The sequence below is a fragment of the Protopterus annectens genome, chromosome 12.part0, assembly GCF_019279795.1.
Source record: "Protopterus annectens isolate FY-2018-M chromosome 12.part0, PAN1.0, whole genome shotgun sequence".
Lineage (NCBI taxonomy): Eukaryota > Metazoa > Chordata > Ceratodontiformes > Protopteridae > Protopterus > Protopterus annectens.
The window spans coordinates 921,236,860-921,308,948 of NC_056746.1; positions in this window are offsets into that span (position 1 = coordinate 921,236,860).

The following is a 72,089-nucleotide window of genomic DNA, read 5'->3' on the forward strand; positions in this document are numbered from 1 at the left end:
GTAGGTCTAGATGGGGGGGGGGGGCAGTAGGACACCATGTGATGCCTGCCTGTTGGGGGGAACAGTGGAGCCCTTCACCTAGGGTGCTGGTTCACCTAAGGCTGGCCATACCATGCCTCTAACTATTGGGGTATGGTGCTATTGGCCTGAATGCATCAATGAAGACTTGAAAAAGTAAAAAGTCAGTGTTTATTCAGAAGCTATGGAACTGAAACCTTAGTATGCCTTAAGGGGTTATTTGCATATATCCAACAGACCTTCTTCAAAGGAGGTTTAAGGTATTGCACTATGTAAACCCATGCTTGGCCAGGTCTTCCTGTTGTTTTTACCTCTGTGGCTTTTCTGTGTGTCCTTTTGTTGCTATGGTTATTATTTGGGATATTTTGCAATCACCCTGATGTTAACGACATCAGGCTCTTTTTACAAGCTGAATGCTTTCAAAGAGTGGTCAGAATATCTACTTATGTTGTATTGTTGAGGTCAAACAAAAAGGGTGTTGAGGTCAAACAAAAAGAGTTAAAGCATGATACGTTTGCAGCTAGTGGGATTTGGTTTTATTGACCTGACTGCATCAATTGTGACTCTCAAAAATAAAAATGTCATATTCATTCAGAAACTCTGGAGCTAGAACACTAGTATGTCCCTATAGGATCAGTTGCATATATGAGCCTTATTGAAAGGAGCTTTAGGGTATTACACAGTAGTGACTCTGGTTTGCCTGAATCTTTCTTTCTTTTTTGTCGCTGTGACTTTTGTGTGTGACCCTTCCACATCTAGTTTTGGTTAATAAAAATACCATCTTTGTAATAGAAGATACCTGCCAGAGTGTACTTCAGTGTTGGGTGATATCACACTGTGTAAGAGCATGTCTCTAAATAGTTACTTAGAATGAGGCAGTACAACACAATGCAATCTTGGAAAGTTGTTTCAATTTTATCAACCCTCCTCATGCCAACCCCTTTACATGTATGCTTGCTGTGCAAGTCTTTGCAAATCAACTGATTTGTTGTGCTACCATGACATATCTTACAAAGAAAATTTGAATTTCATTAGGTCCATCTGGTTAACAAAAATGAAGAAAAAAAGAGGCAGGTCTTAGTGGCAGGTTGAAATTAAATTGCCAAAGAAAACACAATGCAGGTGAAAATTTTGGTGGCATTACTTAAGTCAGTACTGACAGTCCTAAATATTTATGAGCTCACTCCACTTCATGCCAGAGCTGCTCACTGTCCTATGTCTTAGTAAAAGATGAGGTCCCCAAAATTTCCTCCATGATAGACATGTAGTCTCATTTTATTAATATGTGTCCTCCTGTCTCTGTCCCCAATATATGATTACCTTGTACTCTTCATCACTAAGCAGACAACTCCCAAAAAGTTCTTCTACCTCTTACTCTGTTTTGACTTCTCTTAGTATGACAAGAAATACAAAAAGCATGGTTTCACATGCCATACATCTTCCAGAGGCTTAGAAACATTTCCTTTCAATCTCGTATACTATACCTGGTGGTGACTTCCTTTCTTCTCTTCTGTTACAAAATCATGGAAGTTTCACTCTACAGATGATGTGTTTCTTAAATTATAGTAGCAGCATCTCCAGACATTTTTTTTTTATTTTATTTATATGTGTTAACCAGGGTAGTATGCTGGTCCATGAAGACTGTTTTCAGGTTCAGCCTGGGATGCAGACCATTCGAAGGCAAGAAATTAAAAACATCAATGTTAATCTAATAAATCAGAACATGTCTAGCACACTTAAGACATTGGATGCACGAGCAATCCTTATTTCCCAGATATTTACAGACAGTTTAGAGAAGGGGGAGTTGGGGGGAGTAGAGGAAGAGGAGGGTGATAGAACTAAGTGTTGAAGGAGAACTGAAAGAATAGGATAATGTAATAGTGAGAGGGAGGGATGAGAGGAGAGCAAAAAGGCTATAAGTGTGAAGGGGGTAAAGGAGGGGGAAATAAAATGTAAATAAAGGGGATAAAGGAGGATTATTAAACTAAAAGCATTAAATAGTTTACGTCTACAGATAGAATACTGACAGTTGTAAAATATGAGCCTAGAGTGGTGGTTATGCTACTCCCTGTTTGGGGAAGCAATGACATTGACCCTCTTTGTGTAGGTATTTTTTTAAGAAAAAGTTGGAATTCAGGATAGGTAGGGATGGGTTTTAGATAGGAGGGACAAAGACTGACAGATCTTAGGAGTAACTAGTGAAAATGAGTGTTCTGTGAAGTGGTATTTGTTTTGGTAACTATGAATGTTTTGAGCAGATAGTAGGAGGGATCAGAAGTTATAAGGGCTGATGTTTCTGTTAGTCTGCTAGTGAAGTAGAGGAGGGTATCCAGGTTGATTAGTCTGTGAACCAGGGATACCATAACCAGTGTAGCATTTAGTGTGACCGGGAGTCATTTAGTTTATGATAGGACACTACAGTGATATTCTCAATGTTCTCTTTGTGAGGACAGTTATACATCTGCAAATATTATTTTCAGTGATTTGCACAGCAGTAAAATTATTTTTACAGACTGAGACAACATTGGGGAATCCATATTCCAACTGAAGTAGAAATATTCTTTTTCCTATGACTGATCTACATTCTGAACAAAGGAAGTATGAGATTAGTTTACCCAGAAATGTAGCTTGTTAACTTTAAATTTGTATATTTGCATGTGGTATTGGAGGTTTAAGACTGGGTTGAGTTTAGGTATCTGTAATGTTGAACTACCTCAAATAAGTTTTTGTTGTACAAATGTGAAGTTGGAAGGAAGTTTGCTATCTCTTTGAGGAGTGCCTAAAATCATTTTGGTATTAAGCTGGAGATTTTGGTCCTGCAGCCGGGAAGAGAGGATGTTGGGTTCCTGTTTAGGGAAGTTTTTAATTCAGTTGAAGGGTGATTGCACTTGTTGGTATCCAAGTCATCAGCACAGAAGCCATGAGGAGTTGAATGAGGCCAGTGAGAAGCATATTGACAGATAAGGAGAATAATGGGGCAAGAGAATTGAATTCTGGATAGTACTTTAGGGAGGGAACAAAGAACGAGATGGCCATTCCTATTTGGACTTTAAAGTGTGTATCTCCCAGGAATGATTCAAACCATTACAACATTTGGGTGCTGATGCCTGTGTGAAGAAGGGAATTTAAGAGGAGAGGGTAGTCCAAGTGAGTCAGAAACTTTTGGCAGGTCAGTTGAGCATTGCCCCTGTTAACAGACCTACTTTCATATTTTGTAAATTGCCATCAGTAAAAAAGGAAATAGTTGCCAAAGTACTACTTCTTGTCTGGAAGCCATACTTGTGATGGAACGGTATCCTGTAAGTTAGGAAATAGTATGCTTGCTAATTGTAGTTACGTTTTTTTTAATTCTTTTCAACTGTAGATAAGATAAAGACTGAGTGGAAATCACTGGTAGTGAAAGGTTTATTCACCTTTAGGGTGGGATTTATTAATGCTATTTTCTACTACTCTGGCATGTAATTCTTTGTGAGGTGGAGACTGTATTGTTCAGTGAGAAGTAGAATTAATTCATGGCAGAGGTTGATAAACCTGGGCTGTTGGTCATAAGCTGCTATGGGGGAATCTGGAAGGATTTCATCTAAAATAGTTTATACATCCTTGGTCTTAAATATTTTTAAAGGTGGTCACGCTTTTGGTTAGTTAGATCAAACCAAGGGACAATGGTAAGGGTTTGGGAAAGGAAAAGAGAATTGCCTCTTCAGGGGTTAGAGAACCAGTTTGAATGGGCATAGTATATTTCTTAAAGGGACTAGAAATAAGAAATCTAACAGTGATTTTGTTTACTAACTTCCAGGACCTTTTCTGCGAGGACTGGGCTAAAGTTTGACTATTTTTAGGAAGTCATCTTTATCGTGCATGTTGCCTTTTTGGCTAGATTCTTAAGGGCAGTAAAGAAATCTTTGTTTTATTGGGGGGGGGTCTCCAATCTGTCCCATGCCTGGTCTCTTTATTCATAGAAGGCTCTGAGTTCTTTGGTGATCCATTGGTTTCTGTTGGGTTTGTGGAGTCTTAAGACTTTAAGGAAGTATTTGTCTTGAAGGTGATAGAGGGTGCCAGTAAGTGAGATACAGACTGCTCTGGGGTCATGCCATCTCATAATAGGGAGCAGAGCATAGGTAAGAGTTCAAATTCTACTGGTTCTGTATTTGGGGAGCTCAGAGTCTGAAAGGTATGAGTTAAGCAGGTTGATACTGGAGGGCATTTTCAGAGAAAGGATGACTAGACAGTGGTCACTCCAAGAGGAGAGATAGAGACAGTGATATGGATGAATAGATTAGGATAGATGATAAGGAAGCCCAGCACAGAGGGGATGTCAGATTTATAGTTTGGTATAGTGAGTTATTTTATCCTTTGGGTAAGGTCATAATAAATGCCAATGTTAAGGGAGCTGGATAAGTTGATGAGTCACCAAGAATGAGAACATTTTGGGAAGTTCTTTGAATTTCTAAGTACTAATCATATGATACTGTTCTCTATTTGACAAACCTAGTAATACACTTCTTTAAAATGCTCAATGTTCAACATCTACTAATGCATAAGTATCTTTTATACTGTAATTGTTGCCTTTATTTCATTCAAATGCAATCTAATTAGCAAATGCATGTGTAACTGTTAATGTACATTACTTAATGTCTGTTCATGTAGTTACTGAATGTCTATTTAAAAATGTTTGTGATGTGTTGGAGTTTTTCTCCCCGTGCCTTTGCTGAAAAGTAGTTTTTGACTAAATCCATTCAGACAAACCTGGTAAACAAATGTAAAAGAAAATAGCAGGGAGAATCTATCATCTTCTTCTTTCGGCTGTTCCTGTTAGGGGACTCCACAGCATATCACCTGTTTCCATTTCTTCCTGTCCTCTGCATCTTGCTCTGTCACACCAACCACCTGCATGTCCTCTCTCGCCACATCCATAAACCTTATCTTAGGCCTTCCTCTTTTCCTATTACCTGGTAGCTTCATCCTTAGCATCTTTTCCCCAATATACTCAGCATCCCTCCTCAGCACATGTCCAAACCAACGTAATCGTGCCTCTCTGGCTTTGTCTCCAAACCTTCCAACCTGGACTGACCCTCTAATATACTTATTCCTAATCCTGTCCACCCTGGTCACACCCAGTGCAAATCTTAACATCTTTGATTCTGCCACATCCAGCTCAAACTCCTGCCTTTTTGTCAATGCCACTGTCTCCAACCCATATAACATAGCTGGTCTCACTACCCTCTTGTAGACCTTTCCTTTCACTCTTACAGGTACTTGTCTGTCACAAATCACTCCTGACACTCTTCTCCACCCACTCCATCCTGCCTGTACTCTCTTCTTCACCTCTCTTCCACACTCACTGTTACTCTGAACTATTGACCCCAAGTATTTAAACTCATCCACCTTTGCCACCTCTACTCCTTGCATCCTCACCATTCCTCTATCCTCCCTCTCATTCACACACATATATTCTTAGTCCTGCTGACCTTCATTCCTCTTCTCTCTAGAGCATATCTCCATCTCTCCAGGGTCTCCTCCACCTGTTCCCTACTCTCACTACAGATCACAATGTCATCTGCAAACATCATAGCCCACGGGGACTCCTGTCTGATCTCGTCTGTCAACCTGTTCATCACCATTGCAAATAAGAAAGGGCTCAGAGCTGATCCTTGATGTAACCCCACCTCCACCTTAAACGCATTCATCACTCCCACAGCAGACCTCACCGCTGTCACACTACCCTTGTACATGTCCTGTACCACTCTTACATACTTTTCTGACACTTCTGACTTCCTCATACAATACCACAACTCCTCTCTAGGCACCTTGTCATATGCTTTCTCTAAGTCTACAAAAACACAATGCAACTCCTTCTGACATTCTCTGTACTTCTCCATCAACACTCTCAGAGCAAAGATCGCATCTGTAGTGCTCTTTCCTGGTATGAAACCATACTGCTGATCACTAATCATGACGTCCCTTCTTAACCTTGCTTCCACTACTCTTCCCCATAACTTCATGCTGTGACTGATCAATTTAATCCCTCTGTAGTTACTACAGCTCTGCACATCACCCTTATTCTTAAAAATCGGTACCAAAACACTTTTTCTCCATTCCTCAGGCATCCTCTCACTTTCCAAGATTTCATTAAACAATCTGGTTAAAAACTCCACTGCCATTTCACCTAAACACCTCCATGCTTCCACAGGTTTGTCATCTGGGCCAACAGCCTTTCCATTCTTCATTCTCTTCATAGCTATCCTTACTTCCTCCTTGCTAATCCATTGTACTTCATGATTCACTATCCCTACATCATCCAACCTTCTCTCCCTCTCATTCTCTTCATTCATCAACCCCTCAAAGTACTCTTTCCATCTCCTCAACACACTCTCCTCGTTTGTGAGTATATTTCCCTCATTATCCTTTATCACCTTTACCTGCTGCACATCTTTCCTAGCTCGGTCCCTCTGTCTAGCCAATCAGTACAGGTCCTTTTCTCCCTCCTTAGTGTCCAACCTTTCATACAACTCTTCATATGCCTTATCCTTAGCCTTTGCCACCTCTCTCTTTGCCATGCACCTCATCTCCTTATACTCCTGTCTACTTTCTTCATCTCTCTGACAATCCCACTTCTTCTTTGCCAACCTCTTTCTCTGTATACTCTCCTGTACTTCCTCATTCCACCACCATGTCTCCTTGTCGTCCTTCCTCTGTCCAGATGTGATACCAAGCACCTTTCTAGCCGTCTCCCTTACTAGCTCTGCTATAGTTACCCAGCTATTTGGTAGCTCTTCACTGCCACCCAGTGCCTGCCTTAACTCATCCCTGAACTCCACCTCACAATTATCCTTTTTCAATTTCCACCATTTGATCCTTGGTGCTGCCCTCACACTCCTTCTCCTCTTCTTGATCACCAACGTCATCCTATAAACCACCATCCTATGCTGCCTAACAACACTTTCTCCGGTCACCACTTTACAGTCTCCAATCTCCTTCAAACTGGCCCTCCTACATAAGATATAATCCACCTGTGTGCATCTTCCTCCACAGTTATCTCTCAACCTCTTAGAGCAAAAAATCTGTGCAAAGCCTAAATGATGGGTGGACAAATAGGGACACATTTTAACTATTCCTCTTACAAGCTTAGAACGTTGATAGAATAATAGGTTTTGCATTAGCATGAATTTTCTGAAGGATGTGGAGTCTTAAACTCAAATATTTGTCATTATTTAATGACTTCAATCCTCAGCTATTTACTAGAAAGGTGCAGATTTTAGGAGGAACACACCAAAAATATGAGGCAAAAATCTGGACATTCTGCGAAAATCTGGACAGTTGAGAGGTATCGTCACCCTATGCTCCTCCCTATTGTTAAAATACATACTCACAGGGAGAATCTATACTTTTTATTAAATGGGTAAGTGAACTTGCCTTTAATACTATGCATTTTCCACCAACATGGCCAAATTTCAAACTTGGAAATTCAAATAATCCATTTGGTCTAAATGAAGCTTAGAACTCGACTTTTATTAAAAAATTACATAGAAAAGCTAGCACCTTTGCAATATGCCTTCTACTGGTTATCTGGAAGTAGGCATATTGCTGAGGGTCTAGTTTGTCTGTTTTATATTCTAATAAAACACAAGTTTTAAGCTCCATTTAGACCAAATTAAGTGAACTAGTCCTTCTTGGTCCATTTTATCCACAATACAAGTTACTAGGGTAAGGTTAAATGTAATATATATGGACAAGTTATGGCTGCTAACCAAGCAACATATTTTTGGGAGGAGAAAGTGAAATCCCTAGATAAAACTAGTAAACAAACAGTGACAATTTGATATAAGTATGTCTTCTGCTTGCTCTACAACAAAATCTGATAACATTCTTATGTAAGATTCAAGTGATACAAACTTCATACCATCTGACTCCAAGACGGTCAAATGCATTACCACCTTCAGTGTCATTTTCCAGTCTCTTCATTTCCTCAAAAATGCCAGATCTGGTTAAGCCATCCCTTCTTTCCATTTTTTTCCTAATTCTTACTTGCAAATCTTTCTTTGCATCACATGACCAAATATTATCTTTTGCTAACCCTAGAAAAGCTACCATTTTGCAGTAAGCACTGATGTTTAGTAGTCATTTATTCAACCCTTCTGACTTTTATCTTGCTTCCATCTCTGTGTTTGCTCAGTGTGTGTTCTACAGGAGTAATTTACTGTAGTTTTTATTATGTATATGCATTATTCAGCAATGGTTAGACAACTATCATTTTGCTTTTTTTTTTGTCCACTGTTACTACTGGAAATGCTTTTTACATATACAGAGTCATACCCAGAAGCAAAGTCTGTCACAATGTTTTTCTACTGGTTATTAGTTCAGTGCTGTGTTAATTTATCATGCTGCTTAAGCAACAAGGAACAAAAGGGAGTGTGTTATTGTGTAATAATATCACTCCTGGGGTGAGTCAAAGTACAAGGTGAAGACAAAAGTTTTGACCTTCCCCGTCAGTGATGCTATTACACAATACTTCAGTAGCCAGGAGTGCTTTATTGCAATTATACAGTTGCTAATTTTAATATTATTCAGCAACCCCCATGGCTAGTGAGGCCATTTTATAAAATTATTACTGTCCACACATTTCAATAGCCATTCAGATGCATTTGCACAGCCAGTGAACAATATAAATTTAGCAACTTGGAGCTAAATTGGTGATGTAAGTTCTCTTCAGCTTGCTCTGCTGACTATTATAATTTGCAGTAAAAACTCAGTGCCACTGCTTAAAAAATGGGTTTCTAGTACTCTGCACGCTACTCAAATGTCTCAGTTAATGTTGGAAAAATATAACATTAATAGCAAAAACTTTTTTTGTTAACTGTAAAGTTCTTCTCCAAGCTTTTCCAGTTCCCAAACCCTTCTCCCCCCATATAGATACAGATATGTGTACATATATATCAACAGGAGCCAAAGAAAACTAGAGTACTTTGAGAAAACCCTCACAGACATATGATGGACATGCAAACTGCATACAGATAGTAGATGCAGACTGCACTCAGACACTGCAGCTTTTGCATCTTAGTCATGAAGCTGATTACTGTAAAACAGTTTCCGTGTATTTTTTTTCCTATTCTACATAAATGACCATCATAAACAAGCTGGCTTCTTTAGTGTGATGCTTATCAGTAACCCAGCTTGGCAAGTGTCACAGGTGCAGAAGAGGCTGGCAGAGGGGGATTGCTGAGTGGCATATGATGTGCTCTGTCATTTCTGATTGAGGGATACAGTGTTCCCAGTGGAAATTGTGAATAATGTTGGCCACAAAGTAAACAACAGTGTTTACTGGGGGGACGTGCTGGTAGACATGTTACTTGGATTACATATAGAATGGTGTGCACTCCTAAATGAGTTAGACATCATTATGTGCAATGTCACCAAGGACTAGCAGGTAGGGAGTTTCCATAACCACCCACGGGCAATGCACCTTAGCCTGCTAAACCCAACAACTCTTTCCCAATCCATTCAGTGCATCATGGTCCTGCAGAAAAGTAAATGCCAAATGAGATTCTGTAGTGATGGGTTGACAGTTGGCATGAGTTAGGAGATATGGACATAGTTAATATATAAAGAAAAAATATCAGATTAAACAACTGTTTTCAAAGATCCATTTTTTCTGCATGATTGAGTTGCTGCAGGTTGCATCTGTTGGACTCTCAAATTGTTTTCTTATTTTGTTTTTATCTAGAATGTGACCCTGCTTGATCTTCACCTGTCACCTAGGACACATGACACGTGGTCTGCTCCAACAGGCTACAATATAACTTTGCCAGAGTCACCCCATCTTTCATTCATCAAAAGGCCCAAATATGTAATGCCTGTTTACCAAGTGAGGGGGATAAGAACAGAGGGGTTGGCATACTTACAGAATCTAGCAGACTGTTAGCCTCTAGCATCATACCTGTGGTGTACAGCTTATCTCCAGTCTCCACATATATTTGATTTCTTCCTGGTAAGGTGTATAATACTGCAGATGCTGAGGTATATAAAATCATAGGTTTTACAACCTTTTGTTATTCAGGAAGCTTGACTGCCTTGCGTGACATAAACCCATGTTGATATGTGTTACTTTCCATATATATACTTCATGATTATTTTTCAAGTTAATGACTGCTGTCTTCTGATGAGGGTATATTCCACAATCTTGAAGGTGGTTTGTAATGTATCTGTCATTTTTTTCTTTCAGTGACAGATACTTTTTGTATTAGGTTCCCTCATCTGTTGTTAGATCCTCAAGCAGTGCTGCATAGCTTTTCAAACAGAATCAGATCGAACACTACATTTTAGACCAGATGGAGATTACTTCTAAGTAATTTGAGAGAAATGAAGTATAATGACAATTCCAGAAGCCTTTCCTTGCAGTTCAAAAGTTCCAGCATTATAATTTTTAGCGATGAGTTATACCTTTTCAAGTTATATCAGGTGGCTTGTTCAAAGTATTTTGTAAATACCATTATAGGCTCACTGGTTAATAAATTGGTACTAAGCTCGTAGCCTAAGTGAGCTTCAAGAAGCTTAGGCAAGTAACTCATTAAAATTATGAGCTATTATCTATCCTGATTAAGTAGACTATGAGTGCATATCCCAAGGGGCAAATTTCTGACTGCTTCTCCACTTAGTGAAGCTTTAATTGTAGCCAGGGTATTACTAAGCTTGATAATGCAGGTGTGAGTTCCAAAAACTGGGAAAGCACTAGATTAAACATGTATCTCACCAGCAGGTGTTGTTAATGTGATAACGGTAGTTAAGGTTTCACACAGCACTAAAAAACAGAAGACATGACCATGAAAGAGCCTTTATGAAACAGAGTATAAAGACAAATCTGTATGGGTATCCTGAGGTGATAAACCCTTCTTTTTTCTTGGTTAGGAATTCCTCTGTCCTTTCAAGCAAGACGAGGTGTTTATAGAGGCACATGTTCAGCAGGGAATTATATGCAGTAAGTCTAATGATGGATATATACAGTGGAACTATGACTTCCTTGGACCTAGAGGATATGCCACTAGAGACTAAATGTGATAAGTAGAATGCTTTTCTAATCATAAATGAGACAAGTTGATTAAAAGTTAGTTCATTGTTGACATACATACACAAATATCTAAAGACTGTCTGTTTTTGGAGAGCATCCCTGATATAATATAAACTAATGGTGTTGAGTTTCCTAAAAATAGCAAGACTACATTTTTTTGGTGCTGTGAGTCAGCCATTAGTTATTATACTAGGAGCTTGTCTGAGCAAGCCCTCAATGGAGTACCTGAGTATCAAAAGGAGAGTTAACAGCAGCTCCCAGCTTGTAGTCATCAGCAAACGTTGTCAGTCATAGTCACTTTGCTTCTGCCTTCACATCCAAGACGATGATACAAAAAAGGAGAGGGCTTGGAACAGACACCTACAAGACACCACTTTTGACTTTTTTTTTTTTTTTGAAGAGCATCACCTTGCCTTTCTGTTATTGAGCTAGTTAGCAATCTAATGAATAACAACAATAAATAACATAACGGTTGATGTTCACCTGATTGAGTTTTTGATAATACCAGCAATACAAAGGTTATTGAAGGTCTTGACCAGGTTAAGATATGTCATACAGACAGTCTGACCCTCATCCATGGCTTCAGTAACCCTTTCAAAGAAACCTATCAAACTGAGTAGACACACTCTACCTTTCATAAAACCAAACTGATTAGGATTCAGGGTCTGAGGGTTGATTGTGTTGTTATTGATAAGCTCTATAAGAATATTCTCCATCATGCTAAAGATGATGTTGGTGAGGTTTTTGGGTCTATATTTACCAGGGTAAGTAACAGGGTCACCCTTCTGCAGTGGTACCAGTATGTTCATTCACCAAGGTGTAGGGACTTAATCAGTGGTGATGCTTAAAATGAAGAGGTTTAGTAAGGCCTAAGTTACACATACTTTGCATTGCCTAGAAGGCAGACAAGGATGTTATCAAGACCCACTGAGCTGTTGTTTTTTTGTTTTGGACAGGGCTGACAAATGTTGATCTACAATAATTATAATGGAGTCTATAAGGAGCAAATGTGGGAACAAAGTTTTAAGTAGGTGAACTGAGGTTAGAGATGACTTTGTTAGCAAGGATATCGGCAATAGCTTCATGATACAAGCAACTGACAGCATTTAGTATCAGCTTGGAGCACATCTGTGAGCCGCATGTAATTTTCCTAATATTGCTAAAGAATGCCTCATTGCTGTTTTTGGTGGTAGAGGTAATGTTTAAGTTAATACCTGGCCTTACAGTTCTTAATTGCATGTTTAAGGATTTTGCTTGCCAGATTTAAATCATGTTTACACTTGGCTAAAGGAGACATAAAGAGCTACTAGTACTCTTTTCCTTTTATTCTAAAATTTATTGATGTTAGAGCATCACTATATGGGTTTGTTTATAAACGTGCCATTGTACCTGGGAGTCATACCTCTCAACTGTCCAGAACTTCCCAGAATGTGCAGACTTTTGCCTCATGTTTTTGGACTGTTCCTCATAAAATTTGTGGTTTTCTACCAAATTTTCAGGGATCATAGTCACCAGATAAAGACAAATATTTGGTTTTCGGGCATCCTAGTCTTCAAAAAATGCATGCTAATGCAAAATTTGTTATTCTATCAACTTTCTAACTAAAATAGCAAAATTTAAATTATATCTCTGATTTTGGGTCTTTGTTCCCCCAATTATTTTTGCTTTGTTCAGAGGTATGCCTAGGGCAGATGGTGAGACATCTAAATGTTGTTGTGCAGAAGAGAGTAGAGATAAAAAAAATATACCATTCCATTACACTGGGGCCATTCAAGAATTTATCAATTACAGTTTTTGATACAGTCAGCAAGTGATTCATGGTTAACTTTAGAACAGTCCCTAAATACAGCCAAATTATTAAGATTTGTGTTACAGGTCCTAGAAGAGAAAATGACTGCCTGGTGGTCAGACCTTGCCAAGAAGGCAATCACTAAAAGGAGAGTGTTCTCCCTCTCTTCTGCAATATCAACAGAATAGTTTGGGGGCAGATATATCTTGCAGATGATACGACTGCTCTGGAAGAGACTCCCCATCCACATAAAACAATGTTTAACACTGCATCTGTGTCCATATTCAAGCACAACTTTGTTCCATGGATGAGAAACAGAAAATTTACCCCATGACTGTCCCCTGTAATACCAATGGGCAGAGGCAGCCCCTAAATGTTTTATAACATGCATGGGTCCCCTAAGATTATCTGTGGTATGATCCCAGTTATTCCTATTAGGGGTATTAAATAATTATCGACCATGGGATGGGTAAAGCCAATCTATAACTAAATGGGATACATTATTTCAAGCACAAAAAGGGAACTTGGCTAGGCTTAAAATGGCCTGTAAGGGCAGCTAGCCTAGTACTTACCTATGAACATATGAGTACAGAGAGAGGATACCTGAGGACAATTTGGTCAAGGTAAAAAAAAGTCAAGAAATCATTGTGATCAATAAATACATAGAAAACCTCCAGACACTGGACCCAACCCAGTTTGGTTTTTCTAGGACAGATCATGCCAACTCAAACTGGTAGACTTCTTTGAGGAAGTCACCAAAGCAATTGATGAAAACAAAAGAGCTCACAATACATACCTTGACCTAGCCAATGCTTTTGACTTAATACCCCACTTGGGCACTGTTGACAAACTCAAGAGGTTAGGTATAAACCCTTATGTCACCCACTGGACAGCCAGCTGGCTCACAAACAGGACCCAGGAAGTTAGAATTGAGGATATCACCTTTGCAAAGAGGCTAGTCACCATCAGAGTCCCACAAGGATCAGTCCTGGGACCTCTACTTTTGGCATCTACTTCTTTGATGTCAAGGCCAATGTCAACAGCCTCTGGATGAACAAATTTGAAGATGATTGTACATTAATAGCAATCACAGAATCCCCTCTGACACTAATGTTCTCCAAGAACAGACAAATGACTGGTGTCAGAGCTATGGACTAAAACTGAATGCCAAGAAATGCATAACAGTATCCTTTAGGAAATCAGCCACTCCTGCTAACTATCATATTGACAACACACATCTAAGATTAGACCCAATATTCAGGGACTTGGAGATGCACATAGACAGTAATTCAGCCTTTGACTATCACATGTCTATGGTATTGAGGAATACAAAGATATGTTATCTAGGTCCAAGGAGATCACTGTTCCATTGTATTTGGCATTCATCAGACTTATAACTGAGTACAGTGCCTTCTATGATATATACTTTACCAGGTACATTCAAGAAATGGAACATCCCCAGAAGTTCCTCACTAAAAAAATACACAGCATAAATAACATGCCCTATGCAGACCATCTCTAATCCCCATCCCTGTATTCTGTCTTCTGCAGGCTGCTGAGGGGAGATCTATGCCAGGCATAAAAGGCACCATACAACCTCACTTGGATGAACCTCCTGCATATCTGTAAGACAAACAGCACCATAATTACCAAACCTTACCTGTGATATAAAAAGGATTTATATGAGAGATAGGTATGTGTCACAGAGACTACCCTTTCTCTGGAATAGGCTCCTCATCCATGTGAAGCAGAGTTAATCCATAATCCAGTTCAAATGTAACTTGGACAATTGGATGTAAACAGGAAAACTGGCAATTCATCTCTGGTTTGGCACCTATGTTTCTAATGGACACAGGGCAACCTGTAAATGTTTCATCACCCAGGACCCTGCTTGTAAATGTTTCATCTCCCAAGCCCCTGCTTACACTTACCTAAATGTACCAAAATTTGTCAGAGATTTGGGATTCATGACTAGGCTTAAAAAGGCTCCAGTATTAGCCTAGTACACACCTATGAACCTATGTTGCTAGTCATATATGCTTGCCAGCTGATGGAAGGGAAGTTAAAATCTCCAGAAGTAGCATATTTGGTCTGATAGCTATTTTTAAAATAAGATATGAAGGGTTCTGTAATTTGTAGTTAAGTATCAGTTGGTCTTTTTTGGAGACACTAATATCTCAGAAAACTCTAAGCTAGTATCACGTATTTATATGACAATATAACTAGCTACTGTAGGATAGTGCCATTCCATATGCAGACCACCTAAGCTACCTATTTGCAATCTTCTATACCTTCTTACTCTTCAAACTATATCTCACTTTCCACTGTAACTCTCATTCCTCTTTTCATATTCTCAAAGACTCATATTTGCTCTTAATCTTATATTCTTCCTTTGCCATTCCTTCTTTTCACCTTAACAATTCCCAACACTGTATAAAATAATACTGATATATTTTGATCCTATACAATTTGTAGATTACATGACTGCAATTCTCTGATGATTGCAACAATATTTGCCTAACTAACCTCTCACAAAATGAATCTAAGTATTCCATATGTAAATGTACTGTAATGAGTGGAGCTTTTATGCCAAGGACTCCACTGAAAAGGGGTTGTCAGCCCTGTCACACTATTCTAGCCAAGAAACATACATACATACATGAATAAATGAATAAACAAATAAATAAACTGATGGGGCTACAAATAAATACTGAAAATCCTCACTGCTCAAGTAGGACTGAATGCATGACAGACAATGGCTCCTGTTAAAGATATTATTGTCTCCCTGATTTTTTTTAATTCTGCCCAGACCCCTACTGATAACCCTGATGTTAGACTGCTCATTCCGTTGTTGCTCACCTCTGCTCATCTCCCTCAGGCATTTCCTGCCTTTCTTAACAGCATCTAAACTGGAAGACCTGCTGGGACTAGCCAAAGTACTGTGAATCTGCAACGTAGTCATTTAGCCAGCCTTCCCCTACAAATCCAGCACTCACCTCTGCTCATCTCCCTCGGGCATTCCATGCCTTTCTTAACAGCATCTAAACTAGAAGACCTGCTGGGACTAGCCAAAGTACTGTGAATCTGCAACAGAGTCATTTAGCCAACCTTCCCCTACAAATCCAACAGTGTCTGACCCCTGCTCATCTCCCTCGGGTATTCCCTGCCTTACTTAACAGCATCTAAACCGGAGGACCTGCTGGGATTAGCCAACGTACTGTGAATCTGCAACGCAGTCATTTAGCCAACCTTCCTCTACAAATCCAACAGTGTCTCACCCATGATCATCTCCCTTGGGCATTCCCTGCCTTTCTGAACAGCATCTAAACTGGAAGACCTGCTGGGACTAGCCAAAGTACTGTGAATCTGCAACGTAGTCATTTAGCCAACCTTCCCCTACAAATCCAACAGTGTCTCACCCCTGCTCATCTCCCTTGGGAATTCCTTGCCTTTCTTAACAGCATCTAAACTGGAAGACCTGCTGGGACTAGCCAAAGTACTGTGAATCTGCAATGTAGTCGTTTAGCCAACCTTACCCTACAAATCCAGCAGTGTGTATATGTTTTACCATGTACTGTTTTTAACTCATGGAAATGGTATGATTTAGTTGTTCCAGTGTACCCGCGGCGTAACACTGGCAGCCTACTGTACTCCAGATCTTCCCTCCTATCCTTCTTTTCCCTCTCTAACCTTTTTACCTGATAAACTCATCCCTGCTATAGTAGTTTCACCACTAGGTGGGAGTATACTCCCATGCATATACCAAGATACCCCACACAATCCACTCTAATTCCAAACCAGCCTTCCTCTGTCTTGACCATTTCCCCACACTTAGTCCCACACACTTCCCTACTCCCTTAGATTCACTAGTAAATACCTACACATTATATACTTTTGTGCAAATCTGGTTTTGTACTTACCTCTTGACTATTACCAAAGCCCCTTGGTTCTGAATGGGTCTGCATTACTGATTACGTTACTTGGCTGGCTTTTCTCTTCCTGGGCTCCCTATCTCTCCTCCTCCTCTCCTCCCCCTCTGACACCTTTTTCCCCCACTCCCCTCCCCTTCCAGCTCAGTTCCCTGGCTCTGTATCTCACCTCCCCCTCTGACACAGTTTGACCTCTCTCCCCTCCCCTTCCAACTTAACTTCCCTCCCCGAAGTCTATAACTTAGTGGTAATACCTGTGGTGCCATTTTTGAATTCTGCCCAGACCCCTACTGATAACCCTGCGGTTAGGCTGCTCGTTCCGTTGTCAGTAAGTCGGTATATTGTATTAATGTTGTATTATACTTGGATAGCTAACTGCTCACTTGGAGTGCCTAAGTGCTTTGCTACTGTCTTAGGGTTTTTTATTATAATCTATGTTGTGCTGCCTGTCTCTGTCCATGTTATTGGATCTCATGTAGTTGCTTTCCTTGCTATTGGCGGTCAGTGACCAAAGTGCTGTAGTAATCTTTCTTTTTCTTTACTCTAGTCAGTGTCTCACTTTGCCTGTTTGGATGATTACGTAGTCAAGCCTACAGCACATATACTACAAGTGCTGTGGTAATTCTATCTTTCCCGTACTCAAGACAGTGTTTCACTTTGTCTTTTTGGCGGATTAGGATCGGAATGGAAACTGTTCCCCCCCGATACTTAGACAAGCCTACAGCACATATACTGTAAGGAACGCAGTTGTGACGTGTTCACTTAGACCTCTATCGGCGAGCTTTTTCCTGCAGTACCACCCCCCCTACACTAGCTTGTAGCCACACGAGCCTACCACCAGCCTGCCTACACACTCACAGACCTCATACTCCCCTATACTTCACACCGCCAACACTTATACACATTTCCCGCTGAGCTCATGCATTCTTGGACTCCACTCCTCCACTGCCCTCACAATTCAGCTTACTCTCAGTCCTGCTTACTGGTGTTTATGTTAACTCCATAAACGGCCACAGATTTCACAATGCCACTCTAAACTGTGCACATTACATATTATAGCTCATCTGTTAGCTTGCTTAATTCCTTTTAAACCCTACATGTAGGTTTAATTCCTCCTAGATAGCTGTGTTGCATTTAATTTTACACTGTTTAATGTTCAGGGACCTAGGTAATGCACTTTGAAGCTGTAAAGTGTCTGGCATGGTAAAGTACCTCAAATAGATCGGCTTTGTCTGATTTAAATTAAACTGCTAAGTGCTGGACTTAATTTAAATGGTTTAATGTTCAAGGACCAAGGCAGCTCACTGTTTAAACTGTAAAGCGTCTGGCATTGTATAGTGCCTAGAATAGAGTGGCTGTGTACTGTAGTCTTGAACCTTGATGCTATTGCTAAATGCTCAACGCTAAACACATTATAGGCTATAATAGATGTATTATTCTGCCTGACAACACCAAATGTTAAAGGATTGTCCTATACTCAACTGCATATTGTGTGACTTAAGCATTGTTATTGTTCCACTACATATTGTATGTTTTAAGCATTTATACTTCTAATTACAGCTGCATATTGTACTGTTTAACTTACTGCATACCTTTAATCTGCCATTTCTCCTAGTTTTGAACTGCTCTCCTCCCTTCTATTACATCCTATTTTCTACTACCTACCTCCTTCCCCTCCCTCTATACAGCTTTCTCTCCCTGCTTCCTTTCTTAAATCTATAGAACACTCTTCCTCCCATCTGCTCTTCAAATTGCTTCTCTTATTTATCTCTTGAATAACTACAACATCCTCTCTCTCTTTCCTCTCAGCTCACCCCTGCTCATCTCCCTCGGGCATTCCCTGCCTTTCTTAACAGCATCTAAACTGGAAGATCTGCTGGGACTAGCCAAAGTACTGTGAATCTGCAATGTAGTTGTTTAGGCAACCTTACTCTACAAATCCAGCAGTGTGTATATGTTTTACCATGTACTGTTTTTATCTCATGGAAATGGTATGATTTAGTTGTTCCAGTGTACCCGCGGCGTAACACTGGCAGCCTACTGTACTCCAGATCTCCCCTCCCCTCCTTCTTTTCCCTCTCTAACCTTTTTACCTGATAAACTTGTCCCTTCTATAGTAGTTTCACCACTAGGTGGCAGTATGCTTCCATACATATACCAACATACCCCACACAATCCACTCTAATTCCAAACCAGCCTTCCTCTGTCTTGACCATTTCCCCACACTTAGTCCCACATACTCCCTTAGATTCACTGGTAAATACCTACACATTATATACTTTTGTGCAAATCTGGTTTCGTACTTACCTCTTGACTATTACCAAGGCCCCTTGGTTCTGAATTGGTCTGCATTACTGATTACATTTCTTGGCTGGCTTCGCTCTTCCTTGGTTCCACCCGCTCCAGTCGCCCTACGGGCTCACTCCCCTCCCCTACCCTATCTCCAATTCCCACCTGACCCCAGCAGCACATCTACCTTTATACCTATCTAACCACTCCCACATAGCAACTGCCTATCAAAATTAGCCCCTCTCTCCCTCTACTCCCTATCACTATCTTCAGCCTGTTTTCATACACCCACCCACTTCCCTCTGCTTAACTCATCCTTCACTTTGCAACATCCCAGTCTACACACCCACACACTAACCTTTGTAACTACACCTCTCCCATTTACTGTCTCTCTTCTACATATCCCACTCACTTAACTTGCATCTAACACCTATCATGCAAACAAAACCTGCTCATGCTCTACTGTCCTTATTTCAAACCCTCATCCTCTTCTACCTATTCTACCTCACTAGCCTCCCACAGTTCCAGTACTCTCCTCCCTTTCACACAACTTCAATATATGTTAAAAAAGACTCTCCCTCAACAACTCAAGTCTCTTCCCACCTCTATAAGGTTCACAGGTTCATAGGTTAGTACTAAGCTAACTGCTCTTGTGAGCCATTTTAAGTCTAGCCAATTATCCCTTGTGAGACTTGAACCCCGCACCTTGTGTTTATAAGGCAAACACCTTAACCATTAGGCCACCCTCCCAACATAATGTATCTTTTCTCTTTCAAAGGAAACTCTTCCTTACTCCTAGTAAACCACTTCCCATACCTACCAAGCTAACCTCATTAGGTTCCAATACCCAAATCTATAACCCCTTAGAACATAGATACCTATCCTTACTCTATTCTAAATTAGTTGCCCTCCTGCTCTGCAGATATACACCCTAGCCCAGGGCCTTCACATAAATCCACTTCCAAATCAAACTCACATAGTTCACCCCTCCCCCACAAAATTCTTTTCTTTGTTACACTTAATGCCAGGAGCCTTTGTAATAAAATACCTGCCTTTCATGCCTGGATCTCCCACAACAAATCTGATATTCTCTCTATCACAGAAACCTGGCTAAAGTCACATATAAAAGATACCGAAATAACACCCCCAAACTATAAACTCATAAGAAGTGACAGATCCCAAAAGAAAGGTGGAGGAGTATCCTTACTCTTCTCCTCCTCCTTAACAGTGACACCTTATACTAAGCCCATACCCTCATTTGACACTGCTGAGCTAACCCTTGCCCTTCTTAAAGTAAACAACAATAAAATTTTATGCATTGCCACCCTGTACATACCACCTGTTAACAATATCCCGATTCTCGAAGATATTCTTGCCTGGTTTACTTCCAACATAAACAATGAGACAATAATCTTAGGTGATGTCAACATTAACTGGTCTTCCATTAATTCATCAACCCCTTCTCAAAGCATTAACCTATATCAATTCACTCAGCTAATCAAAACTCCTACTAGACAAAATAAAGATTACACCATAGGTAGCATCCTTGACTGGATACTAGTCTCCCACCCAAACCGAATTTCTGATAGCGATACTTTCCCTGACCCCCCTTAGTGAACATCTCCCTGCCTACATACACCATTCCCCTTCCCCCTCCTCCTTCAGCACAAACACATTATAACCCGCAACATGCAAAACGTCAACCCCCAAATCTTCTATAATACCTTAAAACAGATAAACTGGAACCCTCTAAGGTCCCTTCCTTTAGACACCGTTGCCTCACACTTCAATACAGTTTTCACTGATCTACTTAACTGCTTTGCCCCCTGCAGAACCAAAAGACTCAAATCCAAAACAGCCCCCTGGCTAACCAAAGACACAAAAGTCCTTATGCATCTCCAAGACAAAACCTGGGAATACTATCAAAAATTCAAAACTCCCAACTCTCTTGCCGAATACAAGCAACTGCGAAATCAAGTAAAAAAACAAATAGCCATCGACTGTAAATCCTACTATCTTAAACTTCAAAATAATCATAAAACCAACCCCAAAAAGTTTTGGAGTAGCATTGCATCAATACTATCTCCAGGCAAAAAAAAGGGCCCCTGCCCTGACCCAGACTCACCTGACCTCCACCTAGCTACCCAATTCAACTCCTTTTTCATTGACTCCATAGGCAAACTCACCTCATCTTTCCCTAATAATATCCCCCCAACATATCTGAAACCAAGGATTCCACCTCCGATAACTCTCAGTCCTCCCCTTTCACTCTCAAATCCATTCCTACCCACAATATAAAAAAGCTCCTACTAAAGTTAAAACCATGTTCTAATATCCCAAATGACATTCCATCCAACTTTCTCAAACTAGCCGCTGATGGCATACCCCTTCCCATCAGCATCCTAATAAATCACTCCATCCAGGAATCCTACATACCACACCTCTAGAAAAAAGCCTTCATCATCCCCCATCCACAAAGGAGGTAACAACGTTTCAATCTTCAACTTTCGCCCTATTGCTATCCTGTCCCCTATCTCCAAGATACTTGAAAAATATATTCACCTGCAACTTTTACCCTACCTACTTGACAACCAACTATTGACTCCTACACAACAAGGGTTTAGACCAGGATATAGCACCACCACTGCCCTCCTTTCCTTTCCTGAAATCATCAACTTTGCTCACGACTCCAGTAATACAGTTTTTACCCTCCTCCTTGACTTATCCAAGGCCTTTGATACTGTCTCCCATGACCTCCTGCTTTCTAAACTCTCGCATCTTAATCTCTACTCTTCTTCTATCAAATGGTTCACCAGCTATCTTTCAGCCAGGGAACAAACTGTAAAATGGAACTACTGTACTTCCTCTTTCCTTCACACCCCAACAGGTGTACCTCAAGGTTCTATATTGGGTCCCTTACTATTTAATATTTTTATCAATGATTTCCACCAAATGATCCCCAATGCTAAACTTGTGCAATATGCAGACGACTCTACTATCATCTGCTCTGCCAAAACTCTACCCATATTAATAAACCTTACTCGAGAGGCCTTCTCCTCCACTGAGTCCTGGATGCTTGACAACCATTTAGCCATTAATGCCTCCAAATACAAAATAATGATTTTTACCCCTTTTAGACATACTGCTGTTGACAAAGCATCCTTCTCTATACTCAGTCTAAACAAAACATCTATTGAAATAGTTTCCCATGCAAAACTTCTGGGTGTCCTTATCGATGACCAGCTAAAGTTTGGCATCCACCTACAAACCACTATAAAAAAAACATCAAAAACTCGGAATACTTTATCGTCAAAGACACTACCTTTCTCTTTCATCTAGACAACTCCTATCTACCACCTACCTCATCCCCTCCCTTTTGTATGGAGCCCCATTACTCAGTAATCTCCAATCAACCCTGAAATCTAAACTATCCTCATGCTATAATAAAATTTCTGAGTTTGCCACAGGATCCAAATCCTCCACTCATCAATGTAACTCCCTCCATGCACTAAACTGGTTGAAACTCCCAAGCTACCTAACTTTCATTCAACTAACAACAGCACACAAGCTCATTTTAAACTCTCTAGTTGTCCATCACTCTCCTCTTCCTTAAAACTTCACTAGCCACACAGAACACTTAGAGCCACAAATCAGTACCTCTTAGAACTTTACAAGCCTTTACATTCACCAGGGCAACTCTTACTATCATTCTCTCCTGCTAGATTATGGAACTCTCTTCCCCATCACATTAGAACTACCCAGAATCTCCCTTCCTTTAAAACCTTACTCCACTCTCATCTCTCCTCCCTCTGGGAATGCTCCTGTACTCATCCTGCCTGAATTCTGACACCTATCTATATCTCATCCTACTCAAAACTCTCCATTGCTTAAAGTCATTTGTCTACAATTATGATGTACTAAATGAGCATTAATTTGTTGTTCTTGTAAATATCTTATAAGTGGTTGACTTAGTTCTTATATTTGAATGTTTTTATAATATTGTCTTTCTGTATACAGTAGTTAATTTGTTGCTCTTATATGCTGTACTAGTTATCACTTTTAAATATATTTTAATATTGTCTTTCTGTCTGGAGCTTTTCTCCTTGGACCTCCATTGAAAATGGGCTACCTTGGCCTAATGGACTTTCCCGGTTAACAAAATGAAATAAATAAATAAATAAAAGATGGAGTACTGTCTCTGCCCTGGGACCACATTTTGGTAACTGTACAAATGCAGATGTCTTCAAAAGTCATTAAAGCCTCAAGTTCTGGCATTTTGCTGTTCAATTTGTAGTATTAAGCAATGCCATCCTGATGTTGTCTGACCTAGAATTAGTGATGTCATGATATACATAAGCTGATCCTTGCCTAAAAAGTCAAAGTGACATAGTTAATGTCTTAACCAGTATGAAAAGTCCATGAACAAAGATATGCAGACTATCACCAGCAAGGCAGGAGGGACTGTCAGCTCATCCTATACCACATACTGGATTTCTTTGGAATGTCACCACTTTATCAGCCAATTATTGTAGTTAGCTATCATATCTTTGTATACAGGTATCATTCTCAGTAAATATTCTCAATAAAGGTAAAATACTGCTAACACTAATGCTTTGTCTGTCATGGAGACTTGGGAGAAGAGCTCAGTTGTTTATCTTTCCAGTGCCCTCAGGGTACAGCACCTTAGATTATTCATACCCACTTGTGCCACTACAAGGTCATAGCTGTACTGGAGTTAGTGGAGAGTTTTAAAGGAATACTGATATCAGTAAGCTTTACACCAGAGAGGCAGATTGACACTACTCTCCTTATCCAGCCTAGCGAGCACCAAATCTGTATGTCAGATTATGGAATTACCAATAACAAGGACCTTACTGGAATTATCTGTAGGTTTGGAGACCTTAAAGGGTGTAGGCTCACAGCCATGCTGATTCTCCTTGGATGTAGAAATAATAGGTTTAAGCTGAATTACTGAAACATTTCTAGATGGTTGGGTTTGTTTTGAGAGGTTTCTGGAGAGTTTGGGTGGTGTTTATATGAGAACTACTGCATATGTAGATTATGTTGCAGTGCTGTTTACTGATTCTGTCTGGTAGGCAATAGTTGTATCTTTCACAGGTAGCATCCTTCTATGGAAGTAGAGGATTGTCAGTCAACATAAGGCTGTTGCTACACACTGCGATAATACACCAAGGACTAACAGGCTGGCTAAAGAAGAGGCTAGAATAGGCTCTGGTTCCATGGTGGTAGGTGCTAGACTACAGGATATAGTAAAAGCGTAAGGGGTGGGAGGAGTAATGTACTGAGGCAAGCAAAGGGGAGAGCGTATTTAGAAGGATGCTACTCTGGCAGTAGCATTCTTATAAAAATGGAACATACATGCTACTATAAGTTTGAGACAGTTGCTCAGATGTCATATTAAAGAGTCTAGTAAGTAGGCAAGCAGTAGGGGGAAGTAAATTAATTATAAAAACAGAGGGAAAAGTGACCATACACAATGAAGGTAGCAAATTGGACAGCAGCAACACATACTTACTAACCCTAAGAAATAAACATTGCCATATGTTTAGGATGGTAACAGCAAAAAACACACACTAGAGTAACCTTAGAACAGCTGTGCACTAACTCTAATACTATAAAACACATGCTACTATAAGCTAAGGACAGTTGTGCACTAACTGAAACAGTAACTAACACATATCACTATAAGCTAACAGCAGCTGCATGGGTGCCAGAATAAGGGTCTAGTAAGGGAATAAGCAAAAAAATTATTGATAGAAATGGAGGAGATAGAGTGAACATGCACAATGAGGATGATGAGTCTCACAATAACAACACACACATCAACTCTAACAATAAGGAATATGCGCTGCTTAACTCATGATGGCAAACACACAGTAAACTTAAAACATTTGTGTTCTAACTTTAATACTGTGAAACACACACTGCTACAAGTTTAGGATGATCATGCACTAACTGTAATAGTAACAAGCGTTCACCACTATAAGTTTAGGACAGTTGTGCAATAACTCTGATAGTAACAAACACACATTACTATACGTTTACGACAGTTGTACACTATTTCTAACACTATGAAACAAGTGCTAATATAAGCTTAGAAAATGTCTGCACTAACTCATAGAAACAAACACATACAGTAAACTTAAGACACTTGTGCTCTAACTCTAATACTGTGAAGCACACCGTACTGTAAGTTTAGGACAGTTAAACACTAAATGTAATACTAACAAACACACAGTACTCTAAGCTTAGGACAGATGGCCACTGACTCTGATAGTAACAAACACACACACTACTCTAAGCTTAGGACAGTTGTGCAGCAACTTTGATAGTAACAAACACACTACTCTAAGCTTGGGACAGTTGTGCACTAAATCTGATAGTAACAAACACACACTACTATAAGCTTAGGACAGTTGCATGGGCAGCCCACAGCAGAGAAGTTACAGAAGTCTACTGTGCCATGGGAGACTAGGAAGAAGTTCGATTTTATTTATTTATTAATTTAACTGACTTGTTTACTGGGTAGATAGGTTGTTCTTAGGACCTTTTTCAGCCACAACCTGGGCTGAAAGGAAATACAGTGTCTAGCATACCTGTCAGCTTTCCATGATTTTGCAGAACATTACTGATTTTTTACTCAAATTTGTCCAAGTCTCTTGTAAAATTTTTAATTTCCTAGAAAATCACTGAGGATTAATCAGTCACTAATGACAGACATTGGAGTTTCATACTTATTGTTTTGAAAATGCATGTTGATACAAAATGTGTTGTTCTATTAACTTCTTAAGTGAATTACAGTAATATTTTAAAAAAATGGTTTTCGGTCCTTATACAGCCATTAGTTTTGAGTTTGTCCAGTTTCTTGCTAAAATATATTGAGAGGTATGGTTTCTGCCATGTTCCATTTCACATTATTCTCATTGGGTATTACATACCAAATGCATAAACAGTCTAGCAATGTAGTCTTTTATATCAATTCTTGTAAATATGACTGAGTACATGGTACAGTATGTATTCTGTTTATACATATCTTCACTTTCTTTATTCAAACACACAACAAAGAAACAGTTTAGGATTAGTAAAGCTTTAAGTTTTGCATTCCAGAAAAGTATATAAGTACAATTTATCAGGACAGTACATCTGAAGATAACAGTAAAGAAATGGGTTTGGGGACTTTAAAGTAGGAATATGTCAATGTGAGGTCAGATAGTAGGTACCGATAGTAAGGTTAGGTTAAGTAGGGGTTTAATTTGAGGTAACTTGTGATGGAAACTATATAAAGTTGTGTATTGATTCTGTCAATATTCTACTTACATCCTTCAAACACAGATTCAAAATATTCTACAACAATTTTTTCCTTCCGGTCCCCTAAGAAAAAAACATCATGCTGAAAAACCATAACCTTAATATGACTGGACAGGAAGGCAACAAAATGCTAGCACCATCCCATCTAGAACAATTGGAAAAACTCTCTACTAGACCAAACTCCCATACAAAAAAAAATAACTCCACACTAAACCTAATAATAGCTAGTATAAAATACAGGTGCACTGGACTTAATAGCCTCCCAAATATTGTTAATGATCACTGCCTAATTACTTCCACAGTGGTCTTTCAAAACAAATAGACCTCATTCTCACTTACTTGTAAGTAGATATTTCCTAGAGCAGATACTTAGCAATCTAACAATAGCTGGAACGCTTTTACCTAAGTACATTTACACTCATCCAGATGCAACTCAAGCCCCTGAGATATTTACATCCATCCAAACTTTCATACTAGACTTTCATAGATTCATAGATAGGTACTAGGCTATCAGCCCTAGGGCCTATACAAGCCTAGCCAAAAAGGTACCCTGGCTTTCACCACCCAAGAAAAGTATTTTCCTGTGTCCCTGTCGAGCAGAGCCACAGAGGTGATCCCCGGGGTGAATTTCCTATTTCCCATCCAATCATCAAGATTTTTCTTGAAGAATGCTAACGAGGAGCTTTGTTTTATATAGATAGGTAGTTTGTTCCAGAGTATGGGAAGCCTCTGGGACAGGAATCTATCCCTCCAGCATGTTTTGTTTATTGTGGTGACAAGGTTTAGGTCCCTAGAGCATGTAGCTCGGAGAAATTGGGATTTCTTTAAGTGGAGCATGTCCAACAGCTCTGGGTTTGACATAGCTTTCTATGTTAGCAGAGATCGCCTCTGAGTAGGCAATATGCAATGGAGTAAAGCTGGAGTTTTTTGAGACAGTCTGCATAGGGCATCTGTTTGAGGCCAGTAATCCTCTTTGTGAGGTATTTCTGCAGCCTTTCCAGTTGTTGTAGATGTCTTGTGAGGTAATACCAAAAGGGGCATTGTAGTCTATAATGGGTCTAATGAGTGATGAGTAGAGGGGAACAATGAGATACCTTTTGTGATGGGGTGTGCCACGTAGAAGGATTTCCTGAATACTGTGGTGATGTGATTATAGAAGGAGAGACTACTGTCCACCTGTGTCCCAATGTCTCCTATCACACTTTCCGTGTTAAGCAGACTACCACCTATGTGGTAGCTCATGGGTACAGAGTTTTTACCAAAGGGGATGACAATGCACTTTCTGGCATTGAGCTTGAGGCCATGGCTTTGACACCAGGCATCTGTCTCAGTGAGGCCCTTTTGTAGGATGTCCACATATTTAGGAGTTTCAATTATGGCTCCTTGTTTGCAGTCATCTGCAAACTTCATTAGCCAAAGACCTTCTGTGTTAGCCTGTACTTCAGAAAAATAGATACCAAACAGGAGAAAACCCAGGACTGAACCCTGTGGTACTCCACTTGTCACTGGTCTGAAGTCAGATTTGGAGTCTGCTACTTTCACAGTGTGGGTTCTGTCAGTGAGCCAGTTGGAAACCCATCTTGTGACATAGGGATTTATACCTAGTTTAGTGAGCTTAGCTATAATTTCAGAGTGGGGGATGGTGTTAAAAGCCTTGGTGAGCTCTAGATAGGCTGTGTAAACCACCTTACCCTCCTCTACGACTTTGGTGACTGCTTCAAAGATGTCAATCAGGTTTAGGAGACATGATCTGCCTTTTAATTAAACCAAGAAGCACTAAACAAGCAGGACGACAAACCAGTAAACCAAACTAATGAGCTGTAGAAAGCACAAACCCAGGCTAACAATGTAAAATAAGTTTAAATTTAATAAAGTTAAACTTATTTTACATCGTTAGCCTGGGTTTGTGCTTCCTACGGCTCATTAGTTTGGTTTACTACTACATGATCTGCCTTTTACAAACCCGAAATGGGTGGGGTCCAAAGTTTGGAGATTACCAATGTCTTTGTTTATAAGTTCCATGATGATACGTTCCATGGCCTTGCAGACCATGCTTGTTAGGCTAATGGGGCGGTAGTCCCCAGGCTCCATGGTGGCTCCCTCTTTGTGGAGTGGGATAACTGTCATTGTGCACCATTCAGTGGGCACAAAGCCTGAGGTGAGGCTATGATTGAACATGGTGCTTAGGTGAGGTGCCACTTCATTCTGTAGTTCATGTAGTACGCAGCCTGGGGTGCTGTCAGGTCCCATGAATGCTATATTCTTGGCTTTGTAGAGTGTGTTTTTTACCTGTGCAGCTGTGATTACAGGAACATTGCATTCTTCTGGTATAGAGGTGGACCCTTTAGGGGGTGAGGGGGTAAAGTTAGCATCTGCCAGGATGTTGGCAATATCAGTTGGTTCTGTATATTTAGTGCCATTGTGCTGCAACTCAGAGCAGATCTGAGTGCTGCCATTGAGATTCTTGACATAGCTATAGAATGCTTTGTGGTTGTCTTTAGAATCAGTGGAGATTTTGTTTTCATAACTAGCTTTGGAGGATTTTATGAGGGATCTCAGCTTCTTACTGAGGCTGACCAGGGAGTTCTTCCAGTCATGGGATTTTACTCTTTTTTGCAAAAGTTTCTTTCTTCTGTTGTAGAGTTTGTTTATGGCAGGAGACCACCAGATTGGCTTACTTTTTTTGGAGGACAGCATCTTGGTTCTGTTAAGGATAGCACGATTCATGAACTCGTGTAAGTGCTTATAAAGTGCATTTGTGTAGGATGCAGCAGTCGTACCTCTATTGTCCATCTGCATGGGTGTTGTGACGTTTGCCACTTCTGTCTTAAGAAATGTGAAATTGGCTTTGGAGAAACTTTTTACGGTGGTTTTGTTAATGGGGGGTGGGGGCAGGATGTGGATGTCTAGGCTGATTAGCTTGTGGTCGGATCTGACCAATGAGGAATAGACCTCTGGTGTGGAGCAATGGTCGCCCATGTTGGTAATGACCAGGTCTAGGATATTGCTGCACCTGGTAGGGGTGTGGATCCAAGTCATTGGAATTTAGGAATTCCAGAAAACATTGAGCAAAAGTGTTGGTACATGAGTAGCTTTCCCAGTTAATGGTGGGGTAGCTGAAATTGCCCATTATTAGGGTGTTGGGTTGTACCCTAATATTTTCCAGTGTATTAAGAAATGAGGAGTGGGAATCCTGGGGCACGGTGGGGGATCTGTAGCAAGTTACAATTTGGATTGTGGTCTTGCCCAGAGTTAGTTGCACTTGGATAATCTCGGATGCATTATGTTGAGCAACTAGCCTGGAGGTGTGGATATCCTTAATGAATATGGACACGTCTCCACCTTTAGTGTTTCAGTCCAGGTTAGATGGTCAAAAAGTGTGGTATGAATTATAGCCTGGTAATGCAGGGGTGCTCTCTGGAGCCTTGAACCAGGTCTCTGTCACTGCACAGATGTTGATGTCCTCCATTTTAAGGAGTGCCTCGAGTGAATGCATTTTGAGGTTTAGACTTCTAGCATTGAGTAGCATTACCCTCAGATTTTGCTTGCTTATACCTGCTACGGTGGTGAATTTGTCATTTGAACCTTGCCTAAAAAAGGCACTATAGGAGTGGCAAGAGCCTTAGCCAGTATCCGGAATCCCAAGGGTGACAGGTGCAGGCCATCTCTGGCAAAACACTGTGGTCTGTCAATCATGTCATCCCAGGCAGACAGATACTGGATCCCCTTAGAATGACACCAGAAGTTTAGCCAATTGTTGAAGTCAATCATTTTGTCCTTGTACTGTGGTATCATTCTGGGTGATGGCAGGATGCTACTCAGGGCTAGGGTCATATCTACCTAGGCTACAAGATTGGATAGCTCCTCCATGTCTCTTTTCATGTAGTCCAGGGAGGTACATCTCAAGTCATTCACACCAAAATGGACAATGACAGAGTCATATTTGTACTTGCTGTGGAGTGACCTGAGTGCATGCTTATGTGGCAGATCCTGGCACCCGACAGGCAGCTGACAGTAACTTTTTCCTTGTTTAGCCTGGTGAGTGGAACATCAGTGTGCCTGACTATAGAGTCACCTATGACTAGAGTGTTGGGTACATTGTTATGCCTTATGGGCTTTCTATTCCCTACTTCATGCTGGAGGCTCAGATGCCAAATGTGTCCATACTTGAATAAAGCTATTAATAATTTGCTGAAACTTGGAGACATTGTCTGGAATTTTATGGAATGAAATAAAGACGTTAAATGCAGATAGCCAACCCAAACTCTTTTGGAAAGAAATAAAGAAGTTAACAGGTAATTTAACCAACTCCTCACCAATAACTGTCCAGTAGCTAATAGCAACACTACGTTTGCACATGATTATAAGTTCTTCCTTGCCTCTTCTATTACAGCCATAACTAATCAATTCCACACAGCCAGTCAGACTTACCATACCACTATCTCTGTTCAGCCTGACACGTTAGCCAGATACTCAGAAGTATATAATTTACTGAAATTTCTGTTAGTGAAACCAAAAAGTTTCTGAAAAATCTAAATACTTCTTCCAGTAAGTTTTGCATACTACACCCCACATTTGTAAAGTGACTAGCAACAGTCCCTTTACATTGGAATTGTTTCCCCTGCAGTTAAACATGACATCATTATTCCACTCCAAAAGAAGCATCTCCAACACATCTAAACTAAAGGTTTAATTTCTGTTCCTTGGCAAAAAATCTTTGAAAACATTCCTTAAAAACAAATGTTCAAATGCATTAACAATGGACTTCTATATTACCATCAACATGGGTTCCATAATGCTTTTTGTACCACAACAGCTTTATACTCAGCTAATGATCTAATCTATTCAACTATGAATGACAGCGGTATGAGATTAAAAAAATGGTGATGCATAATCAATCTGCAGGAAAGTCTCCAGGAATACTCCAGTAGAAATTTGGAACCTAAGAGGGAAGAAAGTGCTAAAATGTGGAAGGTTATGTTTAACAGTATTTAAAAAGGGGGAGGCACCAACATCCTGGAAAAAAGCTGTTGTCGCTATAATACCTAAAGTCAGTGGAGACCCATCTGATCCAGCTTTATATTGGCCCATTTCAATTTAAAGAAAAAAAAGGGCCAGACTACGAGAGAAGTAATAACTGACTTTTATTATTCCCAGTAAGCAGTCAACAGATCGGTTTCGGCCACAAGCCTTTATCAATGTATAACACAAACTGCAAACTGATTATATTTAAATAGTAAAACATCATAGTCAGCAGATACATACACACCAATCAAGTTTCAGCATTATAAATGTTCATTTAGACCAGGTGAAAAAAGACCACCCAGTCTAACTATCCATTTTTATTCTTTTTGTTTAAAATGTTGTGCATCCAGCTTTAAAGTTTCTATTCCCATGTACCTTATCTATAATAATAAATTTAAATTGGGCAGTAGAATGTTTGATGGTATGTTTATATAATGCATTACTACTAATCTTGTTCCTGATGTTACTAAAGCGTTCTGAAATGTGTAATCTAATGCTAGTGAATTCCTTCGTTTGACAAATATGTTTGCAAAAAGAACAGTGGCCACACGGGAAGCATCCCACCAATGTTCCACTATCTAATGTGCCTTGAATAGTATCTGTAGAAAATGATTTGTGTTTATAATGATTAAAAATCCTCCCAACTAGAAGGAGGGGTGGGAGGAGGCACAGGTCAAGATGTTACCCTACAAACTCTGTTACATCTTCTAAAAACCTCAGAAACCCACATAGACATTGTACACAATATTTCATCGGTTATTTTGTCACACACTGAAATCTAGGTGTTAAATAAAGGTTTAAATTTCATTCTTGGTTATATGGTGTCTGAAGATACTTTTGTGGATGATTTAGCTTCCTTTTGTTTGTTGAATCTTAGATTGTATTTCGATAATATAATCAGTTTGCAGTTTGTGTTATACGTTGATAAAGGCTTGTGCCCGAAACCGGTCTGTGGACTGCTTACTGACAATAATAAAAGTCAATTATTACCTCGCTCGTAAATGCTGGCCCTTTTTTTTGCTTTGAGTTTGTTTTCGGCTGTTGCAGTTGCCATATGTGCGGACCTACTGTAGTTGTCAGCTCCATTTCAATTTAAACCACGATTATAAAGTGTTTATGTCTATAATGGCTATAAGAATGGAAAAAGTGATGCCAAAATTGATAGATATGGACCAATGCAGTTTTGTGGAGAATAGGCAAATATATGGCAACATTAACAGAACAATGATGATCCAGAAGGAAGCAGGATGTAATAAAAGTCTGCTGTTATTTGTGAGTCTTGAGGCAGAGAAGCATTCAACAGAGTAAGCTGGGATTTTAACAAGTTGGGCAATGGAAGTATTTACATTTCCTGATGAAATAATAAGGTTAATTAAAAGGATATATGGGGGATCAGAGGCAAACATCAAAATGGGAGTGTTCCTCTCTGATAAGTTGTTTCTGAACTGAGGAACCAGGCAGGAGTGTCCTCTTTCCTCATTGTTATTTGCATTTTATTTAGAACCATTTGCAAAGAAAACAAGGAAGTCAGAAATTCAGGGATATAATTGGTTTTCAAGAAAAGTTGGTTTTATTTTGGTCCTGATGGAACCAGAAAATTACATTTCAGTGTTGTTAAATATTCTGAGACAGTTCCATTTTTGGGGGGATATAACATTAATGAAGATAAAACAAAGGCTAAAGCTATAAACTATGTACCCAAACATGAATTGGTCTAGCAATATTTATGCAGACATGATATAATTAAATATTTAGGAGTATGAATTAAAAGGGATTCTGTTATGGCAGCTAAGGATATATGGGAGGAGAGTAAACAAAAGATAGTAAAAAAGCGGAGAAACTGGAAGATCTTGCCCATGGATATGGATAGCAAAATGCAAGCAGTAAAATGGTTTAGACTTTTAGTTTTATATACAGGTCAGGCATATTTTTTATCAACCTGAGGAGAAGTTGTGTACATTAATTAATAAACAGCTGAAGGATTTGAAGAGTTGAAGGATTTTATTTGGAAGAGGACAAGAGTCAAATGGGATAAGTTAATCCTTCCAATAGAACAAGGTAGTTTGGATTACCCAATTTCAAGGGATATTTTAGAGCTACATGATTAAGGTTGTTATACATAACACAAGCAGAAAGTTACAATCCAAAGTGGAAAGGTATTATAATGAAGCAGAGGAGTGATTCAAGAAATAAGAAAAGAATGGGATTTTGGATGCAGGTCCTTAAAGAGAATAACAACAGTCACACAGAATATTATGTTCATAAAATAGGCGAAAGTATACTAAGAGCAAAGCCAACATGTGAATGACGAAAGAAGATTCTGAAGACAGGGATTCTGCAATTAGGGGTACAGAGAATAGACAAGAGAAGGCTGAAATTTACTGGAGGAAGATGGCAAAGGAACCAAGGATTTGGGAACACATAATCAGAAAGGTAATAGAATGGGAAGAGGCCAAAAAGATATTTAACTAGTCATTCCCTTCCCTATTAGGGTTTGATATGAGAGTATAGACAAAGAGAAATAGGGGAATTCCAATTGAAAGACATGCAATGGTTGAGTTTTTAATTGAATCTAGAACAGAAGCTGCTGTTAGAAAGGGATAATTAGTAGGGTATAGAAAAATATGGTAAAATAACTATAGGAATCAATCAGAAAAGTTCCAAAAAGATTGGGAAGAGAGATTAGATATGCAATTCACAAAGAAACAATGTAATGACATATGTATGGCTCCAATATTTGCAAGAAACTCTAGAAGATTTTGAATTTTTGCCTGGAAGTTTTTGCATAGATACTTTTATACCCCAAGCAGACTCCAAATAATTTTTTCTCAGGTAGTTGGCAAGGCTTGGAGGTGTGATAGAGAAGAAAGAGGGTCTATATTAGAAGATCGAAGTTTCAAAACTTCGAATCTGATATGGTCGACACCATATGATCGACGTCTTGAAACTTTGAATCTTTTAACGGAGGTCTCCATACAGCCTGGAAAGGGAAGATTTCCCTTTTCTGCACTGTACTGTGATCTCGGAGTTGGTATATTTAAGTAGCGGGAGGTGTGGGGGGCCCAGCCCCCTACCTTGGGGGGAGGAAAGCCCCCCTGCTTGGAGCGTTTAAATGGTTTGTTTTTTTGGGTTGTTGTGTTTTATTACATTTTTGATGTTTCAAGACTTCGATCATATGGTGTCGACCATATCAGATTCGAAGTTTAGAAACTTCGATAATGTAATATACACCCAAAAAAGAGGTAACTGGGAACATATGTTTTGGGAGTGTAATAAGTTGGTAGACTTTTAAAAATTCCCTGCAGAATACTCTGTCGGGAATACTGGGAGAGCAAATGAGTGTCACTAATGATTTTTTTGAGCTGGGATACTGGTTCTGAATTGCCAAGACATAGCAAAATCTTGTTAAGTTTAATTCTGGTGGCTACCAAAAAAACAATTACTAGAGAATGGAAATCAAAATCTAAACCAGCTATACATGAAGTAATGAATATTGTAACAGAGATAAAAGGACAGGAAGTGGGATCTTTAGAAAAGTGTAGCATTAAATTAGAAAAAAATGGACATTGTGGGAACAATACATGCAGAAAAATGTTTTGGAGGAGGAATGAAGTTTAAGGGAAGGCAGGAAATGAGTAATTTATGTAACATTAGATTATATGATATATAAAATATATGTGATGTATAATGTTTGTGCGACCATGTTAATATGGTTTGATTACTTTCATATAAATGTAAGTTTGCCTATATTATAAGTGATAATTCAATAAAGGGGTTTAAAAATGATGAATGATGGCCTCATAACAGCTGTCATCTTTGTTGGCATTACCCATGCATTTCAGACTGTTAATCATGATATACTACTGATGAAACTTGTAAAAATTCAGCATCGCTAACAACAGAGTATATTGGTTCAAAAGCTATCTCACCAATTGAACCTTCTGGGTACATTATAACAGTATCAGGATTCTATCTGTGCGTTTCTGAACACAGGAGTTCCCCGAGGCTGTCTTGTAGAATCCCTACTTTTTTCACTATTTATAAGTGATTGAACTATTGAACTATTGAACTACCTTCTCTAAATGTTATAGCATATGTGGACAAGATCTTATTTCTTTAAGCTAATAAAACATATAAAAATTTAGAAACCCACCTGCAGCAAAGCTTTCTACACTAATGTCAATGGTCATCTACTAATAAGCAGCTTATAAATCCTTTAAAACTAACATTATGCTATTCACATCAAAACCTAAACTATCAGCCTTTCCCTCCTTGTCAATCATTCACTACAAATAACAGAAAACAAAACAGTTAAAGTTGCCCTTGTGGCTGACTCCTGCATGCATTGCTGCAGCCTTATTAATAGTCTGAAATGGCTGCCTGTTAAATAGAGATACTCCTTTCTGCTTAACTCTCTTTTATTTAAAATTAATAAACCTGGATATTGTCCCCTATTGTCCTCTACTGAGGGGGCGGCCACTGTGGTGCAGCAGTTAGCATTGCCACCTCACAGCAAGAGGTTCTCTGGTTCAATCCTTGGTTGAGGTGCCTTCTGTGCGGAGTCTGCATGTCCTCCCTGTGGTTGCGTGGGTTTTCTCCAGGTGCTCCGGTTTCCTCCCACATCCCAAAGACATGCTGCAGGTGGATTGGACACTCTAAATTGGCCCTAGGCGTGAGTGTGTATGTGTGTATATATATGTGTGTGTGTGTGTGTGTGTGTGTGTGTGTGTGTGTGTGTGTGTGTGTGTGTGTGTGTGTGTGTGCATGCACCTTCTGTGGAATGTAGGGTGCCAGGCTGGCAACTTGACACCGTAAACCTCCACTGCCAATCATAAGCAGACAGGTGATCCACTGTGGCAACCCCTAACTGGGAAAAGCCAAAAGAAGAAGAATTGTCCTCTACTGAGGGGCCGCAGTGGTGCAGCGGTTAGCCCTGTCGCCTCACAGCAAGAGATTCTCTGGTTCGATCCTTGGCTGGAGCACCTTCTGTGTGCAGTCTGTATGTTCTCCCTGTGGTCAAGTGAGTTGTAAAGACATGCAGGTAGGTGTGTGCATGTGTGTGTGCCTCCTGTGAAGGTTGGGCACTGGGCTGGCAACTCAACACTGTAAAAACTCCACTGCCAATTAATCTGCGGACCGGTGATCCACTGTGATGACAGTTAACTGAGAAAAGCTGAAAGACATTGCTTTATTGTCCCCTACTGAGAAGAAAACAGCCATTTAAGGAGTACTGCTATACCTTAAAAAAAAAACAGGATTATAATATGACCCTTGTCTGTCCATGTATCAAAAACCATAAAAGAAAAAACCCTTCTCTAGATCAAGCCTTGCAACTTGGAATCAGCTCCCCTCCGGCATCAGATAGTTTGAAACTTTGCATGGTTTCAAGAAAGTACTGCCAACACCATCAGCTCCCCTCAGGCATCAGATAGCTTGAAACTTTGCATGGTTTCAGAAAGTACTGCCAACACCTAAATAATCCTGCCACATGCAATTGTTTTAAAGAGAATGTATAGTACTTCAAAACAATGATATGTTCAATATGTGTTTATTAAAACTTTTCAAAGAAGTACAGCACATGCTGCTGCTGCATTAACTGCATACTCTTTATGTTGTGTTTTCTGCTTAAAAATGTATAATTACTTGTATACATTTTCTCTGTAAAATGAATATACATTTCGCATAGTGATTTTCATTTACAATATATATTCTTAAAATGTATATTTGCTTGTACAATTCTTGAACTATGGTCTGTGTAAAATATGTAAATTGTTCTCTGGAACTGCTCTGTGAGCCCAGGCTGGGGCTAAAAAGGGTCAGCTGACCAGCCCACTTACCAGGTCAACAAATAGATAAAAATAGAATATAAATAAACGGAGGATGAAAGTAGAGATCATAGCAATAGTGTTTTCACATATTTTATTTCAGTTCAAATTAAAATAAAAAGTAAATTTGATTATATTTTGGTAGGTTTATAGGTCAAATAATAAGGAATGGACTTAAGAGAGGGAAACATTTTGTTAATGGCACTCATTGAGAGGAGAAAGGAAGGTGGTAGCCAGGATTCCACTTAGCCAGGTAGTAAATAGTTGCTTGAGTAGCAAGTTATTGTGCTAGGTGTGGGAGCTATACCATGGTCAGTGGTGCAGTACAAGTCTAGTCAGAAAGACAGCTGTAAACCTGGAACAACAATAAACTGATCAACACAGAATTATCACACATAGTATTAGTAGAAATGAGATAGCCCTATGCAATATTATGTACAATAATAGTAGGTATACGACAGTGTTCTGCCACCATGTAAAAAAAGATCTAACTCAAAAATATCATCTAAATAGCTTATAGAAGAAGGCTGAACAAAGTTCAATTGAGACAGCCTTACCTTGGTATAGGCAGTTAAAGGAAACAGCATGGCACTACAGTCAAAAATGAGTGGAAAAGATATGTAAGCTCACAGAAATAAAGGATGCAGTCTTCATAACCAAGTGTTAATGTGCATGCACTGGAGTTTGTTGGCTACTGCTTCCACTGGCATCTGAAGCACTGTACATAGTGCAGCACAGCACAACAGAGTCCTGCATGATGCAAAACGCTATGACTTAAATTCTAAAAGTTGCCACCTAAACAGAAGCCATCCAATCCAGGAAAGCACTCAGACCCAAAGCAGAAATGTACAAGAATCAATGGCATTTGTCCTTTCTTTTACCAGAAGTCAGAGTAATACAAATCCAAAGCAAGTCCAGCACAGCAGGTCGCAAGGTACTCCAGGATCTGCAGTAATAATACTGGGTCCAATCAGTGAAGATTAAGGTAATACAATGATTGCCTGAATGTAACTAGACGTGTTCTTTAGAATTACATATTCTACACAAGAGTGCTGACCATAATTTCAAGGACTGAAATAAACATGGCCTGGCATTTTTAAAATAGGGTCTCTTCCCCACTCCTTCCCTGGTGTCCAGTGACATTATAGAAAGTTTATTTAGAAGTACAGGTGTTGGGGCAAAGCACCACAAGTGTGAGCAAGGGACAAAGCTTTACTACAAAAAAATCACTTCAAAAATCCATATTTTAAAAATTAATTTCCTCACAATTTTAATCCTTGAAATTTCAGCAGTAAATTGCTATAGTATTTGACTGGCAAATACACACTGATCAAATTATAAATTGTTGTCTACCACAGTAGATTTTTAATGATGATGTCAGTTTTCATATATCATTTATTTTGCAATCATACATTATGTCCTTTTTACGAAGTCTTATGAACTACATGTACTGCCATTAAAGACAATGTCATTACTATGCTACTAGGTGTATATTTTTTATAGACTATCTTGGACATATTCAGCAACTTTTACTGAAATTATTATGTTAGCAAGTATCAGTACATTTGGTGATTTACAGCACTTTCCTCATTTTTGCATATGACAAAAATAGTCCAAAAGGATAAGTCCCTGGACAAAGTCTGGTATGATGACAACTTGAAGGCTGCTAGCGTTTCACTCCAGGTGCAGGAAAGTAACTTGAGAAATGAGATATCTGCTGCAGCTAAAAAGAGGTACTGAGAGAGAGAGATAAAGCAAACTGTATCTGAAAATGAAAGTAGTCTAACTGCGAGCATGGAAAAGCACTCAGTACCATATAAATTTGTGGGCTATAAAGAAGCTACTTTGTCTTTTTATTTATGCTTTTGTTGACTGAGTTAGGTCCACTAGGGGAGAATACTCTTTTAAGGGGAGACCCGAGGTATTATTTATACTACTAGGGGAAATTTGGCCAGGGCATTTATTTATTTTATTTTACATTTGTTGACCAGGTGAGTCCAATTGGATACATATCCATTTTCAGCAGAGGCCCGGGAAGAAAAGCTCTTCAGACTAAATAATATAGCATGCAAATAACATTGGTAAACACAGCAAGTAAAGTTTACATTGTTGTGCATTTAAAAAAAGAGAAAACAAAAGCTACATTGGGAAACTTCCTCTACTCATTTGGAAAGTGCTTCTTGCAATCCTAGCACAAAGGTGGCTGGGAGAACAGCACTAAAAGAGATCCAATATCAGAAAGCACAGAGACAAATGCTAGTGCAGTGTATGTGGCTCTACATGATTCGAGGAGCTGTTTCAGAAAAATGTCTTTGTTTCACTGGAAGCAAATGTTCAAAACAATGGATGTTTTGTTACAACCCTCCAGTCAGTAGGGTTATGGAATGATATTTTATGTGAACTGTTGCTGCAGAGTGAGCTGGAGAGTGGAAAAGATGTTTCATGGGGTGAAATTAATAGACAATATCCAATCAGAGGAATCAGAAGCCATCTTAAAAGAAGATTGCCAGAAAAAAAATCATATGCTGAGACTGTTAAGGAAACTGCAGGGAAAACGATAAAAGAAAATGTCAACAAAGGAAATTCATGATAAAAATTCACAACAAAGAAGAAAAAAGAAATGGAAAAGTGTGGCATTTAGGATAATTTAATGGTCCCATTGGAAGTAAAGGCTCATTAGGTAAGAGCTTTTATTCTTATTCCTAAAGAGACACTTTATGACATTATTTTTGAGACTGGTTCTGTTCTAGAAAGTTTTTAGGGTAGTATGAAAAGAATAAGAACTGTAGTCCATGGAACTCCTATGCAATTAAAACCTTTCATTGAGAAAAACAAAAAAAAAAAAAGAAAATACAATTCAATTTCAAACTGAAGTTGAAAAAGAGACTTTAAATAGACATTTAATCAAACTTTGTAAGAAGTTATGTCCATTAGCAAAGTATATAATAGCAACGGATTATGGACTGGTTAGATAGGACTGTCATATTGTACTAAAAAGGGAGAAAAAAAATTGTTCATATCTCTAGTATAACAAACGTAGAATGAAACAAGGGTGTTGTAAAATATTGAGGACAACTTAAAACAATCTTTTTTTCCTGAGGAAAAGATCATTTGATAAGTAACTGTGAAAAGAGAAAATGCTATACTTGTGGGGAAACAGGTCATCATGCACAAAAGGTGTGAATTCAAATGTCATAAAGGAAGTAAGGAAGCAAGATTGGGGTAAAAGTAAAGATAAGGATAAAGAGAAAAATAAAGCAAGAAAATAATATTGAAGAAGGTTCCGAAATAAATGATGAGGAAGATATAAATTGGAAAATAGTGAAATGTAAAAATAATTCTGTAAGCAAAAGGGTAACAGGCAGGAAAAAAGAAAAGTTTAAAGGGTTAAGTGTAAAAGAGAAAAAGAAAGGAAATGGATAATGCAAATGAGATAAATACTTCAAATTTTCATAATTTCTGTTAAACTGCAACATAGACATAATGACAATTTTTAAGTTTTTTTCAGCAAATGTAAATAGTATGAAAATATAAGTAGGAGAAGAGGCATCCTAAATTGGTGAAGTAAGTGTGATGTTCACATAATAATATTAGAAGTAAGGTTTTTGACACAAAAAGGGAGATTACAAACAAGGAAACTTTGCAGAGGAGATTCAATATGGAACCCAGGGAAAGAACTATGTTCTGGCATAGTTGTACTTTAGTAGGAAGTCAGTGAAAATACTGAATATAACATTGGTAATGATGTGAAGATTAGCTAATATAGATCTCAGATGGCATAATCAGGTATATTTATTTATTTATTTATTGACGTTTGATTACTGGGAAAGTCTGACTATGTAGCAACCCATTTTCAGTTGAGGCCCAGGGAGAAAAGCTCCAAATTATTACAAAACTTTTTAAGAACAATAATTTTGCAATCTTCAAAAATAAAACAATAAGTTTTGCAGTTTAAATAATTATAACAAATTAGACACAATATAAAAACATTGGTTAAGTATCAATACAAGTTATATGACAATTATTTAACATTTAGAGAAATTTTAGACAGTTTGTAGAGAAATTAAAGGTAAGTTAGTCTAATACAAACATGAATTGCAATATGAAGTGAGGGAAAAAATAGGCTTATGGTATATTTAAAAAGAAAGTCAGGAAACATAATTTCATAGAAGTAAGCAAAGGGAGAGTATGTAGGTATAAGGAATAAAAAGGTACTTGTTCATATTTAGGGATATAGTTTATCCTGGTTTTGAACAAGAACAAAGACAGATTTTAGCTAGGAAGCCTTTCAGAGTGGTTCTGAAAGAGGGTATAGTCCTGATGGTTAGAGGTAAAGAATTCCAGGCCTTAGCAATCTTGTACGAGTACAGACAATGCCCAGCAGATCTGACAGGATTGTAGACAGACAGGAATTTTTGGTCACAGGATCACAATGGCCGACTGGGAACATAGTTGTGTAAAATGTTTTTAGTGCTGGACAGGATGCTGGATGTTGGATAACTGTATAGGTGGTAAGAAGCTGTGTATATGTTAGTTGATGAGACAGTTTTAACCAATTTAGGCTTTTTAGTACTATGCAGTGGTGGGTTCTGAAAGTGGTATTCACTACAAATTCAGCAACTTTGTCATAGCATTGTTCAAGTTTTAATTTTTGTGAAGCCTGGAGGTTAGTAAACATGGGAGTGCCATAAAGAAGTGTGGGAAGGAAATAAGTATGGCATGTGTAGTTTTAGTTGCATTGGTGAAAAAGTAAAGCATCCCTAGTTTTGATGTTTTTTTCTTATGCAATTTTGTTCATGCAGGTTGAATGTACAATTATCATCCACTATCACTCCTAATTATTTGCTATGAGAAGTGACTTCAATTATTGCATTATCAAGACAGAGGACTTTAAATGTTGTTTTTTCTTCAGAGAGGGATTTGGGGGAGGAGGTAGTAAGCCATGTTTCAGTGGCTGTTAAAGATTATTGAGTTATTTTTTTGGAGGTGTTCAATGTTGTCAAATGTGCAAATTAGAGTGAAGTCATCTGCATAATGTATGAGGGTGGCCTGTTGTGTGGATGTATAGAGGTTGTTGGTGAAAATGTTAAAGAGGAAGGGACCAAGGATAGAGCCTTGTGGTACACCAGTGGTGACTGTGAGGTAAGGAGAGAAAGTGGAGTGGAATTTTATTGACTGATACCTATTCGACAGGTAGCTTTTGAACCACTGAGAGAGACCTAGTGAGGACATTAGTAGTAGATGTTTGCTGCGACAAACTGTGTCAAAAGCTTTAGACAAGTCTAGAAATAAGGAAAAGACTGGTTGCCATTATATCTAGCTTTATTGACAGTATCTATATAGGTTAGAAGGGCAAATATATATATATATATATATATATATATATATATATATATATATATATATATATATACATGCACGCGCACACACACACACACACACACACACACACACATATATAATATATATATATATAAACTACAGAATTGTATGCCTATGTTCCAAGTAAAGAAAGAGAAAATGTATTTAATAAAACTTCTGGATTATGAAGTAATTAATATGAATATAATAATGGGAGATTTTTATTGTGATTTGAGAGGAAAAAGTAGAAGAGAGGAAATGATGTTACAATTTTTGGAGTTATAAAATGTGGCACTTTAAAGATTTGGAATAATAATTTGTGGATATATTGTCAATGTGCAAATAAGATTAAATTGATTATTTTATTACATCACAATGTTTAAATATAGATAAGGGACAAACACTTGTAAAAGGTTTTTCAGATCTCTCAACCATATGAAAATAGAATAACAGGTAAATAAGAAGTATATTACATTGGCAAAAGGAATAAAAAGAATAAATTATGGGATGGAAATGGAAATAAAATAAGTATGCAGTTATGGAAAGATTACATTTCCACTTGTGGATGTTACAAAAACTGGTCCAAGTGATGACTAGCTTTTAAAGAAAAATATGAAAAATGTTTTTTAAAATGGCAGTCAGATATAAAAAGCAGAAAAAAAATATAAAATAATGTATACAGATGTCTTAAAGGATTCAGAAAGGAATGATAGAGAATTCTGTGTGATAGAACAAATAATTTATGGAAAGAAGAAAGAGAAAATTACAGAATTATTAGTTAAGCAAATAAATTACTTACAAGGTATAAGAGAAGAGGTATCAACTTATTTGAGAGCGTAGTTAAAGAGAACACTAGTATAATGAGAGAAATGGAAGATGATAAAGGAAAGATAAGAAGACGACATAATAAATTATATAAAGGAAATGTTTCAAGATAGAAAGAAAGTACAAAAATAGAATGGCTTCTTAAATTAACAAAACTAGAAAATAAAAAACTGGAAAATTAGGTTTTAGTGAATGGATAGTTAAGCAATGAAACAGATATAAAGAATGGTATATGTCAGGGATGTCCTATGAGTAGCATATTATTTGCATTAATTATAAATGTATTAGAGATGTAAATTTGTATATGGAAGGTGCTACTTATATAACTAATGAATGGATAAACGTTATGTTTACTTATATAGATATTTTATTAGTTACAAAAACCAAATGTCTGAAAGAAAATACATGTTATGTCTATCAATGTTTTAAATATACTAAGTATGACTTTAAATGAAGAAAAGAGTAAAGGACTGGGTGATATTGTAATGATAGGAGGAGCATCTTTTTTGATGAAAATAAGTCTCTTTGTTAGGAATAAGATTTGGGGGTAAAATGTAAGTAAGGAACAATGGAATAGTGTGCTATAAATATACTATGATACAATATTATTATGTTAATCTTTGGCCTGAGCTAGTGAAAGAAAAAGTTAAAGCTATAAAAGTATGAAAAGCATGTTATGCTAGACTGTCAAGATTGTTTATGGAAATTAGTGATTACTAAATTATCAGTAAAAGGAAATATGCCATATAAAAAAATCAGCAAAAGAGTTTGTATATATTGTGGTAAAATATAAACTACACACAGAACTTGTTTTTGTATAACGCATAAGGGTTGCAAAGTTATGGGAAAATTATGTGAAGAAAAGTTCTCTTAAAACATAAAGGCAATAAATGAAATAAATATAGATATGATATGTATGGATTTTATAGGCATAAAAAAGGAATATGTTAGTAAAATAGATAAAAAAATATTATTTTACATTGTGTGACCATTTGGAATGAAAGGATAAATTAAATCATGTTTAAGGGTAAATGGAGACTAGTAGTAATTTTAAGAAAAATTAGATGGTGGTTATAGACAAAAAGAGTGGGGGTCAAATAAGGATAAAAATGATAGAAGTTTAACATAATAATGAAAATTAAGACATTTATGACTGTATGAAAATAATGGAAAGGAATGGAAATGTTTATACTGTATAAACTGTAAATGTGTAAATACAGTAGACTCCCTCTTATCTAGCCTCCTCTTTACCTGGCCATCAAATTTCTGCCATAGCCCTAGCAAAAGACAACAGATACTTCCACCTCCTCTGGACTAAATAATGACAGACATTTGAGTTTTATAATTCATATTTATTAGAAAAAAGTATACTAACACAAATCTTACTCTAGCTGATTTATAACCTATAAATGCTATTTTGTATGGATTTTCTAATTAACCAGCCATTCGTTTATCCAACCTAAGGTCCGGTCCCATTGAGACCGGATAAGAGGGAGTCTACTATGCAATTTTGTAAATAGTGGCCAGGATTCACTAATCCTCCGTGTAGGACTAAATAAGTCTTACTCAGAAACTGCAGCCTAAGAGGATGACGTCAGCATGCCATGCATATTTATGAGGGTGCGCTGATTCAACTCTAAGGCTAACACGGAGCATGTACGAGTGCAGGGGGTGTGTCAGACTGCCAAGCAGTCCAAAAATCCACGCCCCTGCAAGTCCCTCAATCTGCAAATGTCAACTGAAATGAGCGAGTCCACTCAAATGTGTACACACCCAACACTACACTCCCCCACATTCTAAATCCCTGTACAGTTCTAAAATGTAAAACTTTCCTTTTTTTTTTATTATTCCTGATATAGCTGCTCGTATTTGCATGTGTTTGCGCTGGTTTGCCCACTGCTTTGCTAAAGTTAGCAGTTTAGAGATTGAAGAGGATAATAAGAAACTTATATGCAAATTAAGCCAAATAGCAATAGCGTAGTGGTAGAGCCTTCGCACAAAGAGGAGGCATTCCCGGTTCGAGTCCCACCACTCCCCTTTCTATTTTCTGTAGGAAACTGGTATAGAAAAATAATTCCTGACATTTATCTTTTAAATTTTAGTAAAAAACATTGAAATGGCCTATGTATTAGTGAACAATATTTCATATATATATATATATATATATATATATATATATATGGGTCTACTTCTAATGACCGAAACGCCGATTCGCCGACAGTGAAATCACCGACGCCAGAAAACCGACAACACACAAACCCGACAACGCGAAACACCGAACACCATAACACCGACACATCACACGTAAACAACACAGTACACTACAACACATATCCACTAGCCCTAACCCAAACCCTAACCCTAAGGTCCGACACTACCGCACACTCTCCCTACCTGCACCCTAACCCTAACTCACTTACACACCCCGAACCCCAAGCTCCGACACTACCGCACACTCTCCCTACCTGCACCCTAACCTTAACTCACTTACACACCCCGAACCCCAAGCTCGACACTACCGCACACTCTCCCTACCTGCACCCTAACCCTAACTCACTTACACACCCCAACCCCAAGCTCCGACACTGCACACTCTCCCTACCTGCACCTAACCCTAACTCACTTACACACCCAACCCCAAGCTCCGACACTGCACACTCTCCCTACCTGCACCCTAACCCTAACTCACTTACACACCAACCCCAAGCTCCGACACTACCGACACTCACCTATCACACACCCTAACCCTACATCCCTGAGTATTGCACACTTACCTGTCCGCTCCCTACTCCTAAATCCCTCACTATCGCATACTTACCAGGTCGCGCTTACACATTCCCCTTGTCGGTCTTCCGTCTGTCGGGATTCGAGCGTGTCGGTCAACTGCGTTGTCGGTTGTTTCGTGTCGGTTATTTCACTGTCGGCGAATCGGCGTTTCGGTCATTAGAAGGAGACCCATATATATATATATAAGAAGGTGAATTGGTTATGCATACTGATGAATGCATAAGTAACATATCTTAAGCAATGTGAAGCACTGCAAAGCAAAGTTTACAGTATTAAGCACATTTAAGTATAAATGCTCATAGATTAGCACTGCTTTAACTAATACAATGGCTTTGCGTGGTGCTGCGCATCGTGCCAACTAGTGCAAACAAAACATGTTTGCATGTAGCTGTGCACCGTGCTACCTAGCACGTCGGGCAACGTCGAGCAATATAGAGCAACGTAGAGCAATGTTGGGCAAAGTTGAGCAAAGTCGGCTAAACACAGCCACACCCCCTAGCCGGTCTAGCTTGTAGTAAAATAAAAAGCAATGACAGTCCTCGAACCCGGGATACTGTGCACCATAATCACAGTACTGAACCACTAAGCCATGACAGATTTTGATATTCATGCACTGTCAACACACATATACATATTAATGAAAGTTTACCCAGTGCTAAGCAGGTGTGCTTTCAGCTGAGAAATTTCAAAACCGGCCAATCACAAACAAGTGCGGGAAATGAGGCATATTTAAGCTCCATAGGCGGGAATACTTGCCATAACTGGTTGTAGCTCCTATCTGCAAGCAGCATGGCTGGTATTGGAGAGGGCTCTCACTTCCGAGTGCAACGGTGGGGCATTGAGGAGTCAAAAGTGATGGTTTGGCTCCTCGTCCATAATCATGATGCCAGACTCCTGCAGGGCCAGTTCCAGGGCACTGAATACAAAGCGGAAGCCTGGAACTGTCTCGCACATGATCTCACCAGTGCCACAGGTGTCCCTCGGACTGGTGAGCAGGTCAGACACCACTACTCAGACCTGAAGAGACACAAGGAGGACCGACTGAACCAGTGGATACAGGAGGCCCGTGGGATGGAAAATGCCCCACTACTGAGTAGGTAGTCATGGAATGAATCATGTATGAATTGCTATCGTAGTCTATATTATGGATAGGTATGTCTCAATATCACTTCATTTACTTCACAGCTGCAGGTGTCCATGCTGCGAATCAGCAAGCCTATGCAGATAGGCTGCTAAGGCTGCACCACCAGGCAGGTTAGTAATTATTCTGCATGTATTGTTATAAAAAATAAGTGAGAGAGCCTGAAAAAAGTGTTGTAGCCCAATAATAAAGGTATAATAAGTCTTGAATAACATCTCTGCATGTACTGTTATATAAAATAAGTGAGAGAGCCTAAAGAAGAGTGTTGTAACCCATTAATAAAGGTATAATACATCTTGAATGAGTCTTCTGCATGCACTGATATATCAAATAAATGAGAGAGCCTCTAGAAAAGTGTGTAATGTTCATAGGTTCATAGGTTCATAGGTTCATACTAGGTTATCTGCCCAAGGGCATTTATAAGCCTAGCCCATATTTATGTGGCTTTCGCCACCCCTTTAGTTTGAATAAAAACTATGCCTATCATTTTTCTGTGCCTCTGTCAAGCAGTGACACTGAAGTAATCCCTGGGGTATATCTGCGATCTCCCATCCATTGGTCAAGATTCCTCTTGAATAAGGCCAGCGAGGTGCTCTGCCTCACATGTACCGGGATTTTGTTCCACAGCATAGGGAGTCTCTGGGTGATGAATCTGTCCCTCCAGCACGTTCTATTTATAACCGTGTCAAGGTTTAAGTCTCCGCCCTTGTGGTTCTGAGGGATCTAGATTTTTGAGGTGAAGCATATTCATCAAATCTGGGTTTGACATGGCCTTATATGTCAGGCACAGGTCACCTCTGAGCAAGCGGTATGAGACTGAATAGAGCTGGAGTTCTTTCAGTCGGGCAGCATAAGACATATTTTTGAGACCCTTTATCCTTTTGGTGAGGAACTTTTGGGGCCTTTCAAGCTGCATCAGGTGTCTGGTCAGATACATTCCGAACGGGGCATTGTACTCAATCATAGGTCTAATGAGTGATGAGTACAGGGGGACGATGACCTCCCTTGATCTAGATGTGAATCCCTTCATGATCAGGTGGGCGATATAGAAGGTTTTCCTAACTACTTTAGCAACATGAGCGTCAAACGAAAGGCTACTGTCAACTTGGGTCCCCAGATCCCTGATGACTTTTTCTGTGCTCAGTGGATTGCCATCTATATGGTAGCTAGGGGTAACCTTGTTTTTCCCGAAGGGTATGACTATGCATTTTTTGGCGTTTAACTTCAGGCCATGTGTCCGTGTCACTTTCTTCAAAATGTTGTTGTACTCTTGCATTATAGAAATAGTACTGTTGTATTAAGTGCTGTCAACCAACACTTGGGTAGGCCCATAGAAAGTGGATGAAGAGAGTGCCAGTGGCTGTTAAGCATATATACAGTCCTCAACTGTTGGTTCATGGCTGGCATGTATAGGTAAATCTGGCAGATGAGTAGTTTGTTATTGTGTTCCCCAGAAATGTCAGTGTGCTGCTAGAAATGTAGGGGGCTGTTAAAATATAACTGATAATGTCACCTGAACACATCCAGATATGTAGGTATAGAAATATAAATAAAATATATAAATACGTAGCAGTAATATCTGCATCCTGGACAGTTTGTATGTTAGATACAGGTCAGGTATATAAGGAACTAGCAAAACCCATTTCACAATTTAGCGGACATTGCCTAGTGTAATAAGACATGTAGGGGATATATACCTGCAGTCAATAGGAATGTAGTGTAAACTATAAGTATATATAAGTTGTTAATGGAGGCATCTTTTTATACCCTACTGTATGTGCATAAACAATGCAATTCCACACCTCAATGGGTATGTCTAATCTCAAAACATTTGTTGGGACATATGTCCTATTGGTTTATAAATATCTGCATTTACTTTGATGCATGTGCCCTGTTCAAATACCACAATCTTGGTGGCCTGTTGCCACCAATCAATCCTGCATGCTGTTGGAATGTCCACTGTTGTTCTATATATGCATGTGTTATGCTTGCTGTTCAACTGTTGGAACTCTGGTGCGTTGGGTTAATGGGAATATTACTGCATGCTGTTACAACTAATTTGGAATGTTGTTGGCTGTTACCAACCCATATTGTCATTAAATCCTCCTAAACATAGAACGTATGGGAAGGCCGGTCCCAGCAGACCCACCTGTCCCACCTCAGCTGGCAATGGCACCTGGCACCAGTAGGTCCGGTGTCCATCCCGGGACCTCCTCCTCCATTGGTCCTGTACCACCTTCGGGTGGAAGCGCTGCAGGGGATGGGGCTCACCCCCCTGCAAGCATGTCTGGAGGAGGGCCACCTATCACCCTCCGAACAGTCCGGGCTGTGGTGCGTAGGGAGATCGAGCGTTCAGTCGCTGATCCTCTACGCCAGCTTGAGGCATCTGTGGCATGACTCACGGGAGAACCTGCCCCTCCTACACAGCCCCCAGCACAGCCACCCTCTGGGCTGTGAAGGTGCAGTGGTGACTGCCCATGGGTGGGGATCTCAGTTCCACTGTTGCCATCTGTGGGCTCATGGGCTTGCAATTTCCAAACATCCTTCCCCGTCAATCTTGTTCACCCACCACATGTGTCATATTCTGCCCCTGTATGCATCTTGTTTGTCTTGTCTGTTTACCTCCCCAACCTACCTCCCCAAACATACCTACTTCCCCTACCCCACATTCCACTCTCACCTGAAAAAAAAAAGGGCAATCTGCACCCAAAAAAAAAAAATTACGCCCCATACATAGCTGCCCATTTTGCACACATGTCCGATGGACACATAAACTGAAATTTAATTGGCAGTACAACATACTTCATTGTCCTCACCCCTCTCTCAGGGGTGGAAGGTTTCAAATTACCCTCCAAATTACTAGCATATGCACAGCTGTTGCTGTTAAAGAAATGGGCAGCTATGGACCTTCCCTACACCCGTCCTGCACATCCCGAGCTGTTTTCCCCTACTGTCTTTCACTCTTTGTGCCCCTTTTTCACCACTTTCCTATCTCCCCATTTTCTTTTCTTTCAAAGAAATGAGCACGGGAGTTAGTGGGAGTAAGCACTATTAAGCAGCAGTTAGCGGGTTTGCGTGAGTGTGCGCTTGTGTGCGCTTAGCTAAGTATTGCTAAGCTTCATGCAAAACCATGCAAACCCTTACACAACTGCTTAAAAGTGCCTTAGTCACCCTGCATGTGAGGGCCCTTGTTCTGCTCAGCAGCAAAATGAAACACCACTGTCAGTCTCGAACCCCGGACATTGGACACACTACACTGCATGAAGTACCACTAAGCCACAGTAGATATACAGCAGGTTGTTGCTGAAATATATATATCATGCATCAGAATGAGTGAATGTAAAGGAAAGATAGGAATGCCACAACACAAAACCTGTTCTGTGGAACTTTACCAGCAGTTGTTGTGGAATTGCATTACATAACTGTGATAACAGAACCAGACATTCTAGCAGTAAATAATGTTACAACAGCACTTTACAACCCCCACACAGTATCATAGCAGGACAATCCCCACCCAAACATACAAAATACCTGTGTGTTCAGGGTCCAGCAAGGATGTAGGTAGGCATACTCAGTATTGGAATTGTCCAGTTTTCATGAGCATCCTGTGCTAATGTCAACAATAAAAAAGCACCAACTGTGCAGAAGTAAGTACATTAATATTCACAGTATAGCAGTTCACAAACAGTTCATGTGCCAAATGAATACATCTCAATAACTACGTATGTATGGCAGCTAAATGTATAAGTAGAAAAGAAACTACATACTCCAATGTATCTTGTGTTAGCATTTGTAGGAGTAAGTACAATTCTACACTGACAACAATGTACTGGAAGTGGCAACATTCAGGTCTGAGTACAACATTCAAATCACTGGCTACACCCCTAGCTTCAGATAAAAGAAGTATACCAACCTTCTGACTTATACAACGGTGTCCACAGCAAACAAGCATGAGCCCCACTTTGGAAAACTGAAAGGGCTACGCCTACCTGACCTAGCAATTTATAGCATTGGGTTGCTATGACAGTGAGTATTGCAATTACCACACAGCAGGCTGCATGTAATTACCGAATGGTGGCCACCAATTGGTGCAGAGGTCATCACATGCACATGTGCAGATACCTATAAAAGCAGGCTGTACTTGCTGTCCACACATGCAATCATTTCACTGCAGCTACAGAGAGAGAGAGAGAGAGAGAGAGAGTGAGAGAGAGAGAGAGACACAGACAGACAGACACCGACAACTACAACAAGAGCAACAGCAGCAGAAAAAAAGATATTAAAAGATATATATATATGAACAAAAAAAATTAAAAAAAAAATATATTAAAAAATAATTATACAAAACACACGGAACTGACAAATACAAACACATACAAAGGAAAGGTATGTAACAGATATGTATTTACTGGCATGTAGTAGATGTTTTTGAAGAGTACTCTACATACTTTGAATCATCCATATGTGGCAGCAGTACGTATATATGCACAGATGCCCTCCATAAATACTGCCATGCAGAAATCAGTGTGTAGCTGTGTGCAGTGGGATATGACTGTGACATATGTAGTTCAGCATTAAATGTCAAACATCTGATCCATGTTATCTGTGTTCTGTACAGTAGTGTGCACAATGTCTGTTTGGGGGAGTACAGCATACAGTTATATAAACATGGATGTGACAGAGTAACAAATGCATGATAGTCATATTAACATGTAGCTTAGCACTGGCAACAGCTGTACCAGGCTAGTATGCTAATCTAGCATTTGCAGCTATATATGCACCCTCTAATATTACTGAGTGCTCACATGTGACACCTGTTCATGTTGCAGCAAGGCCCAACAAGTCAGCCGTGAGGTCCATGGACTTACAACAGTGTGGACCGTGTGTGTGTATGGCACACACATACAGAGAGATCAGTCTGTGTCAGATATATTAGCATCTGTACATGTGCATAGAGCAAGGGACGTACTGCAACTGTTTGTGAAGGGTGGACATATATATGTTGGTGAAGGTTGTTATGTACATATTTCTATGTAGGTTGTAGTGTGTGGTAAACAAGACAGCATACAGTGCTAGTATATGATATGTGGTGGTTAAAAGCTGTGGGTATGATTTGTCAGGTTTGCAGTGTTGCTGCCAGTGAGGCCTGCTAAAGCTACATTGGCTGAGAACACCTTCAATGCATTCCGCACAACACTGTGCAATATTATTACATAACTGTATACCTTACAACCTTCGCATAACTGATATTCCCACCAGGAAAGGTGGACTGTATATGTGCCTATATGTATATCTATATGTACATCAATGGATGTTAATATGTATGTGTGTATATATATATATATATATATATATATACACATATATATATATATATATATATAGAGAGAGAGAGAGAGAGAGACAGCGTCATATTTACTGTGACAGAGGCCTGGTGACAAAGCCATGGACTCAAGCTCAATGTTGAAACTGCATTGGCATCCCTTCTGGCAAAACCTCCGTACCCATGAACTACCACATAGGTGGTAGTCTACTTAGCACTGAAAGTGTGATAAGAGACCATGGGACACAGGTGGACAGTAGTCTCCCCTTTGATAATCACAGTACCACACTAGTCATGTAATCTGTCTATGTGGCACACCTCCTCACAAAAGGTGTGTCATCCAGGGAAATATAGGTCAGTGTTCCCCTCTACTCATCACACATAAAACCCATTATAGAGTACAATGCCCCATGTGGTATGTGCCTCACAAGACATCTACAGCAACTGGAAAGGCCACAGACATACCTCACAAAGAGTAATACTGGCCTCAAACAGATGCCCTATGCAGACCTTCTCACAAAACCACAGCTAGACTGTGTTGCATACCGCCTACCCAGAGATGACCTCTGCCGAACATACAAAGCTATGTCAAACCTAGAGCTGTTGGACATGCTCCACGTAAACAGATCACAATCCCTACCAGCTACACGCTCTAGGGACCTAAACCTTGTCATCTCAATAGACAGAACATGCTGGAGGGATAGATTCCTATCTCAGAGACATCCCATACTCTGGAACAAACCACCTATCAATAGCAAACCAAGCTCCTAATTAGCAGTCGTCATGAATAATCCTGATGATTGGATGGGAGATAGGAAATACACACGGGAATCACCTCTGTGGCTCTGCTGGACAGGGGCATGTGAAATTAGATTACATGTGTGTCAAAGGCCAGGGTCGCTTCTACAGGCCCTAGGGCCAATAGCCTATTACCTACCTATGAACCGATACACACCCACATGTACTTGTTGCAATAATTGCTATGTGAAGTTGACTGAGTGTCATGGTGAAAGTGTTGGTGAATGTGTTGAGGTTCTGTCAATGTGTGATAGCTTAGTGGGAAACTGTTTCTGTCATGCTATTTTGTGTCCTAGCTCTGATCCCAGCAAAAGATGTGTTTGCTATTGCTAGGCAGAAAAAGCAGTATGGCATACGGTCTGACGTAGTCCCTTGGTTTCGACTGGGGTGTGCCATTTTAGGCTAAAGCAGTACATGTATGCTTATTGATTGGTATTGCTGGTGAATCCAAATCCCGTATGAACTGTAGTACTACCTGAAGCTGTATACCTAAACAGCACAGTATGGTGTATGTCCACATTGCTTATAAACACTGTTATGTGTGTTCCCTGTAGTCCTCACAGATTACACACCTCAGGCATAATGTTTTGTAAGTACTGACACACAGTACTGTATGGTACACAGGTAAAGCTTATCTGGGTTGCCATACCTTTGTGTCTTGTATGTATGTGTGATGCGTGTGTGGGTATGCCTGTAACATGCCCTCGGTCATATGTGTGTTACAGGATATAAGTGCATATCTAGCAACACGTATAGTCTAGTAGAGCAGTATGCCACCTATACTAACGAATGTGCACATATGTTAGGCAGGGGTTTGCCACCAACAACTAGTGTGGTATACCAGTAATACTGTAACTGGACTTTACAATCATTGCAATGGATGACATATTTCATTATGCATTAGCTTGATATATACCTCCTGTGGCTAGGTGGTGCACTGTGTCACATACAGTGTGACATGTAATGTTGTATAGTCTTACATACTGGTTTCTCTTTGTTGCTGTGCAGAACATGGTTTGATATATAGATCGTGCCAGGCACTGTCAGGCAGTTGTGGTATGAGCACGGATATGTGGTATTGAAAGTGTGTATCCTCTGACAGCTAATAGGTTGCTATATATGGCAGTTCAGTGATATCTGTACTTTAGAATGTTAAGTGTGGCACATGACTTGCTCACACATATTGTTTCATTGTCTTCCAGGGTCATGGCTCAACATCGCAATCCGTCATACAGCCCAGCTGAGGATGAGCAGATCACAACCAGCTTGGTTCAGCACTACGCCCTGCTGTTCTCAAGAACCAGCCAGGACCAGCATGAGCGGACTGCACTGTGGCAAGATGTTGTCTGTCGGGTAAATGACATAGGCATGCATAACCAGACATAAGAGCAGGTACGTCATCACTGCAGTGAGTACTTACACATGTCCGGCAGTGTGCGTCTGATGTCCGTAGACAATAGCTTGCCACAGGTGATAGGGTAGCCATCCACCCCCCCCCCCACCACCACCAGAGTGGAGGAGCTGCTCCTCAGCCTGGTGGCTCCTGGCCAACAACAACAACAGCAAACATGTATCATCATGGAGGCCGGAGCCACCCAGCGAGTTGGCATGGAGTGTGCAGGTAACATGGCATATCTGTAGACTACTGTTACCTCTATTGGTAGATCATGCATATGTGAGATGTGTTCTGTGTAGTTAGAAGATGTGGAGCCTGGTGTTGTGCAATACTGATAATTTGAAACATAATCTGTAGGCCTGTGACTGTCAACCATTATACTACTGTAAGATTGCCAACCCACAGTAGCAATGCCACAGTTGTTGCCACTGACAAACTGTCTCATATCCTTGTAGGTCCCTCTGGTGTGACAGCAAGGCAGCAGACCCATGCTGGTGAGTGTGTTCTACATGTAATATTGCATGTTATATGTGCATGTCATAGGTGAGTTGTAGGACATGTACACGTAACACACCTACGCATAATGCATGCTGTGCATGTTTGCTGTGAGACTATGCACATCCCAGTAATGTGTGTAGCTGCCTCAAACGCATGCAATACACAGAGCATCCCACACAATTGTGGCAAAACTGTAGTGGACATTGGATAGGCAGAGTCGATACACATGCACACAACATACACAACATTGTCATACGCAGTACACGTTAATATGCTACACATGGTGTATTCAGACACCCGCTGTAAGATCACACTCCAGTATCCCAAATGACATCCACACAGCACACATAATATACCTGAGGGGTAGGGGCCTATCATGGGGCTGTGCGACACTCTGCAACACATAACACATTCATGTTAGGCAATGCTCCCTTTTGGGCACCTTACAAACCCATGTAACAACTGGTTGTGAAATGGTGAATGTAGCCAAGATACTGCAGTTCAGGTACAGCATGCTAGGTGCCGGTCTGGCACACATTAGTAGCCTTGAGTGACCACATGATGCTGCATGATGCTGGCTCATGGTACTACACCCTATCCAGTTACAGTAACCACAGTACTACACACAGCATTAATTGCTATGCACCTCACTGTTGTGTGTGTGCAAACATATGCACCTATACACAATATGCATAGCAATCACCATGTGTACAAAGTGACACATATATGTCTTGTAATACTATGGATTGTATAGGTCACATGACACACATTGGGTATGTGTGATGTTTAATGTTGCAGTTGTGTTGTAGCATGCCATGTCATGGCTGGCATTGGCATGTACACAATATATCCTACACTCACCATAACCACTGTACAATGGCTATGTTGAGCAATGGTATTCCATCAGGTATACATGCACCACTCATCCTGTGTGTATACATAGCATGCATGTGCTAAACCTGTGTCCACAATTATCTGCTAAAGACACACTCGAAAATTAGAAGTTATGTACCTACCATAACGTTCCATGTTAGTTGTCTTCTTCTCGCCTTCTTTCTTGCTGGAGTTCGGCTCCGACTCGGCCACTCTAAAAGCTCGAGAGCTAGTTTCACCAGCTCGAGGCTCCCCTATATCCCACAATGCTAGGCGGTAACTTCCTCAGATCTCGTTTGAAAGCTAATACCAGCAATAAAATTCCATAAGGAACAAAGAAACTCTTCTAGGTCTGTCCTGGCCAGGGGGAAGGAGGGTGGGACGCAAGAAAGAAGGCGAGAAGAAGACAACTAACATGGAACGTTATGGTAGGTACATAACTTCTAAATGTTAAGTTGTCAATCTCGCCTTCATTCTTGCTGGATGGGACCGCGTCCCTAGCACCTTGTCCCGGGTGGCCTATCGGAACAGACTCTTGAGTACAGTGGAACCAAAGTTGGCCCAGTCTCTAGAGGCCAGATCCAACTTGTAATGAGAAATGAAGGTATGGGGAGAAGCCCAAGTAGCTGCAGAACAAATCGAATCAATAGGCAGCCTATCTTGGAAAGCTACTGAGGTGGCTAAAGCTCTAGTTGAATGAGCCCTGGGTTTGGATGGCAACCGTTGATGTCTTATTTCATACACTAGGGTAATCAATGAAGTAAGCCATCTAGAGAGAGAGACTTTAGAGACCGGAAGGCCCATTCTACCTTCTGCATAAGAAACAAACAGTTGGTCAGATTTCCTGAATTGTTTGGTCCTGTCTAGATAGTACCTAAGTTGGCGATGAATATCTAAACTGTGTAACTTTTGTTCTAACCTATTAGAATAATTTGGGAAGAACACAGGAAGCTCAATGGTTTGATTCAAATTTGCCAATGAAGCTACTTTGGGCAAAAAAGACGGGTTAGTACGCAAGGAAACCCTGTCTTTATGAAAAACTAGATAAGGGGGTCGACTACACAGAGCATGAAGTTCAGAGACTCTTCTAGCTGAGGTGATAGCTACTAAAAAGAGTGTCTTCCAGGAAAGTAATTTTATAGAACATGAAGCCGCAGGTTCAAAGGGGGGAAGAATTAAGGATGCCAGAACCAAGTTGAGATCCCACTGAGGAGGAGGATCTTTGATGGGTGGTTTGAGCAGAAAAACTCCTTTTAAGAAGGCCTTGCAGAGTTTGTGAGACATGATAGAGGACTCTGAGACTCCAACATGAAAGTTCAAAATTGCAGCCAATTGAACTCTAATGGTAGAAGGGGACGAACCTGCATGGAAAAGTTCGGCTAGAAAGTCTAGAACTGTTTGAATAGAAGCAGTGAAAGGATCTATGTTCTTTGACTGCACCCAAAAGGAAAAACGTTTCCACTTGCTATGATAAATCTTCCGAGTGGAAGATTTATGAGAGGCGATCAAGATATCTCTCACTGAGTGAGATATCAAAGGAAGCCTGGCTAAGGTCGGAATTGGAGGAACCAAGCTGTGAGGTTCAGAGAGGGAAGGGAGTGGTGCAACTGACCTGACTGATGGGTCAAAAGGTCTGGAACTGGGTCCAGATGCCAAGGTTGTTCCAACAGATAACGGTGAAGAAAAGGGAACCAAATTTGACGAGGCCAGTAAGGGGCAATGAGGATCATAGAAGCTTTCTGAGTGATGGCTTTCTGTATCAGTTGGGATATCAGTGGGAAGAGGGGGGAAGGCATAGAGAAGTCCCCAGGGCCAAACGTGTACTAGAGCGTCTCTGCTGAGATGGCCTGGTTGGGGAAAGAGGGTGAAAAAATCGTCGCACTTGCTGTTTTGGGGAGTAGCAAAAAGGTCGCAGCAACGCCTGCCCCACTTTTGAAAAACTTTCTCCAACACTGAGTTGTTCAGAGACCACTCGTGAGGCATGAGAATAGCTCTGCTCAATTTGTCCACAATCACATTGGACTTCCCGGGAATGTGCGTTGCTAACAGAAATCGCTGAGAAGAGATCGCCCATTGCCATAGTCTGAGTGCCTCTCGACATAGGGGGTAAGACCTGGTTCTGCCTTGTTTGTTGATGTACCACACTACAGACATGTTGTCTGTTTGTATTGCTATAATTCCTATGGGAAGAGAGTCTTGTAGGGCTTGCAACGCTAGGAGCACTGCTCTCATCTCTAGAACGTTTATATGCAAGTGGCACTCGAACGGTTGCCACATGCCCTGGACTGTCCTGCCCTGGAAATGCCCCACCCCCCACCCGATCAGGGAGGCGTCCATTGTCACTGTAGCAACCGGAGGGGGAGGAACAAAGGGTCTCCCTAGGAGGAGCTGAGGGGATGAGATCAACCAAGAGAGATGACTCTTGCACGATTGAGTTATCCGAATAGGATGGGACATTGGAAGGCTTTGATAAGACCATTGTGTGAAGAGCATCCATTGTAAAATCCTCATGTGGAAGTGGGCTAATGGTAGGAGAGGGATGGCCGCAGCCATAATTCCCAAGACTTTCAGGATCTGTCTGGCCTTGACTTTGTTGTTCTGTAAAAGAAGAAAGACCTGTTTGTGAATGTCTGTATCCTCTGCTCTGTGAGTCTGGCTGACATCTTGACGGTGTCTAGATTTGTGCCTATAAAAGTAATAACAAGACAAGGCGACAAGACAGACTTTTCGTAGTTTACTGAGATACCTAGTGCCTGACATGTGCGAAAGGTGAAGTCTCTGGCGAGGAGTAAGAGATGCTTGGTGGGGGCTGTAAGGAGCCAGTCATCTAAATAAGGAAACACCTGGAATCCTTGACGTCTCAGATGAGAAGCTACCACTGCCATGCATTTGGTGAACACTCGGGGGGCTGTAGTGAGACCAAAGGGCAGGGCTCTGAATTGAAAATGACTGGTTCCCAGCCTGAAGCGGAGAAATCTCCTGGAGCGTCGATTCATTTTGATGTGATAGTACGCATCCTGGAGATCTATAGAGCACATCCAGCTGTTCCGTTCCAAAAGGGGAAGAATGGACTGCAGCGTGACCATCCGGAACTTTGTTTTCTTGACAAACTTGTTCAAGTTGCTGAGATCCAAAATGGGTCTCCAGTCCCCTGTTTTCTTTGGAACCAAAAAGAATTTGCAGTAGGTTCCGGATCCTACCTGGTCTGCTGGCACTGGTTGAATGGCTCTTTTTGCGAGCAGCTTTGAAATTTCTAATGCTGCTTGTTCCCTTTGACTGGGTGGAATGTCTGGAAGGGATTTGTTGGACAGCTTCGGAACAAAAAGAAAGGGAATTCTGTAGCCTTCGGAAATGATAGACTGTACCCACTTGTCTTGAGTTAGGGATAGCCAGGCTTTTGGGTACATTGACAACCTTCCCCCGACTGCCTCCGAAGGTGGACAGTCGGGCAACACCTCAGGGATGCTGAAAGGGCTTGTCAGAAAAAGATTCTCGACTGCCCTGATTCTGCGGGCCCCCTCTGCCTCTGGGGCGGCGTCTACCATTGTTGTTCCCCCCTCTGCCTCTAGAGGGGAATCGACTCTGTGCGTCAGGCAAGTCTCCTTGAGATTGTTTCTGGAACCACATCTTTCCCCCCTTCTGACCTTTGGGGTAAGGTCTAGAAGGAATAGAAAAATGGACTCCAACAGCAGAAAGAGTTTTGCCACCAGTCTCGCACCTAGTCAAGGTTTCCTTCACTTGAGGACCAAAGAGGGATGATCCATCAAAGGGGGAATTAGTGAAAGACGCCTTAAACGGGTCCGCAAAGTTACAAAGCCGCATCCAGGCGTGCCTACGCAAAGCTACACCTGTACCTGCTGCTCTACTTGCTCCATCAGCCGCATATGACAGGAGGCGCATGGAGGAGTTAGTGATAGAATTAAGGGTAGCCAGCTGAGAGTTCATCCTATCCTGAAAACCCGCAGCTGTTGGGTCCTTAAGCATTTCACTCGCTTCCTTGAGTAAATCCCTCTGAAGTCGAGTAAAATGGCACAGGTAATTCAGCGATTTCATTGTAAAGGTCGCTGACGAGAACATCCGCTTCCCATACCTGTCCATCGACCTAGACTCCTTGTTAGGATGATGAACAGGTACCGAAGGATCAGCTAGCTCCTTCTTGGTAGCTGCAGCCACCACCATAGCATCAACAGAGACGCCCTTGGTCAGAAATTCTTTGTCTTTGGGGGCCGTGATGAACTTAGAGGGTCTCCTGGGGGTGGGTTTCACTGAGTCAGGAGCCGCCCAAGCCTTCTTTGCCACCACTTGCATAAGGGGATCAAAGGGAGGGGACACCCAGGAGGTGGAAGGGCGAGAGCCAAACGCCTCAAGGTACACTGATTCATCCTCTGAAGGGTTGAGGGCTGGCCAATTCCCCCTCTGTTTTAAGATTTCAAGAATGTCTGCAAAGGAGACATCTTCAGAGGGGGAATGAGGGGAACCTTCAGAATCCTCTAAATCAGTGTCAGAGGTGACAGACTCAGGTGAGTCAATGTGCTTCCTCTTATACTGCCTCTTCCTAGGGGGCTCTCCTACAGGATCAGGAGAGGCCTCGGAAGAGGAGGAGATCCCCACAGGGGAAACTTGGGGAGCTGGCTCTCTACAGTCAGGGACAAGAGAGTGAGTAGAAATCACCGGAGGCACCATGGAGGGAAGGGCAGAAGGAGCCGACTGTGGATTAGAACCAGGTTCTAACACGCTCCTCATGACCTCAAAGGCACCCCTGTCAGGCAGAGCCGGAGGTCTCCATTCCGAAAAACTTAAAACCTCCCCCGGCACCAACAGTGATGGCTCCGAGGCCGATGTCAGAGCCGAATTCACCAGCGCCGAAGCACCGAGAGGGAGAGCGGGGTCGGACAAGGGTCCGATGCCACTCGCCCCCTCGGAGCCGATGAGGGAAGTCCGGCGCCGAGAATCTTCCAAGGAAGAAATCGGAGCCGACGACAGAACCGAAGACAAGGGTATCGGTTCCGACACCACCACAGTCTCGGGTCCGAACCGCCCCGGCTCCGAACTCAAAAGAGTCAGAGGAGGAATATTTTGAGTGGTGGGGATAGTCTTCGACTGTTGAGTCGGACTTTGAAGCATTTGGGCTAATGCCTCGGACTTAAGAAGTCGACTCACTACTCTCTGAAGGTCATGGTCCGATAACCTGGAAGACCTAGAAGAGTGGGATCTATGGCTCTGTTCAGACAGCAAAGGTGATGCTGGAGCCGAATGAATGGAGCAGATAGATGGGGAACGGGACCTCTTCTTAGATGTCGGCTCCGACAACTTTATCGGAGCTGACTCAGCTATGTTTTCCTCGGCTCCGGCCGGAGCCAAGGACAGCGTAGGTACATGCATTCGATATTCATCGGCTCCGGCCGGAGCCGATGTTCGAATGGACTTACAGCCCCCAGAAGTCAGCTCAGAGGCTGGAGCCGAAGGTCTGGAGGACTTAGAGGGTCTCCCCGATGACTGAGTGGAGGGACCCTCAGGCTTCAATAAGCCTCTGAGAATTAATTTATTTTTTCGCTCCTGCAGGACTCTAGGGCTGAAGCCATGGCAAACAGCACATGAGTCCTGCAGGTGCAAAGGTCCCAGGCAGTAAACACAAGAAGTGTGACCGTCTGTCAGAGACATCTTCTGACAGCACGAGTCACACTTCTTGAAGCCTGAGACCTTTGATTCTTTGGACATGTCCAAAGAGAAAAATAAAGTGTAATCACAAACACACACACACACACACACACACACACACACCGATTACACTTTAAAAATAATAAACTTTAAATTATAACTTACAAAGTTTAAACTAAAAATTTCCCTACAAAAAACACAGACACTCCAACTACCAGGGGAGGGAGGAGAGGGCCTAAAGCCCAAGGGAAAGGTTAGAATTTTTAGGATAGGAAGGCTAATGAAATAATTAACTAAAGGGATAAAAGTATTTAACTATATAAAGTAATGACAGGGAGCTAACTTAAAGGGGGTTTCTGACTGACTAAACTGTCAAAATATTTAAACCAACCTGAGCCGGTTGAAAAAAGCACCTCGGTCGCGTAGCAGCAAACGAGATCTGAGGAAGTTACCGCCTAGCATTGTGGGATATAGGGGAGCCTCGAGCCAGTGAAACTAGCTCTCGAGCTTTTAGAGTGGCCGAGTCGGAGCCGAGGTTCGGCTCCGAACACATCCAGCAAGAATGAAGGCGAGATTGACAACTTAACATCAAATATTTTAGCGCTTTCATTCACTGTTTATTCCATGAACTTCTTCAGAAGAAAGTTTATCCTACCCTAACTTCCTTTTATACCAAATCATTTAACTAACAAGAAATAACTTCATTAACAAGCAACAACAAATTACAACAATTAACTCATAAAAGAATGCTTGTTATTAAAAAACTTGTTTAAAAAAACTTCACATAAATCAAAACATTCATATATGTATAAACAAACCACAAAGCACTCAGCCAACAGAGCTCGGTTCCCACGAAGCACAAAATAAAAGTACAAGTTCCAAGCATAAACGTACACGTAGGAACCAAAAGGCTCTTCTCTTCACGATCCAGTTGTTAATAAATTCCAAAGACAATATTATCAAAGGTTGATAGACACGTTAAGACCAACCATAAAATTAACAAATTATTTATTAAGAACAAAGTTAACGCTTTTACCCGAAGGCTTCCTCAGATTTATAAAGACAGACACCATAATCCAAGTTTAAATATCCATTCTAAACAGTTCATTGGTCCACCTCAAACACTCGACCCGGAAACAGTGGAGGTGGTCAGGAGGAAGACGCATAATACAAGTATTAACACAAATGTGGCACCTGTGTCTAATAGTAACACAGGTGCTAAGGGTAATACCCCTTTCCCTATAGCTCAGACATCATACTCAGGGAGACAGAGATCCGTCAGCAGAGGCAGACACAAGAGGAAAGGCTCAGGAGGAGAACATCAGGGGCCCACCCTGAAGAAAATGTGGGAAAGAATGATAAATCGTTGATCGTGAATTTGTCACGCAAGGTACTTTCCCCGTATGATGTGCAAGTACTTGAAAAGGGTCTCAGTTTTATTCCCACTAATAGGAGCAACTTGGTAGATTCTATTATTGACACCAAGCTGTTTGTCAGGAATATACAATTGAAACTGGACTTTGGTGAGAATGGAATGGTGAATAATGTAATGAACTTTCACCCGAACAGTGTATATGTTCCACAACTACATCCCTTAGTTGATACCTTCAGTAAATTGGTGGAAATTATATATATAAATATTTTGAAGGTAATGAGAAGGTTAAATGTAGAAACAATTTAAACTACCAACAAAGGATAGCTTTGAAAGATCTTAGTGATGATAGAATGTTGGTTATTAGACCGGCAGATAAGGGTGGGCCCATTGTCTTGATGGATTTACTTGAGTATAATGATAGTATGAAAGAACTATTGAGTGAAGCACGGTTCTATGATAGAGTTGGGATGACAGAAGTGACCGAGAAGGTGTTCCAACTATATGATATGCTGGATGACCTTTTATTAAATAAGATTATAAGTGTGGAACTATACAACTACTTTAAAGTTAATAATCCTCTTATACCCATAATACAAGGGCTCCCCAAGATTCACAAGTCCTTACAGAAACCACCCATGCGTCTCATTGTTGCTGGACAGGGTTGGATTACTGAACCGTTATCAATCTATTTAGAGTACTATCTTCGCCCCATAGTAGATGCTAATCCGGTAATACTGAAAGATAGCAAGCAGTTTTTGTTGGATTTATATGAGTATACAAAGCAGTTGGGTGAACAACATCACTATTTTTTAGTGACCTTGGATGTGGTCAGTTTATTTACCATAATACCCAATGAGCAAGGTATATCTAGTGTACAACAATACCTTCGCTCTAAATCTAGCTATAGCACTGAGAGGATAGATATACTTGCCCTTTTATTGGAGACTGTATTGTACAGCAATGTCTTTATGTTTGATGATGAGCTGTTCTTGCAGAGAGATGGCGTAGCTATGGGCACATCCTATGCCAATAGCTATGCCAACTTGGTGATGGCCAATTGGGAAGACAGGTGTCTTTTCCAAATTGAAGTTTTTTGTAGGTATGTAGGCCTATATAGGAGATTTGTAGATGACCTCTTCCTAATTTGGTTGGGTGATTTGGACAGTTTACTGACTTTTGTTGAGCTCATGAATAATTCCACCAACTTCTTGAGGTTCACTTTAAAGTACTCAATGGATGAGATCTCATACCTTGATGTTAACATCTATAGATTGAATAGTGGACTCCTCAATACGTCCATACATCATAAACTATGCCATAGAAATACTCTCCTTCATAGGCATAGTATGCACCCTAAATACGTTTTTGATAACGTTATGAAAGGGCAAATCATGAGGGCATCTAGGCTTAATCCGACTAACGAAGGTTATGTGAAAGAATTGAGTCTGTTAAGAGAGAGCTTTATAGACAGGGGATATGAGTCTAGTACTTTTGAACATATGGTGACGGAAGTTAATGACTTGAGACATGATAGAGCCAAGCCATACTTCTCAGAACCACACGGTATGAATGACCCGCCCACACATCTACGGATACAAGAACTTAGAGCTCCTATGTATTTCACTAAGGATGCGGAGTTCATTAGGAAATCTATGATGAGTCATTGGGGTGTATTGTTATTAGACAATGACATTAGGGAAATAGTAGGCCCAATGCCTAAAGTTGTGTTTAAGAACAAACCGAATCTTAAGAGCATTCTCTGTAAACCTAAGATGGTGAACTATCCTAACAGAACTAATATACAGGGCCATAATACATTACCATGTGGTAGTTGCAACCAATGTAGGTTCATTGATACAAGGGTGAGTTTTGTTCATCCAGTGACTCACTACGAGTTCATGTTCCATACAGGAACAAGTTGCTCCAGTACCAATGTGATATATTTGGCGAGATGTACAGAATGTACATCGTTCTACATTGGTAAAACGAATAGGTCCCTAAGGGAACGTATAAGGGAACACACATACCACATAAGGCTAGGCTCAGGGAACAATGCTCTAGCCAAACATAGTAATGCATTAGGTTCTACACATGCTTTTAGGTTCTGTGTGATGCAAGAACTATTTGTTAGTAAGAGAGGGGGAGACTTGGTCAACTATACATTGGAATGTGAGCTGAAATGGATTATTAGGTGTAAGGCTGATAAAGCATCAGGTCTTAATGATAAGATACAAATCAAGCCAGTACTGAAAAGAAAAAGGGTCAGTAGACCCAAAAGGTGAATATCGTTAACAAAGGGGTCGCATCACCATTATTTTGTCATTTGGAGATATAGGTTTGCATTTTTGCTCATTCCTTTGTAGGTCATGGTTGAGATCATAATAGCATATACTCGAATAGGTCTTTTAATGTTAGGTGAATAGGTACAAGGAACTATTGTTGTCATACAATTTGTGGTGGAATGCTCACTACACCCTGTACCATTTCCCTGTGTTTTTTGAGTAGAGGTCCTATATGCTTCGCACGTGTAACATAATGACTGTTATTAGGTAGACTATGTGGCATCTGCCCATCAGGTCATTTTAGATTGTTAATCTGCACCAGGGCCCTATGTTTTTATCACTTTGTATTTTGTTCAGTGTATATATCAGATTGTATAACATCTTAGAATTTGTGTTCGTGTTAAATAGAGCACGTGCTTTTATCATGCTGTTCTACTATATTATACTAAGTTGTCTGAGATTAGTTGTGTTTTTAAGGTTCTTCTATGTGGTTATTTAAGAACATATTTAAGAGTTTCAGACTGTAAATTTAGCGCAAGTGCCTCTTAATGATTGTCATAAAAATGAAATGAGGTCGACCAATGAACTGTTTAGAATGGATATTTAAACTTGGATTATGGTGTCTGTCTTTATAAGTCTGAGGAAGCCTTCGGGTGAAAGCGCTAACTTTGTTCTTAATAAAAAATTTGTTAATTTTATGGTTGGTCTTAACGTGTCTATCAACCTTTGATAATATTGTCTTTGGAATTTATTAACAACTGGATCGTGAAGAGAAGTGCCTTTTGGTTCCTCCATGTACGTTTATGCTTGGAACATATATATGTATGTGTTATATTATTTAAATAAACATTAAATTATCTATTTAATAAAAAACATTTTAAATTTATAGACTCATTGAGTCCTGGTGCATTATCCGCCCCTAAAAATAACTGCCATAGTATTTCTTTACATTCCAAAATATTATTTAAGTCACCTTCAAACACAGCCTTCTCTATTTTTTTCCAAAACAAAAAAAATCAAACCATTTGAATTCAGGACAAGTAGAAGCATGTTTTGCCAGAGAATTTGTTTTATCTTTGTTTTTAATGGCCAGATTGTGTTCATATATCCTACGTTTTAATGCTCTTATTGTTTTTCCTACATAATAATGATCACATGACACACAATTAGCCATGTAAACTACAAATTCACTGTTACAATTATAATAATCTTTGGCCCACAATGTATAATTCAGATGACTTAAAGTAATGAAGAAATTGTTACTAATAAACCTACATTGTTTGCAATTTCTGCAAGCGTATGTACCTTTCTTAGTACTGCCTGATCTCATACTACTGCTGCTGTCTTTCTTGTTTCCAGATTCTAATATGGATTTAATGTTAGACTCTCTCTTGTAAGTGAATCTTGGTTTAGTACCTACTGTAGCCACCAACTCTGTTACCTAATATGATTCTCCAGTTGTTCTCTATAATTTCCTTAATATACCACATTTCATTTACTATAGGTATAGGAAAGGCAATGCTATAATTACTAGAAACAATGGCTGAAGTTTCTAACACTGGACTTACAAAAATGTCACGAGAAGATAAAATAGGTGATGCCACTCCCTTTCTCAACACCATTACTTCCTTTTCAATTTTCTTCAACCATTCCATGGCGTAACCTCTAGAAAGGAAAAGTGTTCTCAAAAATAAAACTTCTTTTTGAAATGTATCATCATCCATAGTTAATCTGCTAAAGACACAGACGCTCTAATCAGAAATGGATATCTATGTGACACACAGGTACACATGCAGCCATGGTATGTATACCTGTGAGTGATGGTGCACAGGACATTGCAGAGCTTTCAAGACTTGCACAGCAATGTTGTGTCCATGTTCACATTGCATTCCAGGGTGAGGCCAATCACTGAACAACAACACACATGCATCAGAGCCATGTATACTGTTATTAGCAAGGGCTGTCTACACCCACACTGCATGCTGTTGAGCAGCACACATCCTGCATGCTGACACATGTGATATGACTGTTTGGCTTGTGATACATTATCCCACCATCAACCGCTATCGAGTATGTTCTGGATTGCTGGTGGTGTGTGTGTGTGTGTGTGTGTGTGTGTGTGTGTGTGTGTGTGTGTGTGTGTGTGTGTGTGTGTGTGTGTGTGTGTGTGTGTGTGTGTGTGTGTCTGTTTAAGTGAGGTGCGTATTTGTGTGCATGTGTGTATGTGTGCATGTGTTCATGTGTGCATCTGTGCATGTGTGCATGTGTTCCGACATCATGTACAGGTCGTAAAGTGTGTTTCCTGTCTTCATCTCACAGGTGCTGAGGTTGGGCTGGTTCACTGCAGCAGGGAACCTGATGTTACTGAACAAAATAGTGATGATGAGGATAGGTGTGTTGAGGCACAGGCATGTTTGCCAGGGTCTGTCATTGGGCCACCAATCGACAGAACACAAGTTTCCACCCCATCCATGCACACAGTCATACTGCCAATACATCCATCACCAATGCCCTTAGCTGAGGGACAGTGTACAGTCGGCATTGGCCAGGACAGTGTGGTATCTATGGCACATGCATCCCAACACAGCAGCCATACCCAGATGTCTGGAAGGGTACCACATAGGCAGATGTCCAGGGGTTCTCGTCGGAGCACTGCTGCTCATCATGCCCCTAGCAGACGTGCCACAGGTCTTACAACCTCACTCATGTTCCAGGCTGTCATGGAGGCACAGGGATGTATAGAACAGTACACCAGACAGGGACTAAGGGCACAGAGGGCACATAACACTGCTGTAATTGACAGTATCCGTGACCTAGCAGGTGCCATCCGTAATTACACTGAGGTCACTGATAGACGTTGGGGTGAGACATTAGATGTCCTCCGCAATGTCATGTCCATGTGTCAGGACAGTGCAGAACAGTTGAGACGTTGACGTGGATGTATGCCAGCAACATCAGCAGCTGGCAGTCACCGCGGATGTCCCTCAAGTCACAGCCGCTCCCGTAGTGCCAGTACCAGCCCCAGCAATGTTGGGGGTGGGCTGTCCATAGACCATCCTAGAACACCACATGCAAGTGGCTCTGGACAGTCCCAGCAAGGACCTGGGTCCAGTGTACACCTGTCCACCTCTGAGGATAGTACCAAGTCTGGCTTAATACCTGATACTGTCAGTAGCATACCTGCCAGGTACAGGTACCATGTCCGTGGCCAGAGATGGTGATCTGTAAAGCCTGGCAGGTACAGTCTATGGCTGTCCCACAAATCACTGTATATGGCAGCCACATGGTGGAACTGTGTACATGCAGACACACACACACATAAAACAGACACCTAGGGCTAACACATACCCACACACATTACATCAACATTGGCCCACAGCAGTTCTCTTGGCCCTCACACACACATACACACACACAAACACACACACACACACACACACACACACACACACACACACACACACACACACATGTCGATTGTATGGCTCAATGTAGGCCTCTGGCAAAACAACAACAACACACCCTGTGCATATGATGAAACCTGTGCCACCTCCTGTCATCTGTAACATTGATGCAGGAACAGGCTTCCATGGTGCTGATGCACAGGGTGACTTTACAGCAGTACAGTAATGTCAGCATGTTGTCAGCAGTAGAGTGTAATGATATCCTTGAAGGTGTAGCTAAGCAGGCATGATGCATTAAAGCTATGATTGTCAATGTACTACTGTTTACACCAGTGTTAGTTCCAATAGTGTACTGTCTGCCCACGTGCCACTTGGCTGATGTGTGTAGTATTGGCAGCATGTGTTAGAGAGTGGACAGTACATGTGGGATTTGTGTAGCACTGATTTGCAGGTGTACATTTGTGAACATGGTGGAGGTGCGCTGTCTGCATGTACACGCATAGTGGACACATGGGCAGGGTGACATGCCCTGTGTTACACAGTAACGCTCCATAGTTTCTATTGGTGGCCAGTATGCATTGTACTACACACATTTCGAAACTTGAGTACACATGTGTGTATGACATGGTTTGACACTGTGCTGTGGGTGATACTGTTACTTTCTGTCATTGTTTGGCATTCTGGTAGTATACATAACCTCAACAGCCTGACCATAAACTTTTAGTTATGTACTCACCATAACTTCAGATGTTTGGGATCCATCTCGCCTACATTCTACTGATGGATTCGGAGCCGATCCTCGGCTCCGACTCGGCACGCTTATGCCAAAGAACGAAGTCTCTTATTGGCTGAGCTTACTATATCCCAGGATGCACCACTACCAGTCCCCCAGATCTAGTTTGTCCGCATACATGCACACACGCATGCACTGCTTATATAACATTGACAGATGATACAAGATAAAAAACAGTAGAACTCAAACCGTTCAATCTCTTCTGATCTCCAAGGCAGGGGGAAGGAGGGTGGGTATTAGGAATGTAGGCGAGATGGATCCCAAACATCTGAAGTTATGGTGAGTACATAACTAAAAGATGTTATGTGATCCTATCTCACCTACATTCTACTGATGGGACAGCGTCCCTAGCACCTAAATCCTGGGTGGCTCACTGGAAAACACTCCTGAGTACCGTGGAACCAAATGATGCTCGTCCTTTAGATGCCACATCCAATTTATAGTGGGAAATGAAAGTGTGCGGGTTGGACCAAGTAGCTGCAGCACAAATCTCAGAAATAGCGAGTTTGGAATGGAATGCAATAGAGGTAGCCATAGCTCTAGTAGAGTGAGCTTTGACAGATGTTGTAAGTTGTTTATTTGAAGAGGAATAAGCTTGAGTTATGCAATCTCTGATCCATTTGGCAATAGTAGCTTTAGTGATGGTTTTACCCAGTTTATTATCTGAAAAGGACACAAACAATTGATCTGTTTTCCGAATTTGTTGAGTCCTATCTAGATAGAAGCGCAATTGCCTGTGAACATCCAATGTATGGAAGGTGTATTCTGCTTTGTTTGAAAATTTTGGAAAGAAAACTGGTAGCTCTAAAGATTGTTGGAGACAGAGATTAGAGCAAACTTTTGGGACAAAGGACGGATTAGGCCTAAGTGATACTCTATCCTTGTGAAAAATCAAGTACGGTGGTTTGATAGATAGGGCTTGAAGTTCTGAAACTGTTCTTGCAGAGGTAATTGCAATTAAGAAGGCAGTTTTCCAAGACAGATATTTCAACTCACATGTAGCAGCCGGTTCAAAGGGGGAAGATGTTAAGGCACGAAGTACCAAATCAAGATCCCACGGAGGCGCAGGATGAAAAACTGGGGGTCTTAAAAGCACAGCACCTTTCATGAAAGTTTTACATAATCTGCTGCTCATCAACGGTGGGTCTATGGAATTGTGAAATTTGGAGATAGCTGCTAGTTGGACTTTAATAGTAGAGACTGAAGATCCTTGATTAAACAAGGATGTTAAAAATTTCAAGACCTCTGGTATCGGGGCAGTAATAGGGTCTAAGCCTCTGAGTTGAGCCCAGATAGCAAACCTCTTCCACTTACTGTGATACAATTTCCTGGTGGTGGGTTTGTGGGCTGAAGATAAAATGTGAATAACTTCCGGGTCCAAGGTGTGATTTCTGACTATAGTCGGAAGTGGAGGAGCCAAGCTGTTAATTTCAAAGTGTGGAGGGACTGGTGCTGTTGTCCCGACTGATGAACCAGAAGGTCCGGAATTAGATCCAAGAACCAAGGACCGTCCAGGGTATATTTCTGTAGGTAGGGGAACCATACCTGACGAGGCCAGTACGGAGCAATTAGAATCATTGTGGACCCCAATTGGGAAGCTTTCTGGATGACTTTGGGGAGGAGTGGAATCGGAGGGAAAGCATAAAGCAGTCCTGTTGGCTAAGGTTGGACTAGAGCATCCGTAGCTGTCTCCCCTTGACGCGGGGTCAAGGAAAAGAACCTTTTGCACTTTGTGTTTCGTGGTGTTGCAAACAGGTCGCAGCACGGAATCCCCCATCTTTTGAAAATCTGAGCTGCTACTGTTTCGTTCAGAGACCACTCGTGAGGAGAGAGAATAGTCCTGCTCAGTCTGTCTGCCAATACATTGGATTTGCCTGGAATGTGGGTCGCTACCAGGAAACGCTTGGTAGCCACTGCCCATTCCCACACCCTCATGGCCTCTCTGCAAAGGGGGTAAGATCTGGTCCCTTCTTGTTTGTTTAGATACCAGACCACCGACATGTTGTCTGTGTGGATGGCGATAATGCCTTGAGGGAGAAACTTGTGGAGGGCTTGTAAGGACAGAAGTACAGCCCTCATTTCCAACACATTGATATGGAGAAATGTTTCGTTTGGAAGCCAAGAACCCTGAACTGACCTGCCCAGACAATGCCCCCCCCCACCCCGTCTGGGAGGCATCCGTAGTCAAGGTGGCCACCGGAAAGGGTATAACAAAGGGTCTTCCCTGATTCAGATTGGATGGCAGAAGCCACCAGCGGAGGTCCCGTTTGCACGTTTCTGTAATCAGTATGTGATGATTGAGGGGGAGA